Source organism: Myotis daubentonii, chromosome 12 (assembly GCF_963259705.1).
Source record: "Myotis daubentonii chromosome 12, mMyoDau2.1, whole genome shotgun sequence".
NCBI lineage: Eukaryota > Metazoa > Chordata > Mammalia > Chiroptera > Vespertilionidae > Myotis > Myotis daubentonii.
In genome coordinates, this window is record NC_081851.1 from 3187869 (window position 1) to 3259957 (window position 72089).

Here is a 72089-nt window from a genome sequence, read left to right on the forward strand (position 1 = left end):
TTTAGACACCAATTCTGAGCTCTGTAAACATGAACTCTTAATATTTGAAAGCACAGTCCCGTGAAAACGCCACCAGAAGTACCCGTACTTGTAAACATTACCAGTATTTTCGTCATTTCACAGCTTTCCACTGGAAACCTCCGTGTTGAATTCGACAGTAAATGTAGTAAGAATCTATTTACGTGTACTTGAGGGGTTTATTACACGTTGTTAATCATTTCTGGGAACTCTCATTGTGTATTTTAACAGTTTTACCACAATTAGACAGTTTGCTTAGAAGTATTTACTGGAACCGCCACCATTTTAACTGATTCACACAAAAAAAAACGCCAAAGCCAATCCTCCTAAATTGTAAACACAAAAACTATTCTCGTGATTCAAAGGCTTTAGACACCAATTCTGAGCTCTGTAAACATGAACTCTTAATATTTGAAAGCACAGTCCCGTGAAAACGCCACCAGAAGTACCCGGACTTGTAAACATTACCAGTATTTTCGTCATTTCACACCTTTCCACTGGAAATCTCCGTGATTGAATTCGACAGTAAATGTAGCAAGAATCTATTTACGTGTACTTGAGATGTTTATTACACGTTCTTAATTATTTCTGGGAACTCTCATTGTGTATTTTAACAGTTTTACCACAATTAGACAGTTTGCTTAGAAGTATTTACTGGAACCGCCACCATTTTAACTGATTCACACAAAAAAAACGCCAAAGCCAATCCTCCTAAATTGTAAACACAAAAACTATTCTCGTGATTCAAAGGCTTTAGACACCAATTCTTAGCTCTGTAAACATGAACTCTTAATATTTGAAAGCACAGTCCCGTGAAAACGCCACCAGAAGTACCCGTACTTGTAAACATTACCAGTATTTTCATCATTTCACAGCTTTCCACTGGAAACCTCCGTGTTGAATTCGACAGTAAATGTAGTAAGAATCTATTTACGTGTACTTGAGATGTTTATTACACGTTCTTAATCATTTCTGGGAACTCTCATTGTGTATTTTAACAGTTTTACCACAATTAGACAGTTTGCTTAGAAGTATTTACTGGAACCGCCACCATTTTAACTGATTCACACAAAAAAAACGCCAAAGCCAATCCTCCTAAATTGTAAACACAAAAACTATTCTCGTGATTCAAAGGCTTTAGACACCAATTCTTAGCTCTGTAAACATGAACTCTTAATATTTGAAAGCACAGTCCCGTGAAAACGCCACCAGAAGTACCCGTACTTGTAAACATTACCAGTATTTTCGTCATTTCACAGCTTTCCACTGGAAACCTCCGTGTTGAATTCGACAGTAAATGTAGTAAGAATCTATTTACGTGTACTTGAGGGGTTTATTAAACGTTCTTAATCATTTCTGGGAACTCTCATTGTGTATTTTAACAGTTTTACCACAATTAGACAGTTTGCTTAGAAGTATTTAGTGGAACCGCCACCATTTTAACTGATTCACACAAAAAAAACGCCAAAGCCAATCCTCCTAAATTGTAAACACAAAAACTATTCTCGTGATTCAAAGGCTTTAGACACCAATTCTGAGCTCTGTAAACATGAACTCGTAATAATTGAAAGCACAGTCCCGTGAAAACGCCACCCGAAGTACCCGTACTTGTAAACATTACCAGTATTTTCGTCATTTCACAGGTTTCCACTGGAAACCTCCGTGTTGAATTCGACAGTAAATGTAGTAAGAATCTATTTACGTGTACTTGAGGGGTTTATTAAACGTTCTTAATCATTTCTGGGAACTCTCATTGTGTATTTTAACAGTTTTACCACAATTAGACAGTTTGCTTAGAAGTATTTACTGGAACCACCACCATTTTAACTGATTCACACAAAAAAAACGCCAAAGCCAATCCTCCTAAATTGTAAACACAAAAACTATTCTCGTGATTCAAAGGCTTTAGACACCAATTCTGAGCTCTGTAAACATGAACTCGTAATAATTGAAAGCACAGTCCCGTGAAAACGCCACCGAAGTACCCGGACTTGTAAACATTACCAGTATTTTCGTCATTTCACAGCTTTCCACTGGAAACCTCCGTGATTGAATTCGACAGTAAATGTAGTAAGAATCTATTTACGTGTACTTGAGGGGTTTATTAAACGTTCTTAATCATTTCTGGGAACTCTCATTGTGTATTTTAACAGTTTTACCACAATTAGACAGTTTGCTTAGAAGTATTTACTGGAACCGCCGCCATTTTAACTGATTCACACAAAAAAAACGCCAAAGCCAATCCTCCTAAATTGTAAACATAAAAACTATTCTCGTCATTCCAAGGCTTTAGACACCAATTCTGAGCTCTGTAAACATGAACTCTTAATATTTGAAAGCACAGTCCCGTGAAAACGCCACCAGAAGTACCCGGACTTGTAAACATTACCAGTATTTTCGTCATTTCACACCTTTCCACTGGAAATCTCCGTGATTGAATTCGACAGTAAATGTAGCAAGAATCTATTTACGTGTACTTGAGATGTTTATTACACGTTCTTAATTATTTCTGGGAACTCTCATTGTGTATTTTAACAGTTTTACCACAATTAGACAGTTTGCTTAGAAGTATTTACTGGAACCACCACCATTTTGACTGATTCACACAAAAAAAACGCCAAAGCCAATCCTCCTAAATTGTAAACACAAAAACTATTCTCGTGATTCAAAGGCTTTAGACACCAATTCTTAGCTCTGTAAACATGAACTCTTAATATTTGAAAGCACAGTCCCGTGAAAACGCCACCAGAAGTACCCGTACTTGTAAACATTACCAGTATTTTCGTCATTTCACAGCTTTCCACTGGAAACCTCCGTGTTTAATTCGACAGTAAATGTAGTAAGAATCTATTTACGTGTACTTGAGGGGTTTATTACACGTTGTTAATCATTTCTGGGAACTCTCATTGTGTATTTTAACAGTTTTACCACAATTAGACAGTTTGCTTAGAAGTATTTACTGGAACCGCCACCATTTTAACTGATTCACACACAAAAAAACGCCAAAGCCAATCCTCCTAAATTGTAAACACAAAAACTATTCTCGTGATTCAAAGGCTTTAGACACCAATTCTGAGCTCTGTAAACATGAACTCGTAATAATTGAAAGCACAGTCCCGTGAAAACGCCACCCGAAGTACCCGGACTTGTAAACATTACCAGTATTTTCGTCATTTCACAGCTTTCCACTGGAAACCTCCGTGTTGAATTCGACAGTAAATGTAGTAAGAATCTATTTACGGGTACTTGAGGGGTTTATTAAACGTTCTTAATCATTCCTGGGAACTCTCATTGTGTATTTTAACAGTTTTACCACAATTAGACAGTTTGCTTAGAAGTATTTACTGGAACCGCCACCATTTTAACTGATTCACACAAAAAAAACGCCAAAGCCAATCCTCCTAAATTGTAAACACAAAAACTATTCTCGTGATTCAAAGGTTTTAGACACCAATTCTTAGCTCTGTAAACATGAACTCTTAATATTTGAAAGCACAGTCCCGTGAAAACGCCACCAGAAGTACCCGTACTTGTAAACATTACCAGTATTTTCGTCATTTCACAGCTTTCCACTGGAAACCTCCGTGTTGAATTCGACAGTAAATGTAGTAAGAATCTATTTACGTGTACTTGAGGGGTTTATTAAACGTTCTTAATCATTTCTGGGAACTCTCATTGTGTATTTTAACAGTTTTACCACAATTAGACAGTTTGCTTAGAAGTATTTAGTGGAACCGCCACCATTTTAACTGATTCACACAAAAAAAACGCCAAAGCCAATCCTCCTAAATTGTAAACACAAAAACTATTCTCGTGATTCAAAGGCTTTAGACACCAATTCTGAGCTCTGTAAACATGAACTCGTAATAATTGAAAGCACAGTCCCGTGAAAACGCCACCCGAAGTACCCGGACTTGTAAACATTACCAGTATTTTCGTCATTTCACAGCTTTCCACTGGAAACCTCCGTGATTGAATTCGACAGTAAATGTAGTAAGAATCTATTTACGTGTACTTGAGGGGTTTATTAAACGTTCTTAATCATTTCTGGGAACTCTCATTGTGTATTTTAACAGTTTTACCACAATTAGACAGTTTGCTTAGAAGTATTTACTGGAACCGCCACCATTTTAACTGATTCACACAAAAAAAAACGCCAAAGCCAATCCTCCTAAATTGTAAACACAAAAACTATTCTCGTGATTCAAAGGCTTTAGACACCAATTCTTAGCTCTGTAAACATGAACTCTTAATATTTGAAAGCACAGTCCCGTGAAAACGCCACCAGAAGTACCCGTACTTGTAAACATTACCAGTATTTTCGTCATTTCACAGCTTTCCACTGGAAACCTCCGTGTTGAATTCGACAGTAAATGTAGTAAGAATCTATTTACGTGTACTTGAGGGGTTTATTAAACGTTCTTAATCATTTCTGGGAACTCTCATTGTGTATTTTAACAGTTTTACCACAATTAGACAGTTTGCTTAGAAGTATTTACTGGAACCAACACCATTTTAACTGATTCACACAAAAAAAACGCCAAAGCCAATCCTCCTAAATTGTAAACACAAAAACTATTCTCGTGATTCAAAGGCTTTAGACACCAATTCTGAGCTCTGTAAACATGAACTCGTAATAATTGAAAGCACAGTCCCGTGAAAACGCCACCCGAAGTACCCGGACTTGTAAACATTACCAGTATTTTCGTCATTTCACAGCTTTCCACTGGAAACCTCTGTGATTGAATTCGACAGTAAATGTAGTAAGAATCTATTTACGTGTACTTGAGGGGTTTATTAAACGTTCTTAATCATTTCTGGGAACTCTCATTGTGTATTTTAACAGTTTTACCACAATTAGACAGTTTGCTTAGAAGTATTTACTGGAACCACCACCATTTTGACTGATTCACACAAAAAAAACGCCAAAGCCAATCCTCCTAAATTGTAAACACAAAAACTATTCTCGTGATTCAAAGGCTTTAGACACCAATTCTTAGCTCTGTAAACATGAACTCTTAATATTTGAAAGCACAGTCCCGTGAAAACGCCACCAGAAGTACCCGTACTTGTAAACATTACCAGTATTTTCGTCATTTCACAGCTTTCCACTGGAAACCTCCGTGTTTAATTCGACAGTAAATGTAGTAAGAATCTATTTACGTGTACTTGAGGGGTTTATTACACGTTGTTAATCATTTCTGGGAACTCTCATTGTGTATTTTAACAGTTTTACCACAATTAGACAGTTTGCTTAGAAGTATTTACTGGAACCGCCACCATTTTAACTGATTCACACAAAAAAAAACGCCAAAGCCAATCCTCCTAAATTGTAAACACAAAAACTATTCTCGTGATTCAAAGGCTTTAGACACCAATTCTGAGCTCTGTAAACATGAACTCGTAATAATTGAAAGCACAGTCCCGTGAAAACGCCACCCGAAGTACCCGGACTTGTAAACATTACCAGTATTTTCGTCATTACACAGCTTTCCACTGGAAACCTCCGTGTTGAATTCGACAGTAAATGTAGTAAGAATCTATTTACGGGTACTTGAGGGGTTTATTAAACGTTCTTAATCATTCCTGGGAACTCTCATTGTGTATTTTAACAGTTTTACCACAATTAGACAGTTTGCTTAGAAGTATTTACTGGAACCGCCACCATTTTAACTGATTCACACAAAAAAAACGCCAAAGCCAATCCTCCTAAATTGTAAACACAAAAACTATTCTCGTGATTCAAAGGCTTTAGACACCAATTCTTAGCTCTGTAAACATGAACTCTTAATATTTGAAAGCACAGTCCCGTGAAAACGCCACCAGAAGTACCCGTACTTGTAAACATTACCAGTATTTTCATCATTTCACAGCTTTCCACTGGAAACCTCCGTGTTGAATTCGACAGTAAATGTAGTAAGAATCTATTTACGTGTACTTGAGATGTTTATTACACGTTCTTAATCATTTCTGGGAACTCTCATTGTGTATTTTAACAGTTTTACCACAATTAGACAGTTTGCTTAGAAGTATTTACTGGAACCGCCACCATTTTAACTGATTCACACAAAAAAAACGCCAAAGCCAATCCTCCTAAATTGTAAACACAAAAACTATTCTCGTGATTCAAAGGCTTTAGACACCAATTCTTAGCTCTGTAAACATGAACTCTTAATATTTGAAAGCACAGTCCCGTGAAAACGCCACCAGAAGTACCCGTACTTGTAAACATTACCAGTATTTTCGTCATTTCACAGCTTTCCACTGGAAACCTCCGTGTTGAATTCGACAGTAAATGTAGTAAGAATCTATTTACGTGTACTTGAGGGGTTTATTAAACGTTCTTAATCATTTCTGGGAACTCTCATTGTGTATTTTAACAATTTTACCACAATTAGACAGTTTGCTTAGAAGTATTTAGTGGAACTGCCACCATTTTAACTGATTCACACAAAAAAAACGCCAAAGCCAATCCTCCTAAATTGTAAACACAAAAACTATTCTCGTGATTCAAAGGCTTTAGACACCAATTCTGAGCTCTGTAAACATGAACTCATAATAATTGAAAGCACAGTCCCGTGAAAACGCCACCCGAAGTACCCGGACTTGTAAATATTACCAGTATTTTCGTCATTTCACAGCTTTCCACTGGAAACCTCCGTGATTGAATTCGACAGTAAATGTAGTAAGAATCTATTTACGTGTACTTGAGGGGTTTATTAAACGTTCTTAATCATTTCTGGGAACTCTCATTGTGTATTTTAACAGTTTTACCACAATTAGACAGTTTGCTTAGAAGTATTTACTGGAACCGCCACCATTTTAACTGATTCACACAAAAAAAACGCCAAAGCCAATCCTCCTAAATTGTAAACACAAAAACTATTCTCGTGATTCAAAGGCTTTAGACACCAATTCTTAGCTCTGTAAACATGAACTCTTAATATTTGAAAGCACAGTCCCGTGAAAACGCCACCAGAAGTACCCGTACTTGTAAACATTACCAGTATTTTCGTCATTTCACAGCTTTCCACTGGAAACCTCCGTGTTGAATTCGACAGTAAATGTAGTAAGAATCTATTTACGTGTACTTGAGGGGTTTATTAAACGTTCTTAATCATTTCTGGGAACTCTCATTGTGTATTTTAACAGTTTTACCACAATTAGACAGTTTGCTTAGAAGTATTTACTGGAACCACCACCATTTTAACTGATTCACACAAAAAAAACGCCAAAGCCAATCCTCCTAAATTGTAAACACAAAAACTATTCTCGTGATTCAAAGGCTTTAGACACCAATTCTGAGCTCTGTAAACATGAACTCGTAATAATTGAAAGCACAGTCCCGTGAAAACGCCACCCGAAGTACCCGGACTTGTAAACATTACCAGTATTTTCGTCATTTCACAGCTTTCCACTGGAAACCTCCGTGATTGAATTCGACAGTAAATGTAGTAAGAATCTATTTACGTGTACTTGAGGGGTTTATTAAACGTTCTTAATCATTTCTGGGAACTCTCATTGTGTATTTTAACAGTTTTACCACAATTAGACAGTTTGCTTAGAAGTATTTACTGGAACCGCCGCCATTTTAACTGATTCACACAAAAAAAACGCCAAAGCCAATCCTCCTAAATTGTAAACATAAAAACTATTCTCGTCATTCCAAGGCTTTAGACACCAATTCTGAGCTCTGTAAACATGAACTCTTAATATTTGAAAGCACAGTCCCGTGAAAACGCCACCAGAAGTACCCGGACTTGTAAACATTACCAGTATTTTCGTCATTTCACACCTTTCCACTGGAAATCTCCGTGATTGAATTCGACAGTAAATGTAGCAAGAATCTATTTACGTGTACTTGAGATGTTTATTACACGTTCTTAATTATTTCTGGGAACTCTCATTGTGTATTTTAACAGTTTTACCACAATTAGACAGTTTGCTTAGAAGTATTTACTGGAACCGCCGCCATTTTAACTGATTCACACAAAAAAAACGCCAAAGCCAATCCTCCTAAATTGTAAACATAAAAACTATTCTCGTCATTCCAAGGCTTTAGACACCAATTCTGAGCTCTGTAAACATGAACTCGTAATAATTGAAAGCACAGTCCCGTGAAAACGCCACCCGAAGTACCCGGACTTGTAAACATTACCAGTATTTTCGTCATTTCACAGCTTTCCACTGGAAACCTCCGTGATTGAATTCGACAGTAAATGTAGTAAGAATCTATTTACGTGTACTTGAGATGTTTATTACACGTTCTTAGTCATTTCTGGAACTCTCATTGTGTATTTTAACAGTTTTACCACAATTAGACAGTTTGCTTAGAAGTATTTACTGGAACCGCCACCATTTTAACTGATTCACACAAAAAAAAACGCCAAAGCCAATCCTCCTAAATTGTAAACACAAAAACTATTCTCGTGATTCAAAGGCTTTAGACACCAATTCTGAGCTCTGTAAACATGAACTCTTAATATTTGAAAGCACAGTCCCGTGAAAACGCCACCAGAAGTACCCGTACTTGTAAACATTACCAGTAATTTCGTCATTTCACAGCTTTCCACTGGAAACCTCCGTGTTGAATTCGACAGTAAATGTAGTAAGAATCTATTTACGTGTACTTGAGATGTTTATTACACGTTCTTAGTCATTTCTGGGAACTCTCATTGTGTATTTTAACAGTTTTACCACAATTAGACAGTTTGCTTAGAAGTATTTACTGGAACTGCCACCATTTTAACTGATTCACACAAAAAAAACGCCAAAGCCAATCCTCCTAAATTGTAAACACAAAAACTATTCTCGTGATTCAAAGGCTTTAGACACCAATTCTGAGCTCTGTAAACATGAACTCTTAATATTTGAAAGCACAGTCCCGTGAAAACGCCACCAGAAGTACCCGTACTTGTAAACATTACCAGTATTTTCGTCATTTCACAGCTTTCCACTGGAAACCTCCGTGTTGAATTCGACAGTAAATGTAGTAAGAATCTATTTACGTGTACTTGAGATGTTTATTACACGTTCTTAGTCATTTCTGGGAACTCTCATTGTGTATTTTAACAGTTTTACCACAATTAGACAGTTTGCTTAGAAGTATTTACTGGAACCACCACCATTTTAACTGATTCACACAAAAAAAACGCCAAAGCCAATCCTCCTAAATTGTAAACACAAAAACTATTCTCGTGATTCAAAGGCTTTAGACACCAATTCTTAGCTCTGTAAACATGAACTCTTAATATTTGAAAGCACAGTCCCGTGAAAACGCCACCAGAAGTACCCGGACTTGTAAACATTACCAGTATTTTCGTCATTTCACAGCTTTCCACTGGAAACCTCCGTGTTGAATTCGACAGTAAATGTAGTAAGAATCTATTTACGTGTACTTGAGGGGTTTATTAAACGTTCTTAATCATTTCTGGGAACTCTCATTGTGTATTTTAACAGTTTTACCACAATTAGACAGTTTGCTTAGAAGTATTTACTGGAACCGCCACCATTTTAACTGATTCACACAAAAAAAACGCCAAAGCCAATCCTCCTAAATTGTAAACACAAAAACTATTCTCGTGATTCAAAGGCTTTAGACACCAATTCTGAGCTCTGTAAACATGAACTCTTAATAATTGAAAGCACAGTCCCGTGAAAACGCCACCCGAAGTACCCGGACTTGTAAACATTACCAGTATTTTCGTCATTTCACAGCTTTCCACTGGAAACCTCCGTGTTGAATTCGACAGTAAATGTAGTAAGAATCTATTTACGTGTACTTGAGATGTTTATTACACGTTCTTAATCATTTCTGGGAACTCTCATTGTGTATTTTAACAGTTTTACCACAATTAGACAGTTTGCTTAGAAGTATTTACTGGAACCACCACCATTTTGACTGATTCACACAAAAAAAACGCCAAAGCCAATCCTCCTAAATTGTAAACACAAAAACTATTCTCGTGATTCAAAGGCTTTAGACACCAATTCTTAGCTCTGTAAACATGAACTCTTAATATTTGAAAGCACAGTCCCGTGAAAACGCCACCAGAAGTACCCGTACTTGTAAACATTACCAGTATTTTCGTCATTTCACAGCTTTCCACTGGAAACCTCCGTGTTTAATTCGACAGTAAATGTAGTAAGAATCTATTTACGTGTACTTGAGGGGTTTATTACACGTTGTTAATCATTTCTGGGAACTCTCATTGTGTATTTTAACAGTTTTACCACAATTAGACAGTTTGCTTAGAAGTATTTACTGGAACCGCCACCATTTTAACTGATTCACACAAAAAAAAACGCCAAAGCCAATCCTCCTAAATTGTAAACACAAAAACTATTCTCGTGATTCAAAGGCTTTAGACACCAATTCTGAGCTCTGTAAACATGAACTCGTAATAATTGAAAGCACAGTCCCGTGAAAACGCCACCCGAAGTACCCGGACTTGTAAACATTACCAGTATTTTCGTCATTTCACAGCTTTCCACTGGAAACCTCCGTGTTGAATTCGACAGTAAATGTAGTAAGAATCTATTTACGTGTACTTGAGGGGTTTATTAAACGTTCTTAATCATTCCTGGGAACTCTCATTGTGTATTTTAACAGTTTTACCACAATTAGACAGTTTGCTTAGAAGTATTTACTGGAACCGCCACCATTTTAACTGATTCACACAAAAAAAACGCCAAAGCCAATCCTCCTAAATTGTAAACACAAAAACTATTCTCGTGATTCAAAGGCTTTAGACACCAATTCTTAGCTCTGTAAACATGAACTCTTAATATTTGAAAGCACAGTCCCGTGAAAACGCCACCAGAAGTACCCGGACTTGTAAACATTACCAGTATTTTCGTCATTTCACACCTTTCCACTGGAAATCTCCGTGATTGAATTCGACAGTAAATGTAGCAAGAATCTATTTACGTGTACTTGAGATGTTTATTACACGTTCTTAATTATTTCTGGGAACTCTCATTGTGTATTTTAACAGTTTTACCACAATTAGACAGTTTGCTTAGAAGTATTTACTGGAACCGCCGCCATTTTAACTGATTCACACAAAAAAAACGCCAAAGCCAATCCTCCTAAATTGTAAACATAAAAACTATTCTCGTCATTCCAAGGCTTTAGACACCAATTCTGAGCTCTGTAAACATGAACTCGTAATAATTGAAAGCACAGTCCCGTGAAAACGCCACCCGAAGTACCCGGACTTGTAAACATTACCAGTATTTTCGTCATTTCACAGCTTTCCACTGGAAACCTCCGTGATTGAATTCGACAGTAAATGTAGTAAGAATCTATTTACGTGTACTTGAGATGTTTATTACACGTTCTTAGTCATTTCTGGAACTCTCATTGTGTATTTTAACAGTTTTACCACAATTAGACAGTTTGCTTAGAAGTATTTACTGGAACCGCCACCATTTTAACTGATTCACACAAAAAAAACGCCAAAGCCAATCCTCCTAAATTGTAAACACAAAAACTATTCTCGTGATTCAAAGGCTTTAGACACCAATTCTGAGCTCTGTAAACATGAACTCTTAATATTTGAAAGCACAGTCCCGTGAAAACGCCACCAGAAGTACCCGTACTTGTAAACATTACCAGTAATTTCGTCATTTCACAGCTTTCCACTGGAAACCTCCGTGTTGAATTCGACAGTAAATGTAGTAAGAATCTATTTACGTGTACTTGAGATGTTTATTACACGTTCTTAGTCATTTCTGGGAACTCTCATTGTGTATTTTAACAGTTTTACCACAATTAGACAGTTTGCTTAGAAGTATTTACTGGAACTGCCACCATTTTAACTGATTCACACAAAAAAAACGCCAAAGCCAATCCTCCTAAATTGTAAACACAAAAACTATTCTCGTGATTCAAAGGCTTTAGACACCAATTCTGAGCTCTGTAAACATGAACTCTTAATATTTGAAAGCACAGTCCCGTGAAAACGCCACCAGAAGTACCCGTACTTGTAAACATTACCAGTATTTTCGTCATTTCACAGCTTTCCACTGGAAACCTCCGTGTTGAATTCGACAGTAAATGTAGTAAGAATCTATTTACGTGTACTTGAGATGTTTATTACACGTTCTTAGTCATTTCTGGGAACTCTCATTGTGTATTTTAACAGTTTTACCACAATTAGACAGTTTGCTTAGAAGTATTTACTGGAACCACCACCATTTTAACTGATTCACACAAAAAAAACGCCAAAGCCAATCCTCCTAAATTGTAAACACAAAAACTATTCTCGTGATTCAAAGGCTTTAGACACCAATTCTTAGCTCTGTAAACATGAACTCTTAATATTTGAAAGCACAGTCCCGTGAAAACGCCACCAGAAGTACCCGGACTTGTAAACATTACCAGTATTTTCGTCATTTCACAGCTTTCCACTGGAAACCTCCGTGTTGAATTCGACAGTAAATGTAGTAAGAATCTATTTACGTGTACTTGAGGGGTTTATTAAACGTTCTTAATCATTTCTGGGAACTCTCATTGTGTATTTTAACAGTTTTACCACAATTAGACAGTTTGCTTAGAAGTATTTACTGGAACCGCCACCATTTTAACTGATTCACACAAAAAAAACGCCAAAGCCAATCCTCCTAAATTGTAAACACAAAAACTATTCTCGTGATTCAAAGGCTTTAGACACCAATTCTGAGCTCTGTAAACATGAACTCTTAATAATTGAAAGCACAGTCCCGTGAAAACGCCACCCGAAGTACCCGGACTTGTAAACATTACCAGTATTTTCGTCATTTCACAGCTTTCCACTGGAAACCTCCGTGTTGAATTCGACAGTAAATGTAGTAAGAATCTATTTACGTGTACTTGAGATGTTTATTACACGTTCTTAATCATTTCTGGGAACTCTCATTGTGTATTTTAACAGTTTTACCACAATTAGACAGTTTGCTTAGAAGTATTTACTTGAACCACCACCATTTTGACTGATTCACACAAAAAAAACGCCAAAGCCAATCCTCCTAAATTGTAAACACAAAAACTATTCTCGTGATTCAAAGGCTTTAGACACCAATTCTTAGCTCTGTAAACATGAACTCTTAATATTTGAAAGCACAGTCCCGTGAAAACGCCACCAGAAGTACCCGTACTTGTAAACATTACCAGTATTTTCGTCATTTCACAGCTTTCCACTGGAAACCTCCGTGTTTAATTCGACAGTAAATGTAGTAAGAATCTATTTACGTGTACTTGAGGGGTTTATTACACGTTGTTAATCATTTCTGGGAACTCTCATTGTGTATTTTAACAGTTTTACCACAATTAGACAGTTTGCTTAGAAGTATTTACTGGAACCGCCACCATTTTAACTGATTCACACAAAAAAAAACGCCAAAGCCAATCCTCCTAAATTGTAAACACAAAAACTATTCTCGTGATTCAAAGGCTTTAGACACCAATTCTGAGCTCTGTAAACATGAACTCGTAATAATTGAAAGCACAGTCCCGTGAAAACGCCACCCGAAGTACCCGGACTTGTAAACATTACCAGTATTTTCGTCATTTCACAGCTTTCCACTGGAAACCTCCGTGTTGAATTCGACAGTAAATGTAGTAAGAATCTATTTACGTGTACTTGAGGGGTTTATTAAACGTTCTTAATCATTCCTGGGAACTCTCATTGTGTATTTTAACAGTTTTACCACAATTAGACAGTTTGCTTAGAAGTATTTACTGGAACCGCCACCATTTTAACTGATTCACACAAAAAAAACGCCAAAGCCAATCCTCCTAAATTGTAAACACAAAAACTATTCTCGTGATTCAAAGGCTTTAGACACCAATTCTTAGCTCTGTAAACATGAACTCTTAATATTTGAAAGCACAGTCCCGTGAAAACGCCACCAGAAGTACCCGTACTTGTAAACATTACCAGTATTTTCATCATTTCACAGCTTTCCACTGGAAAGCTCCGTGTTGAATTCGACAGTAAATGTAGTAAGAATCTATTTACGTGTACTTGAGATGTTTATTACACGTTCTTAATCATTTCTGGGAACTCTCATTGTGTATTTTAACAGTTTTACCACAATTAGACAGTTTGCTTAGAAGTATTTACTGGAACCGCCACCATTTTAACTGATTCACACAAAAAAAACGCCAAAGCCAATCCTCCTAAATTGTAAACACAAAAACTATTCTCGTGATTCAAAGGCTTTAGTCACCAATTCTTAGCTCTGTAAACATGAACTCTTAATATTTGAAAGCACAGTCCCGTGAAAACGCCACCAGAAGTACCCGTACTTGTAAACATTACCAGTATTTTCGTCATTTCACAGCTTTCCACTGGAAACCTCCGTGTTGAATTCGACAGTAAATGTAGTAAGAATCTATTTACGTGTACTTGAGGGGTTTATTAAACGTTCTTAATCATTTCTGGGAACTCTCATTGTGTATTTTAACAGTTTTACCACAATTAGACAGTTTGCATAGAAGTATTTACTGGAACCGCCACCATTTTAACTGATTCAAACAAAAAAAACGCCAAAGCCAATCCTCCTAAATTGTAAACACAAAAACTATTCTCGTGATTCAAAGGCTTTAGACACCAATTCTTAGCTCTGTAAACATGAACTCTTAATATTTGAAAGCACAGTCCCGTGAAAACGCCACCAGAAGTACCCGTACTTGTAAACATTACCAGTATTTTCGTCATTTCACAGCTTTCCACTGGAAACCTCCGTGTTGAATTCGACAGTAAATGTAGTAAGAATCTATTTACGTGTACTTGAGGGGTTTATTAAACGTTCTTAATCATTTCTGGGAACTCTCATTGTGTATTTTAACAGTTTTACCACAATTAGACAGTTTGCTTAGAAGTATTTACTGGAACCGCCACCATTTTAACTGATTCACACAAAAAAAACGCCAAAGCCAATCCTCCTAAATTGTAAACACAAAAACTATTCTCGTGATTCAAAGGCTTTAGACACCAATTCTGAGCTCTGTAAACATGAACTCGTAATAATTGAAAGCACAGTCCCGTGAAAACGCCACCCGAAGTACCCGGACTTGTAAACATTACCAGTATTTTCGTCATTTCACAGCTTTCCACTGGAAACCTCCGTGATTGAATTCGACAGTAAATGTAGTAAGAATCTATTTACGTGTACTTGAGGGGTTTATTAAACGTTCTTAATCATTTCTGGGAACTCTCATTGTGTATTTTAACAGTTTTACCACAATTAGACAGTTTGCTTAGAAGTATTTACTGGAACCGCCACCATTTTAACTGATTCACACAAAAAAAACGCCAAAGCCAATCCTCCTAAATTGTAAACACAAAAACTATTCTCGTGATTCAAAGGCTTTAGACACCAATTCTGAGCTCTGTAAACATGAACTCTTAATATTTGAAAGCACAGTCCCGTGAAAACGCCACCAGAAGTACCCGTACTTGTAAACATTACCAGTATTTTCGTCATTTCACAGCTTTCCACTGGAAACCTCCGTGTTGAATTCGACAGTAAATGTAGTAAGAATCTATTTACGTGTACTTGAGATGTTTATTACACGTTCTTAGTCATTTCTGGGAACTCTCATTGTGTATTTTAACAGTTTTACCACAATTAGACAGTTTGCTTAGAAGTATTTACTGGAACCGCCACCATTTTAACTGATTCACACAAAAAAAACGCCAAAGCCAATCCTCCTAAATTGTAAACACAAAAACTATTCTCGTGATTCAAAGGCTTTAGACACCAATTCTGAGCTCTGTAAACATGAACTCGTAATAATTGAAAGCACAGTCCCGTGAAAACACCACCCGAAGTACCCGGACTTGTAAACATTACCAGTATTTTCGTCATTTCACAGCTTTCCACTGGAAACCTCCGTGATTGAATTCGACAGTAAATGTAGTAAGAATCTATTTACGTGTACTTGAGGGGTTTATTAAACGTTCTTAATCATTTCTGGGAACTCTCATTGTGTATTTTAACAGTTTTACCACAATTAGACAGTTTGCTTAGAAGTATTTACTGGAACCGCCACCATTTTAACTGATTCACACAAAGAAAACGCCAAAGCCAATCCTCCTAAATTGTAAACATAAAAACTATTCTCGTGATTCAAAGGCTTTAGACACCAATTCTGAGCTCTGTAAACATGAACTCTTAATATTTGAAAGCACAGTCCCGTGAAAACGCCACCAGAAGTACCTGTACTTGTAAACATTACCAGTATTTTCGTCATTTCACAGCTTTCCACTGGAAACCTCCGTGTTGAATTCGACAGTAAATGTAGTAAGAATCTATTTACGTGTACTTGAGATGTTTATTACACGTTCTTAGTCATTTCTGGGAACTCTCATTGTGTATTTTAACAGTTTTACCACAATTAGACAGTTTGCTTAGAAGTATTTACTGGAACCGCCACCATTTTAACTGATTCACACAAAAAAAACGCCAAAGCCAATCCTCCTAAATTGTAAACACAAAAACTATTCTCGTGATTCAAAGGCTTTAGACACCAATTCTGAGCTCTGTAAACATGAACTCGTAATAATTGAAAGCACAGTCCCGTGAAAACGCCACCCGAAGTACCCGGACTTGTAAACATTACCAGTATTTTCGTCATTTCACAGCTTTCCACTGGAAACCTCCGTGTTGAATTCGACAGTAAATGTAGTAAGAATCTATTTACGTGTACTTGAGGGGTTTATTAAACGTTCTTAATCATTTCTGGGAACTCTCATTGTGTATTTTAACAGTTTTACCACAATTAGACAGTTTGCTTAGAAGTATTTACTGGAACCGCCACCATTTTAACTGATTCACACAAAAAAAACGCCAAAGCCAATCCTCCTAAATTGTAAACACAAAAACTATTCTCGTGATTCAAAGGCTTTAGACACCAATTCTTAGCTCTATAAACATGAACTCTTAATATTTGAAAGCACAGTCCCGTGAAAACGCCACCAGAAGTACCCGTACTTGTAAACATTACCAGTATTTTCGTCATTTCACAGCTTTCCACTGGAAACCTCCGTGTTGAATTCGACAGTAAATGTAGTAAGAATCTATTTACGTGTACTTGAGATGTTTATTACACGTTCTTAATCATTTCTGGGAACTCTCATTGTGTATTTTAACAGTTTTACCACAATTAGACAGTTTGCTTAGAAGTATTTACTGGAACCGCCACCATTTTAACTGATTCACACAAAAAAAAACGCCAAAGCCAATCCTCCTAAATTGTAAACACAAAAACTATTCTCGTGATTCAAAGGCTTTAGACACCAATTCTGAGCTCTGTAAACATGAACTCTTAATATTTGAAAGCACAGTCCCGTGAAAACGCCACCAGAAGTACCCGTACTTGTAAACATTACCAGTATTTTCGTCATTTCACAGCTTTCCACTGGAAACCTCCGTGTTGAATTCGACAGTAAATGTAGTAAGAATCTATTTACGTGTACTTGAGATGTTTATTACACGTTCTTAGTCATTTCTGGGAACTCTCATTGTGTATTTTAACAGTTTTACCACAATTAGACAGTTTGCTTAGAAGTATTTACTGGAACCACCACCATTTTGACTGATTCACACAAAAAAAACGCCAAAGCCAATCCTCCTAAATTGTAAACACAAAAACTATTCTCGTGATTCAAAGGCTTTAGACACCAATTCTGAGCTCTGTAAACATGAACTCTTAATATTTGAAAGCACAGTCCCGTGAAAACGCCACCAGAAGTACCCGTACTTGTAAACATTACCAGTATTTTCGTCATTTCAAAGCTTTCCACTGGAAACCTCCGTGTTTAATTCGACAGTAAATGTAGTAAGAATCTATTTACGTGTACTTGAGGGGTTTATTACACGTTCTTAATCATTTCTGGGAACTCTCATTGTGTATTTTAACAGTTTTACCACAATTAGACAGTTTGCTTAGAAGTATTTACTGGAACTGCCACCATTTTAACTGATTCACACAAAAAAAACGCCAAAGCCAATCCTCCTAAATTGTAAACACAAAAATTATTCTCGTGATTCAAAGGCTTTAGACACCAATTCTTAGCTCTGTAAACATGAACTCTTAATATTTGAAAGCACAGTCCCGTGAAAACGCCACCAGAAGTACCCGTACTTGTAAACATTACCAGTATTTTCGTCATTTCACAGCTTTCCACTGGAAACCTCCGTGTTGAATTCGACAGTAAATGTAGTAAGAATCTATTTACGTGTACTTGAGATGTTTATTACACGTTCTTAATCATTTCTGGGAACTCTCATTGTGTATTTTAACAGTTTTACCACAATTAGACAGTTTGCTTAGAAGTATTTACTGGAACCGCCACCATTTTAACTGATTCACACAAAAAAAACGCCAAAGCCAATCCTCCTAAATTGTAAACACAAAAACTATTCTCGTGATTCAAAGGCTTTAGACACCAATTCTGAGCTCTGTAAACATGAACTCTTAATATTTGAAAGCACAGTCCCGTGAAAACGCCACCAGAAGTACCCGTACTTGTAAACATTACCAGTATTTTCGTCATTTCACAGCTTTCCACTGGAAACCTCCGTGTTGAATTCGACAGTAAATGTAGTAAGAATCTATTTACGTGTACTTGAGATGTTTATTACACGTTCTTAGTCATTTCTGGGAACTCTCATTGTGTATTTTAACAGTTTTACCACAATTAGACAGTTTGCTTAGAAGTATTTACTGGAACCACCACCATTTTGACTGATTCACACAAAAAAAACGCCAAAGCCAATCCTCCTAAATTGTAAACACAAAAACTATTCTCGTGATTCAAAGGCTTTAGACACCAATTCTGAGCTCTGTAAACATGAACTCTTAATATTTGAAAGCACAGTCCCGTGAAAACGCCACCAGAAGTACCCGTACTTGTAAACATTACCAGTATTTTCGTCATTTCAAAGCTTTCCACTGGAAACCTCCGTGTTTAATTCGACAGTAAATGTAGTAAGAATCTATTTACGTGTACTTGAGGGGTTTATTACACGTTCTTAATCATTTCTGGGAACTCTCATTGTGTATTTTAACAGTTTTACCACAATTAGACAGTTTGCTTAGAAGTATTTACTGGAACCGCCACCATTTTGACTGATTCACACAAAAAAAAACGCCAAAGCCAATCCTCCTAAATTGTAAACACAAAAACTATTCTCGTGATTCAAAGGCTTTAGACACCAATTCTGAGCTCTGTAAACATGAACTCTTAATATTTGAAAGCACAGTCCCGTGAAAACGCCACCAGAAGTACCCGGACTTGTAAACATTACCAGTATTTTCGTCATTTCACACCTTTCCACTGGAAACCTCCGTGTTGAATTCGACAGTAAATGTAGTAAGAATCTATTTACGTGTACTTGAGATGTTTATTACACGTTCTTAATCATTTCTGGGAACTCTCATTGTGTATTTTAACAGTTTTACCACAATTAGTTTGCTTAGAAGTATTTACTGGAACCGCCACTATTTTAACTGATTCACACAAAAAAAACGCCAAAGCCAATCCTCCTAAATTGTAAACACAAAAACTATTCTCGTGATTCAAAGGCTTTAGACACCAATTCTGAGCTCTGTAAACATGAACTCGTAATAATTGAAAGCACAGTCCCATGAAAACGCCACCCGAAGTACCCGGACTTGTAAACATTACCAGTATTTTCCACTGGAAACCTCCGTGATTGAATTCGACAGTAAATGTAGTAAGAATCTATTTACGTGTACTTGAGGGGTTTATTACACGTTCTTAATCATTTCTGGGAACTCTCATTGTGTATTTTAACAGTTTTACCACAATTAGACAGTTTGCTTAGAAGTATTTACTGGAACCGCCACCATTTTAACTGATTCACACAAAAAAAACGCCAAAGCCAATCCTCCTAAATTGTAAACACAAAAACTATTCTCGTGATTCAAAGGCTTTAGACACCAATTCTGAGCTCTGTAAACATGAACTCTTAATATTTGAAAGCACAGTCCCGTGAAAACGCCACCAGAAGTACCCGTACTTGTAAACATTACCAGTATTTTCGTCATTTCACAGCTTTCCACTGGAAACCTCCGTGTTGAATTCGACAGTAAATGTAGTAAGAATCTATTTACGTGTACTTGAGATGTTTATTACACGTTCTTAGTCATTTCTGGGAACTCTCATTGTGTATTTTAACAGTTTTACCACAATTAGACAGTTTGCTTAGAAGTATTTACTGGAACCACCACCATTTTGACTGATTCACACAAAAAAAACGCCAAAGCCAATCCTCCTAAATTGTAAACACAAAAACTATTCTCGTGATTCAAAGGCTTTAGACACCAATTCTGAGCTCTGTAAACATGAACTCTTAATATTTGAAAGCACAGTCCCGTGAAAACGCCACCAGAAGTACCCGTACTTGTAAACATTACCAGTATTTTCGTCATTTCAAAGCTTTCCACTGGAAACCTCCGTGTTTAATTCGACAGTAAATGTAGTAAGAATCTATTTACGTGTACTTGAGGGGTTTATTACACGTTCTTAATCATTTCTGGGAACTCTCATTGTGTATTTTAACAGTTTTACCACAATTAGACAGTTTGCTTAGAAGTATTTACTGGAACCGCCACCATTTTGACTGATTCACACAAAAAAAAACGCCAAAGCCAATCCTCCTAAATTGTAAACACAAAAACTATTCTCGTGATTCAAAGGCTTTAGACACCAATTCTGAGCTCTGTAAACATGAACTCTTAATATTTGAAAGCACAGTCCCGTGAAAACGCCACCAGAAGTACCCGGACTTGTAAACATTACCAGTATTTTCGTCATTTCACACCTTTCCACTGGAAACCCCCGTGTTGAATTCGACAGTAAATGTAGTAAGAATCTATTTACGTGTACTTGAGATGTTTATTACACGTTCTTAATCATTTCTGGGAACTCTCATTGTGTATTTTAACAGTTTTACCACAATTAGTTTGCTTAGAAGTATTTACTGGAACCGCCACTATTTTAACTGATTCACACAAAAAAAACGCCAAAGCCAATCCTCCTAAATTGTAAACACAAAAACTATTCTCGTGATTCAAAGGCTTTAGACACCAATTCTGAGCTCTGTAAACATGAACTCGTAATAATTGAAAGCACAGTCCCATGAAAACGCCACCCGAAGTACCCGGACTTGTAAACATTACCAGTATTTTCCACTGGAAACCTCCGTGATTGAATTCGACAGTAAATGTAGTAAGAATCTATTTACGTGTACTTGAGGGGTTTATTACACGTTCTTAATCATTTCTGGGAACTCTCATTGTGTATTTTAACAGTTTTACCACAATTAGACAGTTTGCTTAGAAGTATTTACTGGAACCGCCACCATTTTAACTGATTCACACAAAAAAAACGCCAAAGCCAATCCTCCTAAATTGTAAACACAAAAACTATTCTCGTGATTCAAAGGCTTTAGACACCAATTCTGAGCTCTGTAAACATGAACACTTAATATTTGAAAGCACAGTCCCGTGAAAACGCCACCAGAAGTACCCGTACTTGTAAACATTACCAGTATTTTCGTCATTTCACAGCTTTCCACTGGAAACCTCCGTGTTGAATTCGACAGTAAATGTAGTAAGAATCTATTTACGTGTACTTGAGATGTTTATTACACGTTCTTAATCATTTCTGGGAACTCTCATTGTGTATTTTAACAGTTTTACCACAATTAGACAGTTTGCTTAGAACTTTTTAGTGGAACCGCCACCATTTTAACTGATTCACACAAAAAATATGCCAAAGCCAATCCTCCTAAATTGTAAACATAAAAACTATTCTCGTGATTCAAAGGCTTTAGACACAAATTCTGAGCTCTGTAAACATGAACTCTTAATAATTGAAAGCACAGTCCCGTGAAAACGCCACCAGAAGTACCCGTACTTGTAAACATTACCAGTATTTTCGTCATTTCACAGCTTTCCACTGGAAACCTCCGTGATTGAATTCGACAGTAAATGTAGTAAGAATCTATTTACGTGTACTTGAGGTGTTTATTACACGTTCTTAATCATTTCTGGGAACTATCATTGTGTATTTTAACAGTTTTACCACAATTAGACAGTTTTCTTAGAACTGTTTACTGGAACCGCCACCATTTTAACTGATTCACACAAAAAAAAAACGCCAAAGCCAATCCTCCTAAATTGTAAACACAAAAACTATTCTCGTGATTCAAAGGCTTTAGACACCAATTCTGAGCTCTGTAAACATGAACTCTTAATATTTGAAAGCACAGTCCCGTGAAAACGCCACCAGAAGTACCCGGACTTGTAAACATTACCAGTATTTTCGTCATTTCACAGCTTTCCACTGGAAACCTCCGTGATTGAATTCGACAGTAAATGTAGCAAGAATCTATTTACGTGTACTTGAGATGTTTATTACACGTTCTTAATCATTTCTGGGAACTCTCATTGTGTATTTTAACAGTTTTACCACAATTAGACAGTTTGCTTAGAAGTATTTACTGGAACCGCCGCCATTTTAACTGATTCACACAAAAAAAACGCCAAAGCCAATCCTCCTAAATTGTAAACATAAAAACTATTCTCGTCATTCCAAGGCTTTAGACACCAATTCTGAGCTCTGTAAACATGAACTCTTAATATTTGAAAGCACAGTCCCGTGAAAACGCCACCAGAAGTACCCGTACTTGTAAATATTACCAGTATTTTCGTCATTTCACAGCTTTCCACTGGAAACCTCCGTGATTGAATTCGACAGTAAATGTAGTAAGAATCTATTTACGTGTACTTGAGATGTTTATTACACGTTCTTAATCATTTCTGGGAACTCTCATTGTGTATTTTAACAGTTTTACCACAATTAGACAGTTTGCTTAGAAGTATTTACTGGAACCGCCACCATTTTAACTGATTCACACAAAAAAAACGCCAAAGCCAATCCTCCTAAATTGTAAACACAAAAACTATTCTCATGATTCAAAGGCTTTAGACACCAATTCTGAGCTCTGTAAACATGAAGTCTTAATATTTGAAAGCACAGTCCCGTGAAAACGCCACCAGAAGTACCCGTACTTGTAAACATTACCAGTATTTTCGTCATTTCACAGCTTTCCACTGGAAACCTCCGTGTTGAATTCGACAGTAAATGTAGTAAGAATCTATTTACGTGTACTTGAGATGTTTATTACACGTTCTTAGTCATTTCTGGGAACTCTCATTGTGTATTTTAACAGTTTTACCACAATTAGACAGTTTGCTTAGAAGTATTTACTGGAACCACCACCATTTTGACTGATTCACACAAAAAAAACGCCAAAGCCAATCCTCCTAAATTGTAAACACAAAAACTATTCTCGTGATTCAAAGGCTTTAGACACCAATTCTTAGCTCTGTAAACATGAACTCTTAATATTTGAAAGCACAGTCCCGTGAAAACGCCACCAGAAGTACCCGTACTTGTAAACATTACCAGTATTTTCGTCATTTCACAGCTTTCCACTGGAAACCTCCGTGTTTAATTCGACAGTAAATGTAGTAAGAATCTATTTACGTGTACTTGAGGGGTTTATTACACGTTGTTAATCATTTCTGGGAACTCTCATTGTGTATTTTAACAGTTTTACCACAATTAGACAGTTTGCTTAGAAGTATTTACTGGAACCGCCACCATTTTAACTGATTCACACAAAAAAAACGCCAAAGCCAATCCTCCTAAATTGTAAACACAAAAACTATTCTCGTGATTCAAAGGCTTTAGACACCAATTCTGAGCTCTGTAAACATTAACTCATAATAATTGAAAGCACAGTCCCGTGAAAACGCCACCCGAAGTACCCGGACTTGTAAACATTACCAGTATTTTCGTCATTTCACAGCTTTCCACTGGAAACCTCCGTGATTGAATTCGACAGTAAATGTAGTAAGAATCTATTTACGTGTACTTGAGGGGTTTATTAAACGTTCTTAATCATTTCTGGGAACTCTCATTGTGTATTTTAACAGTTTTACCACAATTAGACAGTTTGCTTAGAAGTATTTACTGGAACCGCCACCATTTTAACTGATTCACACAAAAAAAACGCCAAAGCCAATCCTCCTAAATTGTAAACACAACAACTATTCTCGTGATTCAAAGGCTTTAGACACCAATTCTGAGCTCTGTAAACATGAACACTTAATATTTGAAAGCACAGTCCCGTGAAAACGCCACCAGAAGTACCCGTACTTGTAAACATTACCAGTATTTTCGTCATTTCACAGCTTTCCACTGGAAACCTCCGTGTTGAATTCGACAGTAAATGTAGTAAGAATCTATTTACGTGTACTTGAGATGTTTATTACACGTTCTTAGTCATTTCTGGGAACTCTCATTGTGTATTTTAACAGTTTTACCACAATTAGACAGTTTGCTTAGTAGTATTTACTGGAACCGCCACCATTTTAACTGATTCACACAAAAAAAACGCCAAAGCCAATCCTCCTAAATTGTAAACACAAAAACTATTCTCGTGATTCAAAGGCTTTAGACACCAATTCTGAGCTCTGTAAACATTAACTCGTAATAATTGAAAGCACAGTCCCGTGAAAACGCCACCCGAAGTACCCGGACTTGTAAACATTACCAGTATTTTCGTCATTTCACAGCTTTCCACTGGAAACCTCCGTGTTGAATTCGACAGTAAATGTAGTAAGAATCTATTTACGTGTACTTGAGATGTTTATTACACGTTCTTAGTCATTTCTGGGAACTCTCATTGTGTATTTTAACAGTTTTACCACAATTAGACAGTTTGCTTAGAAGTATTTACTGGAACCGCCACCATTTTAACTGATTCACACAAAAAAAACGCCAAAGCCAATCCTCCTAAATTGTAAACACAAAAACTATTCTCGTGATTCAAAGGCTTTAGACACCAATTCTGAGCTCTGTAAACATGAACTCTTAATATTTGAAAGCACAGTCCCGTGAAAACGCCACCAGAAGTACCCGTACTTGTAAACATTACCAGTATTTTCGTCATTTCACAGCTTTCCACTGGAAACCTCCGTGTTGAATTCGACAGTAAATGTAGTAAGAATCTATTTACGTGTACTTGAGATGTTTATTACACCTTCTTAGTCATTTCTGGGAACTCTCATTGTGTATTTTAACAGTTTTACCACAATTAGACAGTTTGCTTAGAAGTATTTACTGGAACCACCACCATTTTGACTGATTCACACAAAAAAAACGCCAAAGCCAATCCTCCTAAATTGTAAACACAAAAACTATTCTCGTGATTCAAAGGCTTTAGACACCAATTCTTAGCTCTGTATACATGAACTCTGAATATTTGAAAGCACAGTCCCGTGAAAACGCCACCAGAACTACCCGTACTTGTAAACATTACCAGTATTTTCGTCATTTCACAGCTTTCCACTGGAAACCTCCGTGTTTAATTCGACAGTAAATGTAGTAAGAATCTATTTACGTGTACTTGAGGGGTTTATTACACGTTGTTAATCATTTCTGGGAACTCTCATTGTGTATTTTAACAGTTTTACCACAATTAGACAGTTTGCTTAGAAGTATTTACTGGAACCGCCACCATTTTAACTGATTCACACAAAAAAAACGCCAAAGCCAATCCTCCTAAATTGTAAACACAAAAACTATTCTCGTGATTCAAAGGCTTTAGACACCAATTATGAGCTCTGTAAACATGAACTCTTAATATTTGAAAGCACAGTCCCGTGAAAACGCCACCCGAAGTACCCGGACTTGTAAACATTACCAGTATTTTCGTCATTTCACAGCTTTCCACTGGAAACCTCCGTGATTGAATTCGACAGTAAATGTAGTAAGAATCTATTTACGTGTACTTGAGGGGTTTATTACACGTTCTTAATCATTTCTGGGAACTCTCATTGTGTATTTTAACAGTTTTACCACAATTAGACAGTTTGCTTAGAAGTATTTACTGGAACCGCCACCATTTTAACTGATTCACACAAAAAAAACGCCAAAGCCAATCCTCCTAAATTGTAAACACAAAAACTATTCTCGTGATTCAAAGGCTTTAGACACCAATTCTGAGCTCTGTAAACATGAAGTCTTAATATTTGAAAGCACAGTCCCGTGAAAACGCCACCAGAAGTACCCGTACTTGTAAACATTACCAGTATTTTCGTCATTTCACAGCTTTCCACTGGAAACCTCCGTGTTGAATTCGACAGTAAATGTAGTAAGAATCTATTTACGTGTACTTGAGATGTTTATTACACGTTCTTAGTCATTTCTGGGAACTCTCATTGTGTATTTTAACAGTTTTACCACAATTAGACAGTTTGCTTAGAAGTATTTACTGGAACCGCCACCATTTTAACTGATTCACACAAAAAAAACGCCAAAGCCAATCCTCCTAAATTGTAAACACAAAAACTATTCTCGTGATTCAAAGGCTTTAGACACCAATTCTGAGCTCTGTAAACATGAACTCTTAATATTTGAAAGCACAGTCCCGTGAAAACGCCACCAGAAGTACCCGTACTTGTAAACATTACCAGTATTTTCGTCATTTCACAGCTTTCCACTGGAAACCTCCGTGTTGAATTCGACAGTAAATGTAGTAAGAATCTATTTACGTGTACTTGAGATGTTTATTACACGTTCTTAGTCATTTCTGGGAACTCTCATTGTGTATTTTAACAGTTTTACCACAATTAGACAGTTTGCTTAGAAGTATTTACTGGAACCACCACCATTTTGACTGATTCACACAAAAAAAACGCCAAAGCCAATCCTCCTAAATTGTAAACACAAAAACTATTCTCGTGATTCAAAGGCTTTAGACACCAATTCTTAGCTCTGTATACATGAACTCTGAATATTTGAAAGCACAGTCCCGTGAAAACGCCACCAGAACTACCCGTACTTGTAAACATTACCAGTATTTTCGTCATTTCACAGCTTTCCACTGGAAACCTCCGTGTTTAATTCGACAGTAAATGTAGTAAGAATCTATTTACGTGTACTTGAGGGGTTTATTACACGTTGTTAATCATTTCTGGGAACTCTCATTGTGTATTTTAACAGTTTTACCACAATTAGACAGTTTGCTTAGAAGTATTTACTGGAACCGCCACCATTTTAACTGATTCACACAAAAAAAACGCCAAAGCCAATCCTCCTAAATTGTAAACACAAAAACTATTCTCGTGATTCAAAGGCTTTAGACACCAATTATGAGCTCTGTAAACATGAACTCTTAATATTTGAAAGCACAGTCCCGTGAAAACGCCACCCGAAGTACCCGGACTTGTAAACATTACCAGTATTTTCGTCATTTCACAGCTTTCCACTGGAAACCTCCGTGATTGAATTCGACAGTAAATGTAGTAAGAATCTATTTACGTGTACTTGAGGGGTTTATTACACGTTCTTAATCATTTCTGGGAACTCTCATTGTGTATTTTAACAGTTTTACCACAATTAGACAGTTTGCTTAGAAGTATTTACTGGAACCGCCACCATTTTAACTGATTCACACAAAAAAAACGCCAAAGCCAATCCTCCTAAATTGTAAACACAAAAACTATTCTCGTGATTCAAAGGCTTTAGACACCAATTCTGAGCTCTGTAAACATGAAGTCTTAATATTTGAAAGCACAGTCCCGTGAAAACGCCACCAGAAGTACCCGTACTTGTAAACATTACCAGTATTTTCGTCATTTCACAGCTTTCCACTGGAAACCTCCGTGTTGAATTCGACAGTAAATGTAGTAAGAATCTATTTACGTGTACTTGAGATGTTTATTACACGTTCTTAATCATTTCTGGGAACTCTCATTGTGTATTTTAACAGTTTTACCACAATTAGACAGTTTGCTTAGAAGTATTTACTGGAACCGCCACCATTTTAACTGATTCACACAAAAAAAACGCCAAAGCCAATCCTCCTAAATTGTAAACACAAAAACTATTCTCGTGATTCAAAGGCTTTAGACACCAATTCTGAGCTCTGTAAACATGAACTCGTAATAATTGAAAGCACAGTCCCATGAAAACGCCACCCGAAGTACCCGGACTTGTAAACATTACCAGTATTTTCCACTGGAAACCTCCGTGATTGAATTCGACAGTAAATGTAGTAAGAATCTATTTACGTGTACTTGAGTGGTTTATTACACGTTCTTAATCATTTCTGGGAACTCTCATTGTGTATTTTAACAGTTTTACCACAATTAGACAGTTTGCTTAGAAGTATTTACTGGAACCGCCACCATTTTAACTGATTCACACAAAAAAAACGCCAAAGCCAATCCTCCTAAATTGTAAACACAAAAACTATTCTCGTGATTCAAAGGCTTTAGACACCAATTCTGAGCTCTGTAAACATGAACACTTAATATTTGAAAGCACAGTCCCGTGAAAACGCCACCAGAAGTACCCGTACTTGTAAACATTACCAGTATTTTCGTCATTTCACAGCTTTCCACTGGAAACCTCCGTGTTGAATTCGACAGTAAATGTAGTAAGAATCTATTTACGTGTACTTGAGATGTTTATTACACGTTCTTAATCATTTCTGGGAACTCTCATTGTGTATTTTAACAGTTTTACCACAATTAGACAGTTTGCTTAGAACTTTTTAGTGGAACCGCCACCATTTTAACTGATTCACACAAAAAATATGCCAAAGCCAATCCTCCTAAATTGTAAACATAAAAACTATTCTCGTGATTCAAAGGCTTTAGACACAAATTCTGAGCTCTGTAAACATGAACTCTTAATAATTGAAAGCACAGTCCCGTGAAAACGCCACCAGAAGTACCCGTACTTGTAAACATTACCAGTATTTTCGTCATTTCACAGCTTTCCACTGGAAACCTCCGTGATTGAATTCGACAGTAAATGTAGTAAGAATCTATTTACGTGTACTTGAGGTGTTTATTACACGTTCTTAATCATTTCTGGGAACTATCATTGTGTATTTTAACAGTTTTACCACAATTAGACAGTTTTCTTAGAACTGTTTACTGGAACCGCCACCATTTTAACTGATTCACACAAAAAAAAACGCCAAAGCCAATCCTCCTAAATTGTAAACACAAAAACTATTCTCGTGATTCAAAGGCTTTAGACACCAAATCTGAGCTCTGTAAACATGAACTCTTAATAATTGAAAGCACAGTCCCGTGAAAACGCCACCAGAAGTACCCGTACTTGTAAACATTACCAGTATTTTCGTCATTTCACAGCTTTCCACTGGAAACCTCCGTGATTGAATTCGACAGTAAATGTAGTAAGAATCTATTTACGTGTACTTGAGGTGTTTATTACACGTTCTTAATCATTTCTGGGAACTATCATTGTGTATTTTAACAGTTTTACCACAATTAGACAGTTTTCTTAGAACTGTTTACTGGAACCGCCACCATTTTAACTGATTCACACAAAAAAAAAACGCCAAAGCCAATCCTCCTAAATTGTAAACACAAAAACTATTCTCGTGATTCAAAGGCTTTAGACACCAATTCTGAGCTCTGTAAACATGAACTCTTAATATTTGAAAGCACAGTCCCGTGAAAACGCCACCAGAAGTACCCGTACTTGTAAACATTACCAGTATTTTCGTCATTTCACAGCTTTCCACTGGAAACCTCCGTGATTGAATTCGACAGTAAATGTAGCAAGAATCTATTTACGTGTACTTGAGATGTTTATTACACGTTCTTAATCATTTCTGGGAACTCTCATTGTGTATTTTAACAGTTTTACCACAATTAGACAGTTTGCTTAGAAGTATTTACTGGAACCGCCGCCATTTTAACTGATTCACACAAAAAAAACGCCAAAGCCAATCCTCCTAAATTGTAAACATAAAAATTATTCTCGTCATTCCAAGGCTTTAGACACCAATTCTGAGCTCTGTAAACATGAACTCTTAATATTTGAAAGCACAGTCCCGTGAAAACGCCACCAGAAGTACCCGTACTTGTAAATATTACCAGTATTTTCGTCATTTCACAGCTTTCCACTGGAAACCTCCGTGATTGAATTCGACAGTAAATGTAGTAAGAATCTATTTACGTGTACTTGAGATGTTTATTACACGTTCTTAATCATTTCTGGGAACTCTCATTGTGTATTTTAACAGTTTTACCACAATTAGACAGTTTGCTTAGAAGTATTTACTGGAACCGCCACCATTTTAACTGATTCACACAAAAAAAACGCCAAAGCCAATCCTCCTAAATTGTAAACACAAAAACTATTCTCATGATTCAAAGGCTTTAGACACCAATTCTGAGCTCTGTAAACATGAAGTCTTAATATTTGAAAGCACAGTCCCGTGAAAACGCCACCAGAAGTACCCGTACTTGTAAACATTACCAGTATTTTCGTCATTTCACAGCTTTCCACTGGAAACCTCCGTGTTGAATTCGACAGTAAATGTAGTAAGAATCTATTTACGTGTACTTGAGATGTTTATTTCACGTTCTTAGTCATTTCTGGGAACTCTCATTGTGTATTTTAACAGTTTTACCACAATTAGACAGTTTGCTTAGAAGTATTTACTGGAACCACCACCATTTTGACTGATTCACACAAAAAAAACGCCAAAGCCAATCCTCCTAAATTGTAAACACAAAAACTATTCTCGTGATTCAAAGGCTTTAGACACCAATTCTTAGCTCTGTAAACATGAACTCTTAATATTTGAAAGCACAGTCCCGTGAAAACGCCACCAGAAGTACCCGTACTTGTAAACATTACCAGTATTTTCGTCATTTCACAGCTTTCCACTGGAAACCTCCGTGTTTAATTCGACAGTAAATGTAGTAAGAATCTATTTACGTGTACTTGAGGGGTTTATTACACGTTGTTAATCATTTCTGGGAACTCTCATTGTGTATTTTAACAGTTTTACCACAATTAGACAGTTTGCTTAGAAGTATTTACTGGAACCGCCACCATTTTAACTGATTCACACAAAAAAAACGCCAAAGCCAATCCTCCTAAATTGTAAACACAAAAACTATTCTCGTGATTCAAAGGCTTTAGACACCAATTCTGAGCTCTGTAAACATTAACTCATAATAATTGAAAGCACAGTCCCGTGAAAACGCCACCCGAAGTACCCGGACTTGTAAACATTACCAGTATTTTCGTCATTTCACAGCTTTCCACTGGAAACCTCCGTGATTGAATTCGACAGTAAATGTAGTAAGAATCTATTTACGTGTACTTGAGGGGTTTATTAAACGTTCTTAATCATTTCTGGGAACTCTCATTGTGTATTTTAACAGTTTTACCACAATTAGACAGTTTGCTTAGAAGTATTTACTGGAACCGCCACCATTTTAACTGATTCACACAAAAAAAACGCCAAAGCCAATCCTCCTAAATTGTAAACACAACAACTATTCTCGTGATTCAAAGGCTTTAGACACCAATTCTGAGCTCTGTAAACATGAACACTTAATATTTGAAAGCACAGTCCCGTGAAAACGCCACCAGAAGTACCCGTACTTGTAAACATTACCAGTATTTTCGTCATTTCACAGCTTTCCACTGGAAACCTCCGTGTTGAATTCGACAGTAAATGTAGTAAGAATCTATTTACGTGTACTTGAGATGTTTATTACACGTTCTTAGTCATTTCTGGGAACTCTCATTGTGTATTTTAACAGTTTTACCACAATTAGACAGTTTGCTTAGTAGTATTTACTGGAACCGCCACCATTTTAACTGATTCACACAAAAAAAACGCCAAAGCCAATCCTCCTAAATTGTAAACACAAAAACTATTCTCGTGATTCAAAGGCTTTAGACACCAATTCTGAGCTCTGTAAACATTAACTCGTAATAATTGAAAGCACAGTCCCGTGAAAACGCCACCCGAAGTACCCGGACTTGTAAACATTACCAGTATTTTCGTCATTTCACAGCTTTCCACTGGAAACCTCCGTGTTGAATTCGACAGTAAATGTAGTAAGAATCTATTTACGTGTACTTGAGATGTTTATTACACGTTCTTAGTCATTTCTGGGAACTCTCATTGTGTATTTTAACAGTTTTACCACAATTAGACAGTTTGCTTAGAAGTATTTACTGGAACCGCCACCATTTTAACTGATTCACACAAAAAAAACGCCAAAGCCAATCCTCCTAAATTGTAAACACAAAAACTATTCTCGTGATTCAAAGGCTTTAGACACCAATTCTGAGCTCTGTAAACATGAACTCTTAATATTTGAAAGCACAGTCCCGTGAAAACGCCACCAGAAGTACCCGTACTTGTAAACATTACCAGTATTTTCGTCATTTCACAGCTTTCCACTGGAAACCTCCGTGTTGAATTCGACAGTAAATGTAGTAAGAATCTATTTACGTGTACTTGAGATGTTTATTACACGTTCTTAGTCATTTCTGGGAACTCTCATTGTGTATTTTAACAGTTTTACCACAATTAGACAGTTTGCTTAGAAGTATTTACTGGAACCGCCACCATTTTAACTGATTCACACAAAAAAAACGCCAAAGCCAATCCTCCTAAATTGTAAACACAAAAACTATTCTCGTGATTCAAAGGCTTTAGACACCAATTCTGAGCTCTGTAAACATGAAGTCTTAATATTTGAAAGCACAGTCCCGTGAAAACGCCACCAGAAGTACCCGTACTTGTAAACATTACCAGTATTTTCGTCATTTCACAGCTTTCCACTGGAAACCTCCGTGTTGAATTCGACAGTAAATGTAGTAAGAATCTATTTACGTGTACTTGAGATGTTTATTACACGTTCTTAATCATTTCTGGGAACTCTCATTGTGTATTTTAACAGTTTTACCACAATTAGACAGTTTGCTTAGAAGTATTTACTGGAACCGCCACCATTTTAACTGATTCACACAAAAAAAACGCCAAAGCCAATCCTCCTAAATTGTAAACACAAAAACTATTCTCGTGATTCAAAGGCTTTAGACACCAATTCTGAGCTCTGTAAACATGAACTCGTAATAATTGAAAGCACAGTCCCATGAAAACGCCACCCGAAGTACCCGGACTTGTAAACATTACCAGTATTTTCCACTGGAAACCTCCGTGATTGAATTCGACAGTAAATGTAGTAAGAATCTATTTACGTGTACTTGAGTGGTTTATTACACGTTCTTAATCATTTCTGGGAACTCTCATTGTGTATTTTAACAGTTTTACCACAATTAGACAGTTTGCTTAGAAGTATTTACTGGAACCGCCACCATTTTAACTGATTCACACAAAAAAAACGCCAAAGCCAATCCTCCTAAATTGTAAACACAAAAACTATTCTCGTGATTCAAAGGCTTTAGACACCAATTCTGAGCTCTGTAAACATGAACACTTAATATTTGAAAGCACAGTCCCGTGAAAACGCCACCAGAAGTACCCGTACTTGTAAACATTACCAGTATTTTCGTCATTTCACAGCTTTCCACTGGAAACCTCCGTGTTGAATTCGACAGTAAATGTAGTAAGAATCTATTTACGTGTACTTGAGATGTTTATTACACGTTCTTAATCATTTCTGGGAACTCTCATTGTGTATTTTAACAGTTTTACCACAATTAGACAGTTTGCTTAGAACTTTTTAGTGGAACCGCCACCATTTTAACTGATTCACACAAAAAATATGCCAAAGCCAATCCTCCTAAATTGTAAACACAAAAACTATTCTCGTGATTCAAAGGCTTTAGACACAAATTCTGAGCTCTGTAAACATGAACTCTTAATAATTGAAAGCACAGTCCCGTGAAAACGCCACCAGAAGTACCCGTACTTGTAAACATTACCAGTATTTTCGTCATTTCACAGCTTTCCACTGGAAACCTCCGTGATTGAATTCGACAGTAAATGTAGTAAGAATCTATTTACGTGTACTTGAGGTGTTTATTACACGTTCTTAATCATTTCTGGGAACTATCATTGTGTATTTTAACAGTTTTACCACAATTAGACAGTTTTCTTAGAACTGTTTACTGGAACCGCCACCATTTTAACTGATTCACACAAAAAAAAACGCCAAAGCCAATCCTCCTAAATTGTAAACACAAAAACTATTCTCGTGATTCAAAGGCTTTAGACACCAAATCTGAGCTCTGTAAACATGAACTCTTAATAATTGAAAGCACAGTCCCGTGAAAACGCCACCAGAAGTACCCGTACTTGTAAACATTACCAGTATTTTCGTCATTTCACAGCTTTCCACTGGAAACCTCCGTGATTGAATTCGACAGTAAATGTAGTAAGAATCTATTTACGTGTACTTGAGATGTTTATTACACGTTCTTAATCATTTCTGGGAACTCTCATTGTGTATTTTAACAGTTTTACCACAATTAGACAGTTTTCTTAGAACTGTTTACTGGAACCGCCACCATTTTAACTGATTCACACAAAAAAAAAACGCCAAAGCCAATCCTCCTAAATTGTAAACACAAAAACTATTCTCGTGATTCAAAGGCTTTAGACACCAATTCTGAGCTCTGTAAACATGAACTCTTAATATTTGAAAGCACAGTCCCGTGAAAACGCCACCAGAAGTACCCGGACTTGTAAACATTACCAGTATTTTCGTCATTTCACAGCTTTCCACTGGAAACCTCCGTGATTGAATTCGACAGTAAATGTAGCAAGAATCTATTTACGTGTACTTGAGATGTTTATTACACGTTCTTAATCATTTCTGGGAACTCTCATTGTGTATTTTAACAGTTTTACCACAATTAGACAGTTTGCTTAGAAGTATTTACTGGAACCGCCGCCATTTTAACTGATTCACACAAAAAAAACGCCAAAGCCAATCCTCCTAAATTGTAAACATAAAAATTATTCCCGTCATTCCAAGGCTTTAGACACCAATTCTGAGCTCTGTAAACATGAACTCTTAATATTTGAAAGCACAGTCCCGTGAAAACGCCACCAGAAGTACCCGTACTTGTAAATATTACCAGTATTTTCGTCATTTCACAGCTTTCCACTGGAAACCTCCGTGATTGAATTCGACAGTAAATGTAGTAAGAATCTATTTACGTGTACTTGAGATGTTTATTACACGTTCTTAATCATTTCTGGGAACTCTCATTGTGTATTTTAACAGTTTTACCACAATTAGACAGTTTGCTTAGAAGTATTTACTGGAACCGCCACCATTTTAACTGATTCACACAAAAAAAACGCCAAAGCCAATCCTCCTAAATTGTAAACACAAAAACTATTCTCATGATTCAAAGGCTTTAGACACCAATTCTGAGCTCTGTAAACATGAAGTCTTAATATTTGAAAGCACAGTCCCGTGAAAACGCCACCAGAAGTACCCGTACTTGTAAACATTACCAGTATTTTCGTCATTTCACAGCTTTCCACTGGAAACCTCCGTGTTGAATTCGACAGTAAATGTAGTAAGAATCTATTTACGTGTACTTGAGATGTTTATTTCACGTTCTTAGTCATTTCTGGGAACTCTCATTGTGTATTTTAACAGTTTTACCACAATTAGACAGTTTGCTTAGAAGTATTTACTGGAACCACCACCATTTTGACTGATTCACACAAAAAAAACGCCAAAGCCAATCCTCCTAAATTGTAAACACAAAAACTATTCTCGTGATTCAAAGGCTTTAGACACCAATTCTTAGCTCTGTAAACATGAACTCTTAATATTTGAAAGCACAGTCCCGTGAAAACGCCACCAGAAGTACCCGTACTTGTAAACATTACCAGTATTTTCGTCATTTCACAGCTTTCCACTGGAAACCTCCGTGTTTAATTCGACAGTAAATGTAGTAAGAATCTATTTACGTGTACTTGAGGGGTTTATTACACGTTGTTAATCATTTCTGGGAACTCTCATTGTGTATTTTAACAGTTTTACCACAATTAGACAGTTTGCTTAGAAGTATTTACTGGAACCGCCACCATTTTAACTGATTCACACAAAAAAAACGCCAAAGCCAATCCTCCTAAATTGTAAACACAAAAACTATTCTCGTGATTCAAAGGCTTTAGACACCAATTCTGAGCTCTGTAAACATTAACTCATAATAATTGAAAGCACAGTCCCGTGAAAACGCCACCCGAAGTACCCGGACTTGTAAACATTACCAGTATTTTCGTCATTTCACAGCTTTCCACTGGAAACCTCCGTGATTGAATTCGACAGTAAATGTAGTAAGAATCTATTTACGTGTACTTGAGGGGTTTATTAAACGTTCTTAATCATTTCTGGGAACTCTCATTGTGTATTTTAACAGTTTTACCACAATTAGACAGTTTGCTTAGAAGTATTTACTGGAACCGCCACCATTTTAACTGATTCACACAAAAAAAACGCCAAAGCCAATCCTCCTAAATTGTAAACACAACAACTATTCTCGTGATTCAAAGGCTTTAGACACCAATTCTGAGCTCTGTAAACATGAACACTTAATATTTGAAAGCACAGTCCCGTGAAAACGCCACCAGAAGTACCCGTACTTGTAAACATTACCAGTATTTTCGTCATTTCACAGCTTTCCACTGGAAACCTCCGTGTTGAATTCGACAGTAAATGTAGTAAGAATCTATTTACGTGTACTTGAGATGTTTATTACACGTTCTTAGTCATTTCTGGGAACTCTCATTGTGTATTTTAACAGTTTTACCACAATTAGACAGTTTGCTTAGTAGTATTTACTGGAACCGCCACCATTTTAACTGATTCACACAAAAAAAACGCCAAAGCCAATCCTCCTAAATTGTAAACACAAAAACTATTCTCGTGATTCAAAGGCTTTAGACACCAATTCTGAGCTCTGTAAACATTAACTCGTAATAATTGAAAGCACAGTCCCGTGAAAACGCCACCCGAAGTACCCGGACTTGTAAACATTACCAGTATTTTCGTCATTTCACAGCTTTCCACTGGAAACCTCCGTGTTGAATTCGACAGTAAATGTAGTAAGAATCTATTTACGTGTACTTGAGATGTTTATTACACGTTCTTAGTCATTTCTGGGAACTCTCATTGTGTATTTTAACAGTTTTACCACAATTAGACAGTTTGCTTAGAAGTATTTACTGGAACCGCCACCATTTTAACTGATTCACACAAAAAAAACGCCAAAGCCAATCCTCCTAAATTGTAAACACAAAAACTATTCTCGTGATTCAAAGGCTTTAGACACCAATTCTGAGCTCTGTAAACATGAACTCTTAATATTTGAAAGCACAGTCCCGTGAAAACGCCACCAGAAGTACCCGTACTTGTAAACATTACCAGTATTTTCGTCATTTCACAGCTTTCCACTGGAAACCTCCGTGTTGAATTCGACAGTAAATGTAGTAAGAATCTATTTACGTGTACTTGAGATGTTTATTACACCTTCTTAGTCATTTCTGGGAACTCTCATTGTGTATTTTAACAGTTTTACCACAATTAGACAGTTTGCTTAGAAGTATTTACTGGAACCACCACCATTTTGACTGATTCACACAAAAAAAACGCCAAAGCCAATCCTCCTAAATTGTAAACACAAAAACTATTCTCGTGATTCAAAGGCTTTAGACACCAATTCTTAGCTCTGTATACATGAACTCTGAATATTTGAAAGCACAGTCCCGTGAAAACGCCACCAGAACTACCCGTACTTGTAAACATTACCAGTATTTTCGTCATTTCACAGCTTTCCACTGGAAACCTCCGTGTTGAATTCGACAGTAAATGTAGTAAGAATCTATTTACGTGTACTTGAGGGGTTTATTACACGTTGTTAATCATTTCTGGGAACTCTCATTGTGTATTTTAACAGTTTTACCACAATTAGACAGTTTGCTTAGAAGTATTTACTGGAACCGCCACCATTTTAACTGATTCACACAAAAAAAACGCCAAAGCCAATCCTCCTAAATTGTAAACACAAAAACTATTCTCGTGATTCAAAGGCTTTAGACACCAATTATGAGCTCTGTAAACATGAACTCTTAATATTTGAAAGCACAGTCCCGTGAAAACGCCACCCGAAGTACCCGGACTTGTAAACATTACCAGTATTTTCGTCATTTCACAGCTTTCCACTGGAAACCTCCGTGATTGAATTCGACAGTAAATGTAGTAAGAATCTATTTACGTGTACTTGAGGGGTTTATTACACGTTCTTAATCATTTCTGGGAACTCTCATTGTGTATTTTAACAGTTTTACCACAATTAGACAGTTTGCTTAGAAGTATTTACTGGAACCGCCACCATTTTAACTGATTCACACAAAAAAAACGCCAAAGCCAATCCTCCTAAATTGTAAACACAAAAACTATTCTCGTGATTCAAAGGCTTTAGACACCAATTCTGAGCTCTGTAAACATGAAGTCTTAATATTTGAAAGCACAGTCCCGTGAAAACGCCACCAGAAGTACCCGTACTTGTAAACATTACCAGTATTTTCGTCATTTCACAGCTTTCCACTGGAAACCTCCGTGTTGAATTCGACAGTAAATGTAGTAAGAATCTATTTACGTGTACTTGAGATGTTTATTACACGTTCTTAATCATTTCTGGGAACTCTCATTGTGTATTTTAACAGTTTTACCACAATTAGACAGTTTGCTTAGAAGTATTTACTGGAACCGCCACCATTTTAACTGATTCACACAAAAAAAACGCCAAAGCCAATCCTCCTAAATTGTAAACACAAAAACTATTCTCGTGATTCAAAGGCTTTAGACACCAATTCTGAGCTCTGTAAACATGAACTCGTAATAATTGAAAGCACAGTCCCATGAAAACGCCACCCGAAGTACCCGGACTTGTAAACATTACCAGTATTTTCCACTGGAAACCTCCGTGATTGAATTCGACAGTAAATGTAGTAAGAATCTATTTACGTGTACTTGAGGGGTTTATTACACGTTCTTAATCATTTCTGGGAACTCTCATTGTGTATTTTAACAGTTTTACCACAATTAGACAGTTTGCTTAGAAGTATTTACTGGAACCGCCACCATTTTAACTGATTCACACAAAAAAAACGCCAAAGCCAATCCTCCTAAATTGTAAACACAAAAACTATTCTCGTGATTCAAAGGCTTTAGACACCAATTCTGAGCTCTGTAAACATGAACACTTAATATTTGAAAGCACAGTCCCGTGAAAACGCCACCAGAAGTACCCGTACTTGTAAACATTACCAGTATTTTCGTCATTTCACAGCTTTCCACTGGAAACCTCCGTGTTGAATTCGACAGTAAATGTAGTAAGAATCTATTTACGTGTACTTGAGATGTTTATTACACGTTCTTAATCATTTCTGGGAACTCTCATTGTGTATTTTAACAGTTTTACCACAATTAGACAGTTTGCTTAGAACTTTTTAGTGGAACCGCCACCATTTTAACTGATTCACACAAAAAATATGCCAAAGCCAATCCTCCTAAATTGTAAACATAAAAACTATTCTCGTGATTCAAAGGCTTTAGACACAAATTCTGAGCTCTGTAAACATGAACTCTTAATAATTGAAAGCACAGTCCCGTGAAAACGCCACCAGAAGTACCCGTACTTGTAAACATTACCAGTATTTTCGTCATTTCACAGCTTTCCACTGGAAACCTCCGTGATTGAATTCGACAGTAAATGTAGTAAGAATCTATTTACGTGTACTTGAGGTGTTTATTACACGTTCTTAATCATTTCTGGGAACTATCATTGTGTATTTTAACAGTTTTACCACAATTAGACAGTTTTCTTAGAACTGTTTACTGGAACCGCCACCATTTTAACTGATTCACACAAAAAAAAACGCCAAAGCCAATCCTCCTAAATTGTAAACACAAAAACTATTCTCGTGATTCAAAGGCTTTAGACACCAATTCTGAGCTCTGTACACATGAACTCTTAATATTTGAAAGCACAGTCCCGTGAAAACGCCACCAGAAGTACCCGGACTTGTAAACATTACCAGTATTTTCGTCATTTCACAGCTTTCCACTGGAAACCTCCGTGATTGAATTCGACAGTAAATGTAGCAAGAATCTATTTACGTGTACTTGAGATGTTTATTACACGTTCTTAATCATTTCTGGGAACTCTCATTGTGTATTTTAACAGTTTTACCACAATTAGACAGTTTGCTTAGAAGTATTTACTGGAACCGCCGCCATTTTAACTGATTCACACAAAAAAAACGCCAAAGCCAATCCTCCTAAATTGTAAACACAAAAACTATTCTCGTGATTCAAAGGCTTTAGACACCAATTCTGAGCTCTGTAAACATGAACTCGTAATAATTGAAAGCACAGTCCCATGAAAACGCCACCCGAAGTACCCAGACTTGTAAACATTACCAGTATTTTCCACTGGAAACCTCCGTGATTGAATTCGACAGTAAATGTAGTAAGAATCTATTTACGTGTACTTGAGATGTTTATTACACGTTCTTAATCATTTCTGGGAACTCTCATTGTGTATTTTAACAGTTTTACCACAATTAGACAGTTTGCTTAGAAGTATTTACTGGAACCGCCACCATTTTAACTGATTCACACAAAAAAAACGCCAAAGCCAATCCTCCTAAATTGTAAACCTAAAAACTATTCTCATGATTCAAAGGCTTTAGACACCAATTCTGAGCTCTGTAAACATGAAGTCTTAATATTTGAAAGCACAGTCCCGTGAAAACGCCACCAGAAGTACCCGTACTTGTAAACATTACCAGTATTTTCGTCATTTCACAGCTTTCCACTGGAAACCTCCGTGTTGAATTCGACAGTAAATGTAGTAAGAATCTATTTACGTGTACTTGAGATGTTTATTACACGTTCTTAGTCATTTCTGGGAACTCTCATTGTGTATTTTAACAGTTTTACCACAATTAGACAGTTTGCTTAGAAGTATTTACTGGAACCACCACCATTTTGACTGATTCACACAAAAAAAACGCCAAAGCCAATCCTCCTAAATTGTAAACACAAAAACTATTCTCGTGATTCAAAGGCTTTAGACACCAATTCTTAGCTCTGTAAACATGAACTCTTAATATTTGAAAGCACAGTCCCGTGAAAACGCCACCAGAAGTACCCGTACTTGTAAACATTACCAGTATTTTCGTCATTTCACAGCTTTCCACTGGAAACCTCCGTGTTTAATTCGACAGTAAATGTAGTAAGAATCTATTTACGTGTACTTGAGGGGTTTATTACACGTTGATAATCATTTCTGGGAACTCTCATTGTGTATTTTAACAGTTTTACCACAATTAGACAGTTTGCTTAGAAGTATTTACTGGAACCGCCACCATTTTAACTGATTCACACAAAAAAAAAACGCCAAAGCCAATCCTCCTAAATTGTAAACACAAAAACTATTCTCGTGATTCAAAGGCTTTAGACACCAATTCTGAGCTCTGTAAACATGAACTCTTAATATTTGAAAGCACAGTCCCGTGAAAACGCCACCAGAAGTACCCGGACTTGTAAACATTACCAGTATTTTCGTCATTTCACAGCTTTCCACTGGAAACCTCCGTGATTGAATTCGACAGTAAATGTAGCAAGAATCTATTTACGTGTACTTGAGATGTTTATTACACGTTCTTAATCATTTCTGGGAACTCTCATTGTGTATTTTAACAGTTTTACCACAATTAGACAGTTTGCTTAGAAGTATTTACTGGAACCGCCGCCATTTTAACTGATTCACACAAAAAAAACGCCAAAGCCAATCCTCCTAAATTGTAAACATAAAAATTATTCTCGTCATTCCAAGGCTTTAGACACCAATTCTGAGCTCTGTAAACATGAACTCTTAATATTTGAAAGCACAGTCCCGTGAAAACGCCACCAGAAGTACCCGTACTTGTAAATATTACCAGTATTTTCGTCATTTCACAGCTTTCCACTGGAAACCTCCGTGATTGAATTCGACAGTAAATGTAGTAAGAATCTATTTACGTGTACTTGAGATGTTTATTACACGTTCTTAATCATTTCTGGGAACTCTCATTGTGTATTTTAACAGTTTTACCACAATTAGACAGTTTGCTTAGAAGTATTTACTGGAACCGCCACCATTTTAACTGATTCACACAAAAAAAACGCCAAAGCCAATCCTCCTAAATTGTAAACACAAAAACTATTCTCATGATTCAAAGGCTTTAGACACCAATTCTGAGCTCTGTAAACATGAAGTCTTAATATTTGAAAGCACAGTCCCGTGAAAACGCCACCAGAAGTACCCGTACTTGTAAACATTACCAGTATTTTCGTCATTTCACAGCTTTCCACTGGAAACCTCCGTGTTGAATTCGACAGTAAATGTAGTAAGAATCTATTTACGTGTACTTGAGGGGTTTATTACACGTTGTTAATCATTTCTGGGAACTCTCATTGTGTATTTTAACAGTTTTACCACAATTAGACAGTTTGCTTAGAAGTATTTACTGGAACCGCCACCATTTTAACTGATTCACACAAAAAAAACGCCAAAGCCAATCCTCCTAAATTGTAAACACAAAAACTATTCTCATGATTCAAAGGCTTTAGACACCAATTCTGAGCTCTGTAAACATGAAGTCTTAATATTTGAAAGCACAGTCCCGTGAAAACGCCACCAGAAGTACCCGTACTTGTAAACATTACCAGTATTTTCGTCATTTCACAGCTTTCCACTGGAAACCTCCGTGTTGAATTCGACAGTAAATGTAGTAAGAATCTATTTACGTGTACTTGAGGGGTTTATTACACGTTGTTAATCATTTCTGGGAACTCTCATTGTGTATTTTAACAGTTTTACCACAATTAGACAGTTTGCTTAGAAGTATTTACTGGAACCGCCACCATTTTAACTGATTCACACAAAAAAAACGCCAAAGCCAATCCTCCTAAATTGTAAACACAAAAACTATTCTCGTGATTCAAAGGCTTTAGACACCAATTCTGAGCTCTGTAAACATTAACTCATAATAATTGAAAGCACAGTCCCGTGAAAACGCCACCCGAAGTACCCGGACTTGTAAACATTACCAGTATTTTCGTCATTTCACAGCTTTCCACTGGAAACCTCCGTGATTGAATTCGACAGTAAATGTAGTAAGAATCTATTTACGTGTACTTGAGGGGTTTATTAAACGTTCTTAATCATTTCTGGGAACTCTCATTGTGTATTTTAACAGTTTTACCACAATTAGACAGTTTGCTTAGAAGTATTTACTGGAACCGCCACCATTTTAACTGATTCACACAAAAAAAACGCCAAAGCCAATCCTCCTAAATTGTAAACACAACAACTATTCTCGTGATTCAAAGGCTTTAGACACCAATTCTGAGCTCTGTAAACATGAACACTTAATATTTGAAAGCACAGTCCCGTGAAAACGCCACCAGAAGTACCCGTACTTGTAAACATTACCAGTATTTTCGTCATTTCACAGCTTTCCACTGGAAACCTCCGTGTTGAATTCGACAGTAAATGTAGTAAGAATCTATTTACGTGTACTTGAGATGTTTATTACACGTTCTTAGTCATTTCTGGGAACTCTCATTGTGTATTTTAACAGTTTTACCACAATTAGACAGTTTGCTTAGTAGTATTTACTGGAACCGCCACCATTTTAACTGATTCACACAAAAAAAACGCCAAAGCCAATCCTCCTAAATTGTAAACACAAAAACTATTCTCGTGATTCAAAGGCTTTAGACACCAATTCTGAGCTCTGTAAACATTAACTCGTAATAATTGAAAGCACAGTCCCGTGAAAACGCCACCCGAAGTACCCGGACTTGTAAACATTACCAGTATTTTCGTCATTTCACAGCTTTCCACTGGAAACCTCCGTGTTGAATTCGACAGTAAATGTAGTAAGAATCTATTTACGTGTACTTGAGATGTTTATTACACGTTCTTAGTCAGTTCTGGGAACTCTCATTGTGTATTTTAACAGTTTTACCACAATTAGACAGTTTGCTTAGAAGTATTTACTGGAACCGCCACCATTTTAACTGATTCACACAAAAAAAACGCCAAAGCCAATCCTCCTAAATTGTAAACACAAAAACTATTCTCGTGATTCAAAGGCTTTAGACACCAATTCTGAGCTCTGTAAACATGAACTCTTAATATTTGAAAGCACAGTCCCGTGAAAACGCCACCAGAAGTACCCGTACTTGTAAACATTACCAGTATTTTCGTCATTTCACAGCTTTCCACTGGAAACCTCCGTGTTGAATTCGACAGTAAATGTAGTAAGAATCTATTTACGTGTACTTGAGATGTTTATTACACGTTCTTAGTCATTTCTGGGAACTCTCATTGTGTTTTTTAACAGTTTTACCACAATTAGACAGTTTGCTTAGAAGTATTTACTGGAACCACCACCATTTTGACTGATTCACACAAAAAAAAACGCCAAAGCCAATCCTCCTAAATTGTAAACACAAAAACTATTCTCGTGATTCAAAGGCTTTAGACACCAATTCTTAGCTCTGTATACATGAACTCTGAATATTTGAAAGCACAGTCCCGTGAAAACGCCACCAGAACTACCCGTACTTGTAAACATTACCAGTATTTTCGTCATTTCACAGCTTTCCACTGGAAACCTCCGTGTTTAATTCGACAGTAAATGTAGTAAGAATCTATTTACGTGTACTTGAGGGGTTTATTACACGTTGTTAATCATTTCTGGGAACTCTCATTGTGTATTTTAACAGTTTTACCACAATTAGACAGTTTGCTTAGAAGTATTTACTGGAACCGCCACCATTTTAACTGATTCACACAAAAAAAACGCCAAAGCCAATCCTCCTAAATTGTAAACACAAAAACTATTCTCGTGATTCAAAGGCTTTAGACACCAATTATGAGCTCTGTAAACATGAACTCTTAATATTTGAAAGCACAGTCCCGTGAAAACGCCACCCGAAGTACCCGGACTTGTAAACATTACCAGTATTTTCGTCATTTCACAGCTTTCCACTGGAAACCTCCGTGATTGAATTCGACAGTAAATGTAGTAAGAATCTATTTACGTGTACTTGAGGGGTTTATTACACGTTCTTAATCATTTCTGGGAACTCTCATTGTGTATTTTAACAGTTTTACCACAATTAGACAGTTTGCTTAGAAGTATTTACTGGAACCGCCACCATTTTAACTGATTCACACAAAAAAAACGCCAAAGCCAATCCTCCTAAATTGTAAACACAAAAACTATTCTCGTGATTCAAAGGCTTTAGACACCAATTCTGAGCTCTGTAAACATGAAGTCTTAATATTTGAAAGCACAGTCCCGTGAAAACGCCACCAGAAGTACCCGTACTTGTAAACATTACCAGTATTTTCGTCATTTCACAGCTTTCCACTGGAAACCTCCGTGTTGAATTCGACAGTAAATGTAGTAAGAATCTATTTACGTGTACTTGAGATGTTTATTACACGTTCTTAATCATTTCTGGGAACTCTCATTGTGTATTTTAACAGTTTTACCACAATTAGACAGTTTGCTTAGAAGTATTTACTGGAACCGCCACCATTTTAACTGATTCACACAAAAAAAACGCCAAAGCCAATCCTCCTAAATTGTAAACACAAAAACTATTCTCGTGATTCAAAGGCTTTAGACACCAATTCTGAGCTCTGTAAACATGAACTCGTAATAATTGAAAGCACAGTCCCATGAAAACGCCACCCGAAGTACCCGGACTTGTAAACATTACCAGTATTTTCCACTGGAAACCTCCGTGATTGAATTCGACAGTAAATGTAGTAAGAATCTATTTACGTGTACTTGAGGGGTTTATTACACGTTCTTAATCATTTCTGGGAACTCTCATTGTGTATTTTAACAGTTTTACCACAATTAGACAGTTTGCTTAGAAGTATTTACTGGAACCGCCACCATTTTAACTGATTCACACAAAAAAAACGCCAAAGCCAATCCTCCTAAATTGTAAACACAAAAACTATTCTCGTGATTCAAAGGCTTTAGACACCAATTCTGAGCTCTGTAAACATGAACACTTAATATTTGAAAGCACAGTCCCGTGAAAACGCCACCAGAAGTACCCGTACTTGTAAACATTACCAGTATTTTCGTCATTTCACAGCTTTCCACTGGAAACCTCCGTGTTGAATTCGACAGTAAATGTAGTAAGAATCTATTTACGTGTACTTGAGATGTTTATTACACGTTCTTAATCATTTCTGGGAACTCTCATTGTGTATTTTAACAGTTTTACCACAATTAGACAGTTTGCTTAGAACTTTTTAGTGGAACCGCCACCATTTTAACTGATTCACACAAAAAATATGCCAAAGCCAATCCTCCTAAATTGTAAACATAAAAACTATTCTCGTGATTCAAAGGCTTTAGACACAAATTCTGAGCTCTGTAAACATGAACTCTTAATAATTGAAAGCACAGTCCCGTGAAAACGCCACCAGAAGTACCCGTACTTGTAAACATTACCAGTATTTTCGTCATTTCACAGCTTTCCACTGGAAACCTCCGTGATTGAATTCGACAGTAAATGTAGTAAGAATCTATTTACGTGTACTTGAGGTGTTTATTACACGTTCTTAATCATTTCTGGGAACTATCATTGTGTATTTTAACAGTTTTACCACAATTAGACAGTTTTCTTAGAACTGTTTACTGGAACCGCCACCATTTTAACTGATTCACACAAAAAAAAACGCCAAAGCCAATCCTCCTAAATTGTAAACACAAAAACTATTCTCGTGATTCAAAGGCTTTAGACACCAATTCTGAGCTCTGTACACATGAACTCTTAATATTTGAAAGCACAGTCCCGTGAAAACGCCACCAGAAGTACCCGGACTTGTAAACATTACCAGTATTTTCGTCATTTCACAGCTTTCCACTGGAAACCTCCGTGATTGAATTCGACAGTAAATGTAGCAAGAATCTATTTACGTGTACTTGAGATGTTTATTACACGTTCTTAATCATTTCTGGGAACTCTCATTGTGTATTTTAACAGTTTTACCACAATTAGACAGTTTGCTTAGAAGTATTTACTGGAACCGCCGCCATTTTAACTGATTCACACAAAAAAAACGCCAAAGCCAATCCTCCTAAATTGTAAACACAAAAACTATTCTCGTGATTCAAAGGCTTTAGACACCAATTCTGAGCTCTGTAAACATGAACTCGTAATAATTGAAAGCACAGTCCCATGAAAACGCCACCCGAAGTACCCGGACTTGTAAACATTACCAGTATTTTCCACTGGAAACCTCCGTGATTGAATTCGACAGTAAATGTAGTAAGAATCTATTTACGTGTACTTGAGATGTTTATTACACGTTCTTAATCATTTCTGGGAACTCTCATTGTGTATTTTAACAGTTTTACCACAATTAGACAGTTTGCTTAGAAGTATTTACTGGAACCGCCACCATTTTAACTGATTCACACAAAAAAAAACGCCAAAGCCAATCCTCCTAAATTGTAAACCTAAAAACTATTCTCATGATTCAAAGGCTTTAGACACCAATTCTGAGCTCTGTAAACATGAAGTCTTAATATTTGAAAGCACAGTCCCGTGAAAACGCTACCAGAAGTACCCGTACTTGTAAACATTACCAGTATTTTCGTCATTTCACAGCTTTCCACTGGAAACCTCCGTGTTGAATTCGACAGTAAATGTAGTAAGAATCTATTTACGTGTACTTGAGATGTTTATTACACGTTCTTAGTCATTTCTGGGAACTCTCATTGTGTATTTTAACAGTTTTACCACAATTAGACAGTTTGCTTAGAAGTATTTACTGGAACCACCACCATTTTGACTGATTCACACAAAAAAAACGCCAAAGCCAATCCTCCTAAATTGTAAACACAAAAACTATTCTCGTGATTCAAAGGCTTTAGACACCAATTCTTAGCTCTGTAAACATGAACTCTTAATATTTGAAAGCACAGTCCCGTGAAAACGCCACCAGAAGTACCCGTACTTGTAAACATTACCAGTATTTTCGTCATTTCACAGCTTTCCACTGGAAACCTCCGTGTTTAATTCGACAGTAAATGTAGTAAGAATCTATTTACGTGTACTTGAGGGGTTTATTACACGTTGTTAATCATTTCTGGGAACTCTCATTGTGTATTTTAACAGTTTTACCACAATTAGACAGTTTGCTTAGAAGTATTTACTGGAACCGCCACCATTTTAACTGATTCACACAAAAAAAACGCCAAAGCCAATCCTCCTAAATTGTAAACACAAAAACTATTCTCGTGATTCAAAGGCTTTAGACACCAATTCTGAGCTCTGTAAACATTAACTCATAATAATTGAAAGCACAGTCCCGTGAAAACGCCACCCGAAGTACCCGTACTTGTAAACATTACCAGTATTTTCGTCATTTCACAGCTTTCCACTGGAAACCTCCGTGATTGAATTCGACAGTAAATGTAGTAAGAATCTATTTACGTGTACTTGAGGGGTTTATTAAACGTTCTTAATCATTTCTGGGAACTCTCATTGTGTATTTTAACAGTTTTACCACAATTAGATAGTTTGCTTAGAAGTATTTACTGGAACCGCCACCATTTTAACTGATTCACACAAAAAAAACGCCAAAGCCAATCCTCCTAAATTGTAAACACAAAAACTATTCTCGTGATTCAAAGGCTTTAGACACCAATTCTGAGCTCTGTAAACATGAACTCTTAATATTTGAAAGCACAGTCCCGTGAAAACGCCACCAGAAGTACCCGGACTTGTAAACATTACCAGTATTTTCGTCATTTCACAGCTTTCCACTGGAAACCTCCGTGATTGAATTCGACAGTAAATGTAGCAAGAATCTATTTACGTGTACTTGAGATGTTTATTACACGTTCTTAATCATTTCTGGGAACTCTCATTGTGTATTTTAACAGTTTTACCACAATTAGACAGTTTGCTTAGAAGTATTTACTGGAACCGCCGCCATTTTAACTGATTCACACAAAAAAAACGCCAAAGCCAATCCTCCTAAATTGTAAACACAAAAACTATTCTCGTGATTCAAAGGCTTTAGACACCAATTCTGAGCTCTGTAAACATGAACTCGTAATAATTGAAAGCACAGTCCCATGAAAACGCCACCCGAAGTACCCGGACTTGTAAACATTACCAGTATTTTCCACTGGAAACCTCCGTGATTGAATTCGACAGTAAATGTAGTAAGAATCTATTTACGTGTACTTGAGATGTTTATTACACGTTCTTAATCATTTCTGGGAACTCTCATTGTGTATTTTAACAGTTTTACCACAATTAGACAGTTTGCTTAGAAGTATTTACTGGAACCGCCACCATTTTAACTGATTCACACAAAAAAAACGCCAAAGCCAATCCTCCTAAATTGTAAACCTAAAAACTATTCTCATGATTCAAAGGCTTTAGACACCAATTCTGAGCTCTGTAAACATGAAGTCTTAATATTTGAAAGCACAGTCCCGTGAAAACGCCACCAGAAGTACCCGTACTTGTAAACATTACCAGTATTTTCGTCATTTCACAGCTTTCCACTGGAAACCTCCGTGTTGAATTCGACAGTAAATGTAGTAAGAATCTATTTACGTGTACTTGAGATGTTTATTACACGTTCTTAATCATTTCTGGGAACTCTCATTGTGTATTTTAACAGTTTTACCACAATTAGACAGTTTGCTTAGAAGTATTTACTGGAACCACCACCATTTTGACTGATTCACACAAAAAAAACGCCAAAGCCAATCCTCCTAAATTGTAAACACAAAAACTATTCTCGTGATTCAAAGGCTTTAGACACCAATTCTTAGCTCTGTAAACATGAACTCTTAATATTTGAAAGCACAGTCCCGTGAAAACGCCACCAGAAGTACCCGTACTTGTAAACATTACCAGTATTTTCGTCATTTCACAGCTTTCCACTGGAAACCTCCGTGTTTAATTCGACAGTAAATGTAGTAAGAATCTATTTATGTGTACTTGAGGGGTTTATTACACGTTGTTAATCATTTCTGGGAACTCTCATTGTGTATTTTAACAGTTTTACCACAATTAGACAGTTTGCTTAGAAGTATTTACTGGAACCGCCACCATTTTAACTGATTCACACAAAAAAAACGCCAAAGCCAATCCTCCTAAATTGTAAACACAAAAACTATTCTCGTGATTCAAAGGCTTTAGACACCAATTCTGAGCTCTGTAAACATTAACTCATAATAATTGAAAGCACAGTCCCGTGAAAACGCCACCCGAAGTACCCGGACTTGTAAACATTACCAGTATTTTCGTCATTTCACAGCTTTCCACTGGAAACCTCCGTGATTGAATTCGACAGTAAATGTAGTAAGAATCTATTTACGTGTACTTGAGGGGTTTATTAAACGTTCTTAATCATTTCTGGGAACTCTCATTGTGTATTTTAACAGTTTTACCACAATTAGACAGTTTGCTTAGAAGTATTTACTGGAACCGCCACCATTTTAACTGATTCACACAAAAAAAACGCCAAAGCCAATCCTCCTAAATTGTAAACACAAAAACTATTCTCGTGATTCAAAGGCTTTAGACACCAATTCTGAGCTCTGTAAACATGAACTCTTAATATTTGAAAGCACAGTCCCGTGAAAACGCCACCAGAAGTACCCGTACTTGTAAACATTACCAGTATTTTCGTCATTTCACAGCTTTCCACTGGAAACCTCCGTGTTGAATTCGACAGTAAATGTAGTAAGAATCTATTTACGTGTACTTGAGATGTTTATTACACGTTCTTAGTCATTTCTGGGAACTCTCATTGTGTATTTTAACAGTTTTACCACAATTAGACAGTTTGCTTAGTAGTATTTACTGGAACCGCCACCATTTTAACTGATTCACACAAAAAAAACGCCAAAGCCAATCCTCCTAAATTGTAAACACAAAAACTATTCTCGTGATTCAAAGGCTTTAGACACCAATTCTGAGCTCTGTAAACATTAACTCGTAATAATTGAAAGCACAGTCCCGTGAAAACGCCACCCGAAGTACCCGGACTTGTAAACATTACCAGTATTTTCGTCATTTCACAGCTTTCCACTGGAAACCTCCGTGTTGAATTCGACAGTAAATGTAGTAAGAATCTATTTACGTGTACTTGAGATGTTTATTACACGTTCTTAGTCATTTCTGGGAACTCTCATTGTGTATTTTAACAGTTTTACCACAATTAGACAGTTTGCTTAGAAGTATTTACTGGAACCGCCACCATTTTAACTGATTCACACAAAAAAAACGCCAAAGCCAATCCTCCTAAATTGTAAACACAAAAACTATTCTCGTGATTCAAAGGCTTTAGACACCAATTCTGAGCTCTGTAAACATGAACTCTTAATATTTGAAAGCACAGTCCCGTGAAAACGCCACCAGAAGTACCCGTACTTGTAAACATTACCAGTATTTTCGTCATTTCACAGCTTTCCACTGGAAACCTCCGTGTTGAATTCGACAGTAAATGTAGTAAGAATCTATTTACGTGTACTTGAGATGTTTATTACACGTTCTTAGTCATTTCTGGGAACTCTCATTGTGTATTTTAACAGTTTTACCACAATTAGACAGTTTGCTTTGAAGTATTTACTGGAACCACCACCATTTTGACTGATTCACACAAAAAAAACGCCAAAGCCAATCCTCCTAAATTGTAAACACAAAAACTATTCTCGTGATTCAAAGGCTTTAGACACCAATTCTTAGCTCTGTATACATGAACTCTGAATATTTGAAAGCACAGTCCCATGAAAACGCCACCAGAACTACCCGTACTTGTAAACATTACCAGTATTTTCGTCATTTCACAGCTTTCCACTGGAAACCTCCGTGTTTAATTCGACAGTAAATGTAGTAAGAATCTATTTACGTGTACTTGAGGGGTTTATTACACGTTGTTAATCATTTCTGGGAACTCTCATTGTGTATTTTAACAGTTTTACCACAATTAGACAGTTTGCTTAGAAGTATTTACTGGAACCGCCACCATTTTAACTGATTCACACAAAAAAAACGCCAAAGCCAATCCTCCTAAATTGTAAACACAAAAACTATTCTCGTGATTCAAAGGCTTTAGACACCAATTATGAGCTCTGTAAACATGAACTCTTAATATTTGAAAGCACAGTCCCGTGAAAACGCCACCCGAAGTACCCGGACTTGTAAACATTACCAGTATTTTCGTCATTTCACAGCTTTCCACTGGAAACCTCCGTGATTGAATTCGACAGTAAATGTAGTAAGAATCTATTTACGTGTACTTGAGGGGTTTATTACACGTTCTTAATCATTTCTGGGAACTCTCATTGTGTATTTTAACAGTTTTACCACAATTAGACAGTTTGCTTAGAAGTATTTACTGGAACCGCCACCATTTTAACTGATTCACACAAAAAAAACGCCAAAGCCAATCCTCCTAAATTGTAAACACAAAAACTATTCTCGTGATTCAAAGGCTTTAGACACCAATTCTGAGCTCTGTAAACATGAAGTCTTAATATTTGAAAGCACAGTCCCGTGAAAACGCCACCAGAAGTACCCGTACTTGTAAACATTACCAGTATTTTCGTCATTTCACAGCTTTCCACTGGAAACCTCCGTGTTGAATTCGACAGTAAATGTAGCAAGAATCTATTTACGTGTACTTGAGATGTTTATTACACGTTCTTAGTCATTTCTGGGAACTCTCATTGTGTATTTTAACAGTTTTACCACAATTAGACAGTTTGCTTAGAAGTATTTACTGGAACCGCCACCATTTTAACTGATTCACACAAAAAAAACGCCAAAGCCAATCCTCCTAAATTGTAAACACAAAAACTATTCTCGTGATTCAAAGGCTTTAGACACCAATTCTGAGCTCTGTAAACATGAACTCTTAATATTTGAAAGCACAGTCCCGTGAAAACGCCACCAGAAGTACCCGTACTTGTAAACATTACCAGTATTTTCGTCATTTCACAGCTTTCCACTGGAAACCTCCGTGTTGAATTCGACAGTAAATGTAGTAAGAATCTATTTACGTGTACTTGAGATGTTTATTACACGTTCTTAGTCATTTCTGGGAACTCTCATTGTGTATTTTAACAGTTTTACCACAATTAGACAGTTTGCTTAGAAGTATTTACTGGAACCGCCACCATTTTAACTGATTCACACAAAAAAAACGCCAAAGCCAATCCTCCTAAATTGTAAACACAAAAACTATTCTCGTGATTCAAAGGCTTTAGACACCAATTCTGAGCTCTGTAAACATGAACTCTTAATATTTGAAAGCACAGTCCCGTGAAAACGCCACCAGAAGTACCCGTACTTGTAAACATTACCAGTATTTTCGTCATTTCACAGCTTTCCACTGGAAACCTCCGTTTTGAATTCGACAGTAAATGTAGTAAGAATCTATTTACGTGTACTTGAGATGTTTATTACACGTTCTTAGTCATTTCTGGGAACTCTCATTGTGTATTTTAACAGTTTTACCACAATTAGACAGTTTGCTTAGAAGTATTTACTGGAACCGCCACCATTTTAACTGATTCACACAAAAAAAACGCCAAAGCCAATCCTCCTAAATTGTAAACACAAAAACTATTCTCGTGATTCTAAGGCTTTAGACACCAATTCTGAGCTCTGTAAACATGAACTCGTAATAATTGAAAGCACAGTCCCATGAAAACGCCACCAGAAGTACCCGGACTTGTAAACATTACCAGTATTTTCCACTGGAAACCTCCGTGATTGAATTCGACAGTAAATGTAGTAAGAATCTATTTACGTGTACTTGAGGGGTTTATTACACGTTCTTAATCATTTCTGGGAACTCTCATTGTGTATTTTAACAGTTTTACCACAATTAGACAGTTTGCTTAGAAGTATTTACTGGAACCGCCACCATTTTAACTGATTCACACAAAAAAAACGCCAAAGCCAATCCTCCTAAATTGTAAACACAAAAACTATTCTCGTGATTCAAAGGCTTTAGACACCAATTCTGAGCTCTGTAAACATGAACACTTAATATTTGAAAGCACAGTCCCGTGAAAACGCCACCAGAAGTACCCGTACTTGTAAACATTACCAGTATTTTCGTCATTTCACAGCTTTCCACTGGAAACCTCCGTGTTGAATTCGACAGTAAATGTAGTAAGAATCTATTTACGTGTACTTGAGATGTTTATTACACGTTCTTAATCATTTCTGGGAACTCTCATTGTGTATTTTAACAGTTTTACCACAATTAGACAGTTTGCTTAGAACTTTTTAGTGGAACCGCCACCATTTTAACTGATTCACACAAAAAATATGCCAAAGCCAATCCTCCTAAATTGTAAACATAAAAACTATTCTCGTGATTCAAAGGCTTTAGACACAAATTCTGAGCTCTGTAAACATGAACTCTTAATAATTGAAAGCACAGTCCCGTGAAAACGCCACCAGAAGTACCCGTACTTGTAAACATTACCAGTATTTTCGTCATTTCACAGCTTTCCACTGGAAACCTCCGTGATTGAATTCGACAGTAAATGTAGTAAGAATCTATTTACGTGTACTTGAGGTGTTTATTACACGTTCTTAATCATTTCTGGGAACTATCATTGTGTATTTTACCGGTTTTACCACAATTAGACAGTTTTCTTAGAACTGTTTACTGGAACCGCCACCATTTTAACTGATTCACACAAAAAAAAACGCCAAAGCCAATCCTCCTAAATTGTAAACACAAAAACTATTCTCGTGATTCAAAGGCTTTAGACACCAATTCTTAGCTCTGTAAACATGAACTCTTAATATTTGAAAGCACAGTCCCGTGAAAACGCCACCAGAAGTACCCGGACTTGTAAACATTACCAGTATTTTCGTCATTTCACAGCTTTCCACTGGAAACCTCCGTGATTGAATTCGACAGTAAATGTAGCAAGAATCTATTTACGTGTACTTGAGATGTTTATTACACGTTCTTAATCATTTCTGGGAACTCTCATTGTGTATTTTAACAGTTTTACCACAATTAGACAGTTTGCTTAGAAGTATTTACTGGAACCGCCACCATTTTAACTGATTCACACAAAAAAAACGCCAAAGCCAATCCTCCTAAATTGTAAACACAAAAACTATTCTCATGATTCAAAGGCTTTAGACACCAATTCTGAGCTCTGTAAACATGAAGTCTTAATATTTGAAAGCACAGTCCCGTGAAAACGCCACCAGAAGTACCCGTACTTGTAAACATTACCAGTATTTTCGTCATTTCACAGCTTTCCACTGGAAACCTCCGTGTTGAATTCGACAGTAAATGTAGTAAGAATCTATTTACGTGTACTTGAGATGTTTATTACACGTTCTTAGTCATTTCTGGGAACTCTCATTGTGTATTTTAACAGTTTTACCACAATTAGACAGTTTGCTTAGAAGTATTTACTGGAACCACCACCATTTTGACTGATTCACACAAAAAAAACGCCAAAGCCAATCCTCCTAAATTGTAAACACAAAAACTATTCTCGTGATTCAAAGGCTTTAGACACCAATTCTTAGCTCTGTAAACATGAACTCTTAATATTTGAAAGCACAGTCCCGTGAAAACGCCACCAGAAGTACCCGTACTTGTAAACATTACCAGTATTTTCGTCATTTCACAGCTTTCCACTGGAAACCTCCGTGTTTAATTCGACAGTAAATGTAGTAAGAATCTATTTACGTGTACTTGAGGGGTTTATTACACGTTGTTAATCATTTCTGGGAACTCTCATTGTGTATTTTAACAGTTTTACCACAATTAGACAGTTTGCTTAGAAGTATTTACTGGAACCGCCACCATTTTAACTGATTCACACAAAAAAAACGCCAAAGCCAATCCTCCTAAATTGTAAACACAAAAACTATTCTCGTGATTCAAAGGCTTTAGACACCAATTCTGAGCTCTGTAAACATTAACTCGTAATAATTGAAAGCACAGTCCCGTGAAAACGCCACCCGAAGTACCCGGACTTGTAAACATTACCAGTATTTTCGTCATTTCACAGCTTTCCACTGGAAACCTCCGTGATTGAATTCGACAGTAAATGTAGTAAGAATCTATTTACGTGTACTTGAGGGGTTTATTAAACGTTCTTAATCATTTCTGGGAACTCTCATTGTGTATTTTAACAGTTTTACCACAATTAGACAGTTTGCTTAGAAGTATTTACTGGAACCGCCACCATTTTAACTGATTCACACAAAAAAAACGCCAAAGCCAATCCTCCTAAATTGTAAACACAAAAACTATTCTCGTGATTCAAAGGCTTTAGACACCAATTCTGAGCTCTGTAAACATGAACTCTTAATATTTGAAAGCACAGTCCCGTGAAAACGCCACCAGAAGTACCCGTACTTGTAAACATTACCAGTATTTTCGTCATTTCACAGCTTTCCACTGGAAACCTCCGTGTTGAATTCGACAGTAAATGTAGTAAGAATCTATTTACGTGTACTTGAGATGTTTATTACACGTTCTTAGTCATTTCTGGGAACTCTCATTGTGTATTTTAACAGTTTTACCACAATTAGACAGTTTGCTTAGAAGTATTTACTGGAACCACCACCATTTTGACTGATTCACACAAAAAAAACGCCAAAGCCAATCCTCCTAAATTGTAAACACAAAAACTATTCTCGTGATTCAAAGGCTTTAGACACCAATTCTGAGCTCTGTAAACATGAACTCTTAATATTTGAAAGCACAGTCCCGTGAAAACGCCACCAGAAGTACCCGTACTTGTAAACATTACCAGTATTTTCGTCATTTCAAAGCTTTCCACTGGAAACCTCCGTGTTTAATTCGACAGTAAATGTAGTAAGAATCTATTTACGTGTACTTGAGGGGTTTATTACACGTTCTTAATCATTTCTGGGAACTCTCATTGTGTATTTTAACAGTTTTACCACAATTAGACAGTTTGCTTAGAAGTATTTACTGGAACCGCCACCATTTTGACTGATTCACACAAAAAAAAACGCCAAAGCCAATCCTCCTAAATTGTAAACACAAAAACTATTCTCGTGATTCAAAGGCTTTAGACACCAATTCTGAGCTCTGTAAACATGAACTCTTAATATTTGAAAGCACAGTCCCGTGAAAACGCCACCAGAAGTACCCGGACTTGTAAACATTACCAGTATTTTCGTCATTTCACACCTTTCCACTGGAAACCTCCGTGTTGAATTCGACAGTAAATGTAGTAAGAATCTATTTACGTGTACTTGAGATGTTTATTACACGTTCTTAATCATTTCTGGGAACTCTCATTGTGAATTTTAACAGTTTTACCACAATTAGTTTGCTTAGAAGTATTTACTGGAACCGCCACTATTTTAACTGATTCACACAAAAAAAACGAAAAAGCCAATCCTCCTAAATTGTAAACACAAAAACTATTCTCGTGATTCAAAGGCTTTAGACACCAATTCTGAGCTCTGTAAACATGAACTCGTAATAATTGAAAGCACAGTCCCATGAAAACGCCACCCGAAGTACCCGGACTTGTAAACATTACCAGTATTTTCCACTGGAAACCTCCGTGATTGAATTCGACAGTAAATGTAGTAAGAATCTATTTACGGGTACTTGAGGGGTTTATTACACGTTCTTAATCATTTCTGGGAACTCTCATTGTGTATTTTAACAGTTTTACCACAATTAGACAGTTTGCTTAGAAGTATTTACTGGAACCGCCACCATTTTAACTGATTCACACAAAAAAAAACGCCAAAGCCAATCCTCCTAAATTGTAAACACAAAAACTATTCTCGTGATTCAAAGGCTTTAGACACCAATTCTGAGCTCTGTAAACATGAACACTTAATATTTGAAAGCACAGTCCCGTGAAAACGCCACCAGAAGTACCCGTACTTGTAAACATTACCAGTATTTTCGTCATTTCACAGCTTTCCACTGGAAACCTCCGTGATTGAATTCGACAGTAAATGTAGTAAGAATCTATTTACGTGTACTTGAGGGGTTTATTAAACGTTCTTAATCATTTCTGGGAACTCTCATTGTGTATTTTAACAGTTTTACCACAATTAGACAGTTTGCTTAGAAGTATTTACTGGAACCGCCACCATTTTAACTGATTCACACAAAAAAAACGCCAAAGCCAATCCTCCTAAATTGTAAACACAAAAACTATTCTCGTGATTCAAAGGCTTTAGACACCAATTCTGAGCTCTGTAAACATGAACTCTTAATATTTGAAAGCACAGTCCCGTGAAAACGCCACCAGAAGTACCCGTACTTGTAAACATTACCAGTATTTTCGTCATTTCACAGCTTTCCACTGGAAACCTCCGTGTTGAATTCGACAGTAAATGTAGTAAGAATCTATTTACGTGTACTTGAGATGTTTATTACACGTTCTTAGTCATTTCTGGGAACTCTCATTGTGTATTTTAACAGTTTTACCACAATTAGACAGTTTGCTTAGAAGTATTTACTGGAACCACCACCATTTTGACTGATTCACACAAAAAAAACGCCAAAGCCAATCCTCCTAAATTGTAAACACAAAAACTATTCTCGTGATTCAAAGGCTTTAGACACCAATTCTGAGCTCTGTAAACATGAACTCTTAATATTTGAAAGCACAGTCCCGTGAAAACGCCACCAGAAGTACCCGTACTTGTAAACATTACCAGTATTTTCGTCATTTCAAAGCTTTCCACTGGAAACCTCCGTGTTGAATTCGACAGTAAATGTAGTAAGAATCTATTTACGTGTACTTGAGATGTTTATTACACGTTCTTAATCATTTCTGGGAACTCTCATTGTGTATTTTAACAGTTTTACCACAATTAGTTTGCTTAGAAGTATTTACTGGAACCGCCACTATTTTAACTGATTCACACAAAAAAAACGCCAAAGCCAATCCTCCTAAATTGTAAACACAAAAACTATTCTCGTGATTCAAAGGCTTTAGACACCAATTCTGAGCTCTGTAAACATGAACTCGTAATAATAGAAAGCACAGTCCCATGAAAACGCCACCCGAAGTACCCGGACTTGTAAACATTACCAGTATTTTCCACTGGAAACCTCCGTGATTGAATTCGACAGTAAATGTAGTAAGAATCTATTTACGTGTACTTGAGGGGTTTATTACACGTTCTTAATCATTTCTGGGAACTCTCATTGTGTATTTTAACAGTTTTACCACAATTAGACAGTTTGCTTAGTAGTATGTACTGGAACCGCCACCATTTTAACTGATTCACACAAAAAAAACGCCAAAGCCAATCCTCCTAAATTGTAAACACAAAAACTATTCTCGTGATTCAAAGGCTTTAGACACCAATTCTGAGCTCTGTAAACATGAACACTTAATATTTGAAAGCACAGTCCCGTGAAAACGCCACCAGAAGTACCCGTACTTGTAAACATTACCAGTATTTTCGTCATTTCACAGCTTTCCACTGGAAACCTCCGTGTTGAATTCGACAGTAAATGTAGTAAGAATCTATTTACGTGTACTTGAGATGTTTATTACACGTTCTTAATCATTTCTGGGAACTCTCATTGTGTATTTTAACAGTTTTACCACAATTAGACAGTTTGCTTAGAACTTTTTAGTGGAACCGCCACCATTTTAACTGATTCACACAAAAAATATGCCAAAGCCAATCCTCCTAAATTGTAAACATAAAAACTATTCTCGTGATTCAAAGGCTTTAGACACAAATTCTGAGCTCTGTAAACATGAACTCTTAATAATTGAAAGCACAGTCCCGTGAAAACGCCACCAGAAGTACCCGTACTTGTAAACATTACCAGTATTTTCGTCATTTCACAGCTTTCCACTGGAAACCTCCGTGATTGAATTCGACAGTAAATGTAGTAAGAATCTATTTACGTGTACTTGAGGTGTTTATTACACGTTCTTAATCATTTCTGGGAACTATCATTGTGTATTTTAACAGTTTTACCACAATTAGACAGTTTTCTTAGAACTGTTTACTGGAACCGCCACCATTTTAACTGATTCACACAAAAAAAAACGCCAAAGCCAATCCTCCTAAATTGTAAACACAAAAACTATTCTCGTGATTCAAAGGCTTTAGACACCAATTCTGAGCTCTGTAAACATGAACTCTTAATATTTGAAAGCACAGTCCCGTGAAAACGCCACCAGAAGTACCCGGACTTGTAAACATTACCAGTATTTTCGTCATTTCACAGCTTTCCACTGGAAACCTCCGTGATTGAATTCGACAGTAAATGTAGCAAGAATCTATTTACGTGTACTTGAGATGTTTATTACACGTTCTTAATCATTTCTGGGAACTCTCATTGTGTATTTTAACAGTTTTACCACAATTAGACAGTTTGCTTAGAAGTATTTACTGGAACCGCCGCCATTTTAACTGATTCACACAAAAAAAACGCCAAAGCCAATCCTCCTAAATTGTAAACATAAAAACTATTCTCGTCATTCCAAGGCTTTAGACACCAATTCTGAGCTCTGTAAACATGAACTCTTAATATTTGAAAGCACAGTCCCGTGAAAACGCCACCAGAAGTACCCGTACTTGTAAATATTACCAGTATTTTCGTCATTTCACAGCTTTCCACTGGAAACCTCCGTGATTGAATTCGACAGTAAATGTAGTAAGAATCTATTTACGTGTACTTGAGATGTTTATTACACGTTCTTAATCATTTCTGGGAACTCTCATTGTGTATTTTAACAGTTTTACCACAATTAGACAGTTTGCTTAGAAGTATTTACTGGAACCGCCACCATTTTAACTGATTCACACAAAAAAAACGCCAAAGCCAATCCTCCTAAATTGTAAACACAAAAACTATTCTCATGATTCAAAGGCTTTAGACACCAATTCTGAGCTCTGTAAACATGAAGTCTTAATATTTGAAAGCACAGTCCCGTGAAAACGCCACCAGAAGTACCCGTACTTGTAAACATTACCAGTATTTTCGTCATTTCACAGCTTTCCACTGGAAACCTCCGTGTTGAATTCGACAGTAAATGTAGTAAGAATCTATTTACGTGTACTTGAGATGTTTATTACACGTTCTTAGTCATTTCTGGGAACTCTCATTGTGTATTTTAACAGTTTTACCACAATTAGACAGTTTGCTTAGAAGTATTTACTGGAACCACCACCATTTTGACTGATTCACACAAAAAAAACGCCAAAGCCAATCCTCCTAAATTGTAAACACAAAAACTATTCTCGTGATTCAAAGGCTTTAGACACCAATTCTTAGCTCTGTAAACATGAACTCTTAATATTTGAAAGCACAGTCCCGTGAAAACGCCACCAGAAGTACCCGTACTTGTAAACATTACCAGTATTTTCGTCATTTCACAGCTTTCCACTGGAAACCTCCGTGTTTAATTCGACAGTAAATGTAGTAAGAATCTATTTACGTGTACTTGAGGGGTTTATTACACGTTGTTAATCATTTCTGGGAACTCTCATTGTGTATTTTAACAGTTTTACCACAATTAGACAGTTTGCTTAGAAGTATTTACTGGAACCGCCACCATTTTAACTGATTCACACAAAAAAAACGCCAAAGCCAATCCTCCTAAATTGTAAACACAAAAACTATTCTCGTGATTCAAAGGCTTTAGACACCAATTCTGAGCTCTGTAAACATTAACTCATAATAATTGAAAGCACAGTCCCGTGAAAACGCCACCCGAAGTACCCGGACTTGTAAACATTACCAGTATTTTCGTCATTTCACAGCTTTCCACTGGAAACCTCCGTGATTGAATTCGACAGTAAATGTAGTAAGAATCTATTTACGTGTACTTGAGGGGTTTATTAAACGTTCTTAATCATTTCTGGGAACTCTCATTGTGTATTTTAACAGTTTTACCACAATTAGACAGTTTGCTTAGAAGTATTTACTGGAACCGCCACCATTTTAACTGATTCACACAAAAAAAACGCCAAAGCCAATCCTCCTAAATTGTAAACACAAAAACTATTCTCGTGATTCAAAGGCTTTAGACACCAATTCTGAGCTCTGTAAACATGAACTCTTAATATTTGAAAGCACAGTCCCGTGAAAACGCCACCAGAAGTACCCGTACTTGTAAACATTACCAGTATTTCGTCATTTCACAGCTTTCCACTGGAAACCTCCGTGTTTAATTCGACAGTAAATGTAGTAAGAATCTATTTACGTGTACTTGAGGGGTTTATTACACGTTGTTAATCATTTCTGGGAACTCTCATTGTGTATTTTAACAGTTTTACCACAATTAGACAGTTTGCTTAGAAGTATTTACTGGAACCGCCACCATTTTAACTGATTCACACAAAAAAAACGCCAAAGCCAATCCTCCTAAATTGTAAACACAAAAACTATTCTCGTGATTCAAAGGCTTTAGACACCAATTATGAGCTCTGTAAACATGAACTCTTAATATTTGAAAGCACAGTCCCGTGAAAACGCCACCCGAAGTACCCGGACTTGTAAACATTACCAGTATTTTCGTCATTTCACAGCTTTCCACTGGAAACCTCCGTGATTGAATTCGACAGTAAATGTAGTAAGAATCTATTTACGTGTACTTGAGGGGTTTATTACACGTTCTTAATCATTTCTGGGAACTCTCATTGTGTATTTTAACAGTTTTACCACAATTAGACAGTTTGCTTAGAAGTATTTACTGGAACCGCCACCATTTTAACTGATTCACACAAAAAAAACGCCAAAGCCAATCCTCCTAAATTGTAAACACAAAAACTATTCTCGTGATTCAAAGGCTTTAGACACCAATTCTGAGCTCTGTAAACATGAAGTCTTAATATTTGAAAGCACAGTCCCGTGAAAACGCCACCAGAAGTACCCGTACTTGTAAACATTACCAGTATTTTCGTCATTTCACAGCTTTCCACTGGAAACCTCCGTGTTGAATTCGACAGTAAATGTAGTAAGAATCTATTTACGTGTACTTGAGATGTTTATTACACGTTCTTAATCATTTCTGGGAACTCTCATTGTGTATTTTAACAGTTTTACCACAATTAGACAGTTTGCTTAGAAGTATTTACTGGAACCGCCACCATTTTAACTGATTCACACAAAAAAAACGCCAAAGCCAATCCTCCTAAATTGTAAACACAAAAACTATTCTCGTGATTCAAAGGCTTTAGACACCAATTCTGAGCTCTGTAAACATGAACTCTTAATATTTGAAAGCACAGTCCCGTGAAAACGCCACCAGAAGTACCCGTACTTGTAAACATTACCAGTATTTTCGTCATTTCACAGCTTTCCACTGGAAACCTCCGTGTTGAATTCGACAGTAAATGTAGTAAGAATCTATTTACGTGTACTTGAGATGTTTATTACACGTTCTTAGTCATTTCTGGGAACTCTCATTGTGTATTTTAACAGTTTTACCACAATTAGACAGTTTGCTTAGAAGTATTTACTGGAACCGCCACCATTTTAACTGATTCACACAAAAAAAAACGCCAAAGCCAATCCTCCTAAATTGTAAACACAAAAACTATTCTCGTGATTCAAAGGCTTTAGACACCAATTCTGAGCTCTGTAAACATGAACTCTTAATATTTGAAAGCACAGTCCCGTGAAAACGCCACCAGAAGTACCCGTACTTGTAAACATTACCAGTATTTTCGTCATTTCACAGCTTTCCACTGGAAACCTCCGTGTTGAATTCGACAGTAAATGTAGTAAGAATCTATTTACGTGTACTTGAGATGTTTATTACACGTTCTTAGTCATTTCTGGGAACTCTCATTGTGTATTTTAACAGTTTTACCACAATTAGACAGTTTGCTTAGAAGTATTTACTGGAACCGCCACCATTTTAACTGATTCACACAAAAAAAACGCCAAAGCCAATCCTCCTAAATTGTAAACACAAAAACTATTCTCGTGATTCAAAGGCTTTAGACACCAATTCTGAGCTCTGTAAACATGAACTCGTAATAATTGAAAGCACAGTCCCATGAAAACGCCACCCGAAGTACCCGGACTTGTAAACATTACCAGTATTTTCCACTGGAAACCTCCGTGATTGAATTCGACAGTAAATGTAGTACGAATCTATTTACGTGTACTTGAGGGGTTTATTACACGTTCTTAATCATTTCTGGGAACTCTCATTGTGTATTTTAACAGTTTTACCACAATTAGACAGTTTGCTTAGAAGTATTTACTGGAACCGCCACCATTTTAACTGATTCACACAAAAAAAACGCCAAAGCCAATCCTCCTAAATTGTAAACACAAAAACTATTCTCGTGATTCAAAGGCTTTAGACACCAATTCTGAGCTCTGTAAACATGAACTCTTAATATTTGAAAGCACAGTCCCGTGAAAACGCCACCCGAAGTACCCGTACTTGTAAAAATTACCAGTATTTTCGTCATTTCACAGCTTTCCACTGGAAACCTCCGTGTTGAATTCGACAGTAAATGTAGTAAGAATCTATTTACGTGTACTTGAGGTGTTTATTAAACGTTCTTAATCATTTCTGGGAACTCTCATTGTGTATTTTAACAGTTTTACCACAATTAGACAGTTTGCTTAGAAGTATTTACTGGAACCGCCACCATTTTAACTGATTCACACAAAAAAAACGCCAAAGCCAATCCTCCTAAATTGTAAACACAAAAACTATTCTCGTGATTCAAAGGCTTTAGACACCAATTCTGAGCTCTGTAAACATGAACTCTTAATATTTGAAAGCACAGTCCCGTGAAAACGCCACCAGAAGTACCCGTACTTGTAAACATTACCAGTATTTTCGTCATTTCACAGCTTTCCACTGGAAACCTCCGTGTTGAATTCGACAGTAAATGTAGCAAGAATCTATTTACGTGTACTTGAGATGTTTATTACACGTTCTTAGTCATTTCTGGGAACTCTCATTGTGTATTTTAACAGTTTTACCACAATTAGACAGTTTGCTTAGAAGTATTTACTGGAACCGCCACCATTTTAACTGATTCACACAAAAAAAACGCCAAAGCCAATCCTCCTAAATTGTAAACACAAAAACTATTCTCGTGATTCAAAGGCTTTAGACACCAATTCTGAGCTCTGTAAACATTAACTCGTAATAATTGAAAGCACAGTCCCGTGAAAACGCCACCCGAAGTACCCGGACTTGTAAACATTACCAGTATTTTCGTCATTTCACAGCTTTCCACTGGAAACCTCCGTGTTGAATTCGACAGTAAATGTAGTAAGAATCTATTTACGTGTACTTGAGATGTTTATTACACGTTCTTAGTCATTTCTGGGAACTCTCATTGTGTATTTTAACAGTTTTACCACAATTAGACAGTTTGCTTAGAAGTATTTACTGGAACCGCCACCATTTTAACTGATTCACACAAAAAAAACGCCAAAGCCAATCCTCCTAAATTGTAAACACAAAAACTATTCTCGTGATTCAAAGGCTTTAGACACCAATTCTGAGCTCTGTAAACATGAACTCTTAATATTTGAAAGCACAGTCCCGTGAAAACGCCACCAGAAGTACCCGTACTTGTAAACATTACCAGTATTTTCGTCATTTCACAGCTTTCCACTGGAAACCTCCGTGTTTAATTCGACAGTAAATGTAGTAAGAATCTATTTACGTGTACTTGAGATGTTTATTACACGTTCTTAGTCATTTCTGGGAACTCTCATTGTGTATTTTAACAGTTTTACCACAATTAGACAGTTTGCTTAGAAGTATTTACTGGAACCACCACCATTTTGACTGATTCACACAAAAAAAACGCCAAAGCCAATCCTCCTAAATTGTAAACACAAAAACTATTCTCGTGATTCAAAGGCTTTAGACACCAATTCTTAGCTCTGTATACATGAACTCTGAATATTTGAAAGCACAGTCCCGTGAAAACGCCACCAGAAGTACCCGTACTTATAAACATTACCAGTATTTTCGTCATTTCACAGCTTTCCACTGGAAACCTCCGTGTTTAATTCGACAGTAAATGTAGTAAGAATCTATTTACGTGTACTTGAGGGGTTTATTACACGTTGTTAATCATTTCTGGGAACTCTCATTGTGTATTTTAACAGTTTTACCACAATTAGACAGTTTGCTTAGAAGTATTTACTGGAACCGCCACCATTTTAACTGATTCACACAAAAAAAACGCCAAAGCCAATCCTCCTAAATTGTAAACACAAAAACTATTCTCGTGATTCAAAGGCTTTAGACACCAATTATGAGCTCTGTAAACATGAACTCTTAATATTTGAAAGCACAGTCCCGTGAAAACGCCACCCGAAGTACCCGGACTTGTAAACATTACCAGTATTTTCGTCATTTCACAGCTTTCCACTGGAAACCTCCGTGATTGAATTCGACAGTAAATGTAGTAAGAATCTATTTACATGTACTTGAGGGGTTTATTACACGTTCTTAATCATTTCTGGGAACTCTCATTGTGTATTTTAACAGTTTTACCACAATTAGACAGTTTGCTTAGAAGTATTTACTGGAACCGCCACCATTTTAACTGATTCACACAAAAAAAACGCAAAAGCCAATCCTCCTAAATTGTAAACACAAAAACTATTCTCGTGATTCAAAGGCTTTAGACACCAATTCTGAGCTCTGTAAACATGAAGTCTTAATATTTGAAAGCACAGTCCCGTGAAAACGCCACCAGAAGTACCCGTACTTGTAAACATTACCAGTATTTTCGTCATTTCACAGCTTTCCACTGGAAACCTCCGTGTTGAATTCGACAGTAAATGTAGTAAGAATCTATTTACGTGTACTTGAGATGTTTATTACACGTTCTTAATCATTTCTGGGAACTCTCATTGTGTATTTTAACAGTTTTACCACAATTAGACAGTTTGCTTAGAAGTATTTACTGGAACCGCCACCATTTTAACTGATTCACACAAAAAAAACGCCAAAGCCAATCCTCCTAAATTGTAAACACAAAAACTATTCTCGTGATTCAAAGGCTTTAGACACCAATTCTGAGCTCTGTAAACATGAACTCTTAATATTTGAAAGCACAGTCCCGTGAAAACGCCACCAGAAGTACCCGTACTTGTAAACATTACCAGTATTTTCGTCATTTCACAGCTTTCCACTGGAAACCTCCGTGTTGAATTCGACAGTAAATGTAGTAAGAATCTATTTACGTGTACTTGAGATGTTTATTACACGTTCTTAGTCATTTCTGGGAACTCTCATTGTGTATTTTAACAGTTTTACCACAATTAGACAGTTTGCTTAGAAGTATTTACTGGAACCGCCACCATTTTAACTGATTCACACAAAAAAAACGCCAAAGCCAATCCTCCTAAATTGTAAACACAAAAACTATTCTCGTGATTCAAAGGCTTTAGACACCAATTCTGAGCTCTGTAAACATGAACTCTTAATATTTGAAAGCACAGTCCCGTGAAAACGCCACCAGAAGTACCCGTACTTGTAAACATTACCAGTATTTTCGTCATTTCACAGCTTTCCACTGGAAACCTCCGTGTTGAATTCGACAGTAAATGTAGTAAGAATCTATTTACGTGTACTTGAGATGTTTATTACACGTTCTTAGTCATTTCTGGGAACTCTCATTGTGTATTTTAACAGTTTTACCACAATTAGACAGTTTGCTTAGAAGTATTTACTGGAACCGCCACCATTTTAACTGATTCACACAAAAAAAACGCCAAAGCCAATCCTCCTAAATTGTAAACACAAAAACTATTCTCGTGATTCAAAGGCTTTAGACACCAATTCTGAGCTCTGTAAACATGAACTCTTAATATTTGAAAGCACAGTCCCGTGAAAACGCCACCAGAAGTACCCGTACTTGTAAACATTACCAGTATTTTCGTCATTTCACAGCTTTCCACTGGAAAACTCCGTGTTGAATTCGACAGTAAATGTAGTAAGAATCTATTTACGTGTACTTGAGATGTTTATTACACGTTCTTAATCATTTCTGGGAACTCTCATTGTGTATTTTAACAGTTTTACCACAATTAGACAGTTTGCTTAGAAGTATTTACTGGAACCACCACCATTTTGACTGATTCACACAAAAAAAACGCCAAAGCCAATCCTCCTAAATTGTAAACACAAAAACTATTCTCGTGATTCAAAGGCTTTAGACACCAATTCTTAGCTCTGTATACATGAACTCTGAATATTTGAAAGCACAGTCCCGTGAAAACGCCACCAGAACTACCCGTACTTGTAAACATTACCAGTATTTTCGTCATTTCACAGCTTTCCACTGGAAACCTCCGTGTTGAATTCGACAGTAAATGTAGTAAGAATCTATTTACGTGTACTTGAGGGGTTTATTACACGTTGTTAATCATTTCTGGGAACTCTCATTGTGTATTTTAACAGTTTTACCACAATTAGACAGTTTGCTTAGAAGTATTTACTGGAACCGCCACCATTTTAACTGATTCACACAAAAAAAACGCCAAAGCCAATCCTCCTAAATTGTAAACACAAAAACTATTCTCGTGATTCAAAGGCTTTAGACACCAATTATGAGCTCTGTAAACATGAACTCGTAATAATTGAAAGCACAGTCCCGTGAAAACGCCACCCGAAGTACCCGGACTTGTAAACATTACCAGTATTTTCGTCATTTCACAGCTTTCCACTGGAAACCTCCGTGATTGAATTCGACAGTAAATGTAGTAAGAATCTATTTACGTGTACTTGAGGGGTTTATTACACGTTCTTAATCATTTCTGGGAACTCTCATTGTGTATTTTAACAGTTTTACCACAATTAGACAGTTTGCTTAGAAGTATTTACTGGAACCGCCACCATTTTAACTGATTCACACAAAAAAAACGCCAAAGCCAATCCTCCTAAATTGTAAACACAAAAACTATTCTCGTGATTCAAAGGCTTTAGACACCAATTCTGAGCTCTGTAAACATGAAGTCTTAATATTTGAAAGCACAGTCCCGTGAAAACGCCACCAGAAGTACCCGTACTTGTAAACATTACCAGTATTTTCGTCATTTCACAGCTTTCCACTGGAAACCTCCGTGATTGAATTCGACAGTAAATGTAGTAAGAATCTATTTACGTGTACTTGAGATGTTTATTACACGTTCTTAATCATTTCTGGGAACTCTCATTGTGTATTTTAACAGTTTTACCACAATTAGACAGTTTGCTTAGAAGTATTTACTGGAACCGCCACCATTTTAACTGATTCACACAAAAAAAACGCCAAAGCCAATCCTCCTAAATTGTAAACACAAAAACTATTCTCGTGATTCAAAGGCTTTAGACACCAATTCTGAGCTCTGTAAACATGAACTCTTAATATTTGAAAGCACAGTCCCGTGAAAACGCCACCAGAAGTACCCGTACTTGTAAACATTACCAGTATTTTCGTCATTTCACAGCTTTCCACTGGAAACCTCCGTGTTGAATTCGACAGTAAATGTAGTAAGAATCTATTTACGTGTACTTGAGATGTTTATTACACGTTCTTAGTCATTTCTGGGAACTCTCATTGTGTATTTTAACAGTTTTACCACAATTAGACAGTTTGCTTAGAAGTATTTACTGGAACCGCCACCATTTTAACTGATTCACACAAAAAAAACGCCAAAGCCAATCCTCCTAAATTGTAAACACAAAAACTATTCTCGTGATTCAAAGGCTTTAGACACCAATTCTGAGCTCTGTAAACATGAACTCTTAATATTTGAAAGCACAGTCCCGTGAAAACGCCACCAGAACTACCCGTACTTGTAAACATTACCAGTATTTTCGTCATTTCACAGCTTTCCACTGGAAACCTCCGTGTTTAATTCGACAGTAAATGTAGTAAGAATCTATTTACGTGTACTTGAGGGGTTTATTACACGTTGTTAATCATTTCTGGGAACTCTCATTGTGTATTTTAACAGTTTTACCACAATTAGACAGTTTGCTTAGAAGTATTTACTGGAACCGCCACCATTTTAACTGATTCACACAAAAAAAACGCCAAAGCCAATCCTCCTAAATTGTAAACACAAAAACTATTCTCGTGATTCAAAGGCTTTAGACACCAATTATGAGCTCTGTAAACATGAACTCGTAATAATTGAAAGCACAGTCCCGTGAAAACGCCACCCGAAGTACCAGGACTTGTAAACATTACCAGTATTTTCGTCATTTCACAGCTTTCCACTGGAAACCTCCGTGATTGAATTCGACAGTAAATGTAGTAAGAATCTATTTACGTGTACTTGAGGGGTTTATTACACGTTCTTAATCATTTCTGGGAACTCTCATTGTGTATTTTAACAGTTTTACCACAATTAGACAGTTTGCTTAGAAGTATTTACTGGAACCGCCACCATTTTAACTGATTCACACAAAAAAAACGCCAAAGCCAATCCTCCTAAATTGTAAACACAAAAACTATTCTCGTGATTCAAAGGCTTTAGACACCAATTCTGAGCTCTGTAAACATGAACTCTTAATATTTGAAAGCACAGTCCCGTGAAAACGCCACCAGAAGTACCCGTACTTGTAAACATTACCAGTATTTTCGTCATTTCACAGCTTTCCACTGGAAACCTCCGTGATGAATTCGACAGTAAATGTAGTAAGAATCTATTTACGTGTACTTGAGATGTTTATTACACGTTCTTAGTCATTTCTGGGAACTCTCATTGTGTATTTTAACAGTTTTACCACAATTAGACAGTTTGCTTAGAAGTATTTACTGGAACCGCCACCATTTTAACTGATTCACACAAAAAAAACGCCAAAGCCAATCCTCCTAAATTGTAAACACAAAAACTATTCTCGTGATTCAAAGGCTTTAGACACCAATTCTGAGCTCTGTAAACATGAACTCTTAATATTTGAAAGCACAGTCCCGTGAAAACGCCACCAGAAGTACCCGTACTTGTAAACATTACCAGTATTTTCGTCATTTCACAGCTTTCCACTGGAAACCTCCGTGTTGAATTCGACAGTAAATGTAGTAAGAATCTATTTACGTGTACTTGAGATGTTTATTACACGTTCTTAGTCATTTCTGGGAACTCTCATTGTGTATTTTAACAGTTTTACCACAATTAGACAGTTTGCTTAGAAGTATTTACTGGAACCACCACCATTTTGACTGATTCACACAAAAAAAACGCCAAAGCCAATCTTCCTAAATTGTAAACACAAAAACTATTCTCGTGATTCAAAGGCTTTAGACACCAATTCTGAGCTCTGTAAACATGAACTCTTAATATTTGAAAGCACAGTCCCGTGAAAACGCCACCAGAAGTACCCGTACTTGTAAACATTACCAGTATTTTCGTCATTTCACAGCTTTCCACTGGAAACCTCCGTGTTGAATTCGACAGTAAATGTAGTAAGAATCTATTTACGTGTACTTGAGATGTTTATTACACGTTCTTAGTCATTTCTGGGAACTCTCATTGTGTATTTTAACAGTTTTACCACAATTAGACAGTTTGCTTAGAAGTATTTACTGGAACCACCACCATTTTGACTGATTCACACAAAAAAAACGCCAAAGCCAATCTTCCTAAATTGTAAACACAAAAACTATTCTCGTGATTCAAAGGCTTTAGACACCAATTCTTAGCTCTGTAAACATGAACTCTTAATATTTGAAAGCACAGTCCCGTGAAAAGGCCACCAGAAGTACCCGTACTTGTAAACATTACCAGTATTTTCGTCATTTCACAGCTTTCCACTGGAAACCTCCGTGTTTAATTCGACAGTAAATGTAGTAAGAATCTATTTACGTGTACTTGAGGGGTTTATTACACGTTGTTAATCATTTCTGGGAACTCTCATTGTGTATTTTAACAGTTTTACCACAATTAGACAGTTTGCTTAGAAGTATTTACTGGAACCGCCACCATTTTAACTGATTCACTCAAAAAAAACGCCAAAGCCAATCCTCCTAAATTGTAAACACAAAAACTATTCTCGTGATTCAAAGGCTTTAGACACCAATTCTGAGCTCTGTAAACATGAACTCTTAA